Source organism: Micrasema longulum, unplaced genomic scaffold (genome assembly GCF_059751315.1).
Source record: "Micrasema longulum isolate JH-2025_06_02 unplaced genomic scaffold, ASM5975131v1 h1tg002225l, whole genome shotgun sequence".
Lineage (NCBI taxonomy): Eukaryota > Metazoa > Arthropoda > Insecta > Trichoptera > Brachycentridae > Micrasema > Micrasema longulum.
In genome coordinates this window covers 3563-75651 of record NW_028279385.1, presented here as the reverse complement: position 1 = coordinate 75651, position 72089 = coordinate 3563, and the positions used below count along the sequence as shown (strand labels likewise).

Here is a 72089-nt window from a genome sequence, read left to right as displayed (position 1 = left end):
TTTTGTACAATTTATAAAAACATCGCGATGTTTTTTGAAAAGTTATTTGAAACTGAAAAACTCAAAAAATGTTTTTTTAACTGTTTCATGTTTTTTAGAAACTGTATCATGGTTTTTTTTAGCTGTTTCATAATATTTTAACTGTTTTATGTTTTTTAAAATTGTTTTACATTTTAAAAACTGTTATTTGTTTTTTAAAAACTAAAAAAACTCAAATTATTTTATTTGAAACTAAAAAAAAAAACAATTCATGTTATTTAAAACTGTTTTATGTTTTTGAAAACTGTTTCATGCTTTTATAAACTGAAAATCTCTAATTATGTTATTTGAAATTAAAAAAACTGTATTCATGTTAAATGAAACTAAAAACTCAAATCACGTTTTTATTAACTGGAAAAAAATTAATTAATTTTATTTGAAACTGAAAAACTCGATTCATGTTATTTAAAACTGAAAGAATGAAAACACGTTTTTTTAAACAGTTTTAGGTTTTTTTAAAACTGATTAATTTTTTGAAATCATGTTTTTTTAACTGTTTCATGATTTTTGAAACTGTATTATATTTTTTTTAGCTGTTTCGTGTTTTTTAAACTGTTTCATGTTTTTTGAAACTAAAAAACTCAATTCATGTTGGAATTTATGCACGCTGAAGTTTGATGTGTCCAGTGTTGCGAGCAGTGGCGTACGTTTCATATAGGCACATAAGCAGTGTCTACCCTACTAAAATTCCATTAAAACAATAACAAAAAATTATTTAAATAAATTCATAACACAAATGAACGTCCTGCAGTACGAGAGCTGTACCTGATAGGAATTGCAGCAGTCCTGGAATTCTGGTCCACAGGGAGAGAAGGGCTGGCAGCAAGCGCGACAGACCTCCTCGGAAGGCTTCCCAGCATACTCGGCGGCGACTGGAAACCAATTTATTTATTTATTTAATGACGGTTCTAGCAAAATTATACTATTGCCATTACGCCATTTCCACGGCAGAGAGAATGGACAACCGCACACGTCTATCTGGCGTACATTTCTAGCTTCTTCCACATTCATACTCATAATAACATTATTCTCTACCTACCATACCTAATTACCCAAATACAATACCACTCTCACAAACGCATTTATTTATTAACGGACATTGTCCATGTATACAATTTATAAGGTTTAAATATTACAACAAAAGAATCGTTTAAAACATTTTTAAAAAAAGAAAGAAGCATTGACAAACATAAGGGACATCGAGACAAGATCTGGACTATTTATTTAGTGATCGTTTAAATCGTTGTAAACTTAAACCAAAAAAGTCCAGATCTTGTCTTGAGTTCACAATACGACAAAGATGGGTCATTGGAGAATTAAGACCATAGTTTGTTCTATGCTGATCGATGAACAGTACTTCATTGTTTCTCAACCTACGAGTCGAAATATTGAATTTTACTTGTCCCAGTAATGATGGAACATCGATTATACCATTTAGTATGCCGAATATGGAGTCAATATTAGTTCTACGTTTTTGTAGACTAGAAATATTTAACATTGACTCTATTTCAACATAAGAATAATTATCTCTCTCTAGTCTGAGCATCCACGCTATTTTTCGAAACAAGCGATGTTGAACTGATTCAATGTGATTTATGCGATTGACATAGAATGGAGACCAGCCTACTATTCTAGGAGGCATATTCTAGAAGAGGGCGAACAGTTGAGCAATAAAGAGTTTTGATTGTACGGACATGAGTAAAATCAGAGGATATTCTGTTAATGAAGCCGAGTAATTTCAGTGGTTTATTTACTGTATTATCTATATGCTCGTTGTATGTCAGTTTATAGTCCAAAACAACTCCTAAATCTCTGATGGACTTGACTACATCAATTTTGGAGTTTTCTAATAGGTACTCGAAGGAAATTGGTTGTTTTGTTCTATGAAATGATTTTGCATTTTTTAATATTTAGTTCTAATTTATTGACTTTACACCATCGGTTAAAAGAGTTAATGTCTGATTGAAGAAGAAAGCAGTCTTGTAAAGTTTGAATTATTTTGAGAATTTTGTTGTCGTCCGCGAAGAGCCAAAAACGAGAGTAAGAGAATGATTTAGCAACATCATTAATAAACCAATTGAAAAGCAGGGGTGCCAAATGAGCACCCTGAGGTACACCCGATGTAACATCAATACTGGTTTATAAATAGTTATTTATCCGAACATTTTGTATCCTACCAGTTAGATACGATTTAATAAATGAGAGTAATGGATCTCTTATTCCCAAGGCATGTAATTTATACATGAGAATTTTATGATCTACTTTGTCAAATGCCTTAGAAAAATCTGTAATCTGCATTTGTCTAATATTAATGTAAAAAAATAATCAGCTGGAATGTTGCGTATCTACCATAGAGCAGAACAATAGGCTATTATCACTAGGGAGGAATATCGGATTTAACCTACTCTACAAACTAAAGATTTTTTTAATATTCTCCTAGTGTTTATAGAAGCGCTTATATTTTCATTCGTTATTTTCGTTTCGAAAATAATGAGTGAAAATATTAATTATAAAGTTCCGTTCCACAGGCCCCATGCCTGTGGAAATCTTCTTGTTCATACTGATTGTCGTGGTTTCGGATGTGACAGGGTTGAAAGAACACCTGTATATGAATAAATAAAAAATTGAAAAATCGAAAACCGAAATAAAGGCAAAAGAAAAACATACATCCTATTAAATAAAAAATATTTTATGATTGTACGTCACCTGTAACTCAAAATATTAATAAAAACGTATTTTATGATTACGAGGAATTTTATTCCATCAATTCGCGCAATACTGTGCGTAGATTTTAAATATGAATTGATAAAACATTATTATGTCGAGTCAAATATAATGGTGAGCTGTGCATAATCGCTTATTTGGACGATTCGCCCCTCATCAACATATGTAGATTTTAAATGGGAATTATGTCGATGAAAATCTTGTACAGGTGCTTTGGTACAATCTAAACGATAGCATTGAAAAGTAATCCTTCTTGGGATTTGTAAATCGATAGAAGGTAAGTAAATGCTATTTTTATAGATAATCCATTTACCGTAATCTTTTATCGATAATTTGTAGCGTCCACACACTACACACAATTGTGACGATAGTCAACAGTGAGCCGACGTTATTTATTATATTTCATGCAAATTAACCCTCCCTCCCCGGTGATGTGCAGCCAGTACACATTGCGTCTATATCTTAATAACTATAATATCTTTATAAATTTAATAAATATTGGGTTAAGATTTTCAGTATTCCTCCATTACACATTTGCGTATCGACTGAAATAATTTGTTATTATTTAATATTTAATAAGTACTTATTAGGCATAAAAAAAGCATTTTATCGGAAATCGGGAATAAATTATACTCACACTACGAGGCGGATTGAAAATGAAGCAACCTAAGTGGGAAAAAAACTTTTTTTTTTTTTCAAAAACCATATATATCTCAACAAGCTCCTTTTACTTCGACACACTTAGTAAGACGATATTCCGACTTTTTTATACCATCTGAATAATACGATTTCGGAACCTCTCAAAATACGCGTTAGTTTCAGTAATCACTTTTTCGTTCGAGCTGAATCTTTTTCCTGCGAGTCATTTTTTTCAAGTTTGGAAACAGAAAAAAGTGATCAATGATCAACCGATTCGAAGTGTATTTCACGTAACTTTAGCATCGTATCTCATGATGTGTGAACCGGTGCGTAATCTTGAAGAAAGGGCACTTTTTCTTCTTTGAATGTGGTCGTTTTTCCTTGATTGCATCATTAAATTGATTCAATAATGCGCGATAATACTTTCCTGCAATTGTGGATCCTTTTTCAAGATAATCAATGAGCAAAATTCCGAGTGCATCCCAAAATACAGTGGCCATAACTTTGCCAGCCGATTTCACTGCCTTTGCCTTCTTCGGAGCACTTCCACCAGCTTCCACCCATTGTTTCGATTGATTTTTGGTTTCAGGTGTATAGTGGTGCACCCGCGTTTCATTGACAGATATTAATCGACGCCAAAAATCAACAGGATTACGCTTTATCATGTCCAAACACTGCCGTGAAGTGGTCTCTCGAACTCGTTTTTGTTCGACACTGAGCAAACGCGGCACCCATCTTGCCGATAGCTTTTTCACATGCAATTTTTTCAAAAAAGAAAACGATATTCCAATTTTTATACTTCTTCTTTTACCAGGTAGTTAATTCAACAATGTTTGGGTATGTTCAAACGCTTGCAGACTGCAGGATGAATCTCACCCGCATACTAAAAGTTTCAGCTCCTTTACTTCACAAAAGTCGACTGATGGAAGAGTTGAGGAATGTGGGTGTTCAAACATGGACAGAATGGTGAATGTTACAGTGTATAAAGTGGCGACTTAAACCAGCTAATGACAGGTCATAAGCCCTGTAAATGCTTAGACTTCCATATTCCCTTCTTAAAAATGTTTCCCTCTCTGTTACAATAAATTTACATGGACAATTTATTTAATATAATGCGAATCTTTATGACTGCCATTTGTAAATATAATTTTTAACTTTTTCTTTTTTCATATTTAATTTTTGACATCCAGTAGGCATCTCCGAACCGCGGCATTCATCAACCTTTCTGCCTCCCTACGACCAATGTAACAAAAGAGCGAGGTCAACACCTTCTGCAACTTGACTACACTCCCGTTTTTCCACGATTCTAGCGAAAAGTTATGGACCTCCTTGCCAACGCAATAGCGTTGTCTCGATGCCAGAACAGTGTTGACCCCTTCTAGTATCAGATCCGAACAATGTGATATTCACAAAAATGGAGCTATGTAAATTCAACTACGATAATAGTTAGTCGTTTGATAACCTATTTCAAATATCACATTGTGTTCACAGTTTTTTATGGTTACTTGTTTCAATTAAGAAATAGGCCCCCGGTTTCCGCCTTTATTATGCATTATTCCTTAATATAATTTAGTAAGTATGTATTTCATTATATTTTTATTATCTTGTTTTTAGACTTTGCCGTCAATTCGAGTATTGTTTACGATATTTATTTTACGAGTATTATTCTACATGTACCGTGACCCACGAAACAGTTGTTCAAATATACAAATTTATCCGTAAACATATAACGCAATACATCTTATTTTATTACCTTAGAAATGGCCTCTCTGTCAGGAAACAAACGCAAAGGAAAAAGTAGCACTAAAATATTTTAGTTTATGGATTAAAGTATCGAAAGTGAGTCTTATTTCTGCTTCCCTTAACATTTTTGAAAATTACAGGTGGCCTCTTCTGCCATCTGACTACCAATAATGTCGGTGTAAGTAATTTGAATTTGGAGTTATTTTATTTAAACCGATCAACAGGTTGGGTTGCCTCCAATGCCTCCACATTGCCGATGCCTGCGAATGTGGAGGCATTGGAGATCTTAATCTCATTTTTTTACATGTCCTCTAATGACTAGGAGGAAAAAAATATTTGATATTTTACTTATAACCTTTCCAATTCATTTATCTCAAATTTTTTCGTGTACAAATTGTTTATTGATCAATTCTGTTTATATTTTTTTAAGTTCAAACTGTTCCCTATTATGATTTGAAATAATTATGTTTAAATTAATTTTTTACAATAAATTTGTTTTACATTTTTAGGTTTATGTAAAATATTTGGTCATTATTACTTCCGACGTTTAATTTTTGATTTTAATTTTAACAGTTATAATTTATTATTAATATAAGATTAAGTTTGTTAATATTTTTATTATTCTGTTGTAATTTTTCTAGTTATTAAGTTTTATCTTCCTTCTAATTATTTTCTGTTAAATAGGCACTATCAGGTTTTGGTGGGATTATTTATTATTTGAAGTTTTTGATTAATGGCTTCACTAATTTCTAATCGTTCTAAATGATCTTGTGGCGCCTCCGTCATAAACAATCCTCGAGGACCTACCGAGGAGCGAAACCACGCAAGCGAACGCAGCTCGTTAAGTTACCAGCCTGCGGTTCGATACCCAGCCGGAAGTAGAGGGCGACAAGAACAAAGGCTATAAAAGGCGCGAAGTTCAAGGCCCGTCCTTCTCTCCTTGTCCGAAACTCAACTGCAGTGCTTCCTCACATAAAATTAGTCTTCTATAAAACACGTGTTAGATATAAATTCGAAGTAAGTTAGATTTTATTGAACGTGTAATAAAATATCTTTGTATTACACGCCAGTTTTCTTATAAAATAAATACTGTTATCCATGTAAGTAAGCCGTTCTTATTTCTTGTGCGATAATATAAATGTGAATCCTTTTCCCCGCCACCTTCTGAAAAGAACGTAGTAGGGTGTCGAGCGAGAGGCCATAAGGCACCGACGGGACCGATTGCAGGCTCCAGCAGGGACGCGAGGCCCCGAGCGCACGGATGCAGGTAAAAAGGAAGATTGCCTAATCCTACCTCACGCACACGCCTGTGCGTATAAAAGTTACACACAGCGTGTACAGAGAGACCCCGACAGGTAAGCCAAACGCCACAACCACTCACAATCTAAACGAAAACCATTTTTATTTACATGCAAAATGTCTACACCCGTTTCTTGATCAAATTCATGGTTTTCGGATATAAGATGATTTGCGAATTCTGAAAAAATATTACTACTCAGACATCTTATATGTTCTTTGATTCTAACTTTAAATTTACGTGAAGTTCTTCCAATATAGAAATTTTGGCAATTTAAACAATTTAATTTATAAATTCCCGAATGATTTAATTTATCATCCTTATATATCCTAGTATAAAAAGCTGGCCTAATATTGTTAGGTAAAATTTGCGCTTTATTATTAGAAAATGAATTAATGTACAAAATTCTACGCCAGTTCTCATTTTTATTGGAAATATTTTGGGAACTGTATAAGTATTTTTTCCTATAGTTTAATTTAAGTTTTTTATTCAAAATATTGTCAATTAGATTTAGTTCATAGCCATTATTGAAAGCAATATTCTTTATAGTATTTAATTCTATGTCAAAATTATTTTTATTTAGTGGTATTGAAGTAAGCCGAAGAATCATATAATGGAAAGCAGAGTGTTTATGTGCTAAAGGATGATTGGAAGATTTATGGATGACCGTATTTGTAAAAAAACTTCCAATAATAAATAATCAATTAAATTTAACTTCGAGTCCTCTTTTAAAACTATTCCCGTTATGATTTATTTAATCTTCTTTCTCTCTCTTTCTTTCAATTTTCCGTCTCTTTCATACAATATTTTATTATATAAATTGCAACGCGTGTAATTATAAGTTAGTTAAATTCCTGACGATGAGGTAGTAACCTCGAAACCGGTCGAAGTGTAATTAAAGTGGTTTATACAAATTCATCAACAAATAAGTGTAAATTAAATCTATTTATTTATAGGATTACTTTGTAAGGCGCCCTTAATGTATTATCTTGTGAAAACGGCGCTTTATAAGTTATCCATAATAAAAATAACATGATCAAAACAACATAATACAAGAAAAATACAACTGATGCTTTTTTTAGTGCAGGAGTTTAGTAAATGTAAATAAAGAAGGGGCGTCTCTAACATTAGTGGGTAGATTATTCCACAATCGAGCGGCTACTACTGCGAAAGAGGAGGCACAAAAATTAGAGCGATGACAGGGTATTAAAAGGGTTCTCTCGTTGCTAGAACGAAGAGATAGTCCGTGTTGTGAAAGAGGTTGGATGAGCTCTCTCAGATAAACAGGCGAAGTGGGATTATTTAAAATATTGTGAAGGAGTGATAGGATGTGAACGTTTCTTCCATGCCAGAATTCTGAGCCAGTGTAGTTGCGTGCGCTACTCGGTTATGTAGTCAAATTTGCGAAGATCAAAGATATAACGAATACAAATATTCTGCAATCGTTCTAACCTTATCGAGCAATGCAGAGTTAGCATCTGGATAACATACATCTGCATAGTCAAGGAGTGGAAGAAGTAAGCTCTGGACTAATGTTTGCTTAATATTAATTGGCAAGAAATTCTGTAATCTTTTAAGTGAGTGCAAACTGCTATAAAATTTACGACTAACTTCGTTAACCTGATCGTGCCACCCTAAATACTTATGAATGATAATACCTAAGTTTTGACTGAAGTCATGAATGGAATTTCTGTACCATCTATTTTGAAAAGAGGAAGTGTAGAATATAATATAATATAATATAGTATAATATTATAGATCACGCTAAAATGTACGATATTCTACTTACGTAAAGGCGACGATATGCTGAGCAGAGATGGCCATTTCCTGTCCCGTTCTCACCTACCGAGATGGGTATCGGAGAGAAGAGTGCGGCGAATCATAATTCAGCTTCTAGAAACATTTATTTTTATTTTTTTTATTAATGTAATTACCAAAGAATTAAGAATAGTCCAGAAACCGCATACGCACATCAAACAGAAGGCGACTCAACTACTCATAAATGAGTAGGTTTACGTTTTGACCCATTAGCTTCTTTGTAGACGTCGCTCAGTACGCAACTCCCGATTCGAATTTAACCATGCCGTGTTGTGTCCTTTTAAAGTGTAGAAATACTGCTGGGATCTTAAAGAAACGGGATGCAATCACATTTCATGTGTAATTAGCAAATGAATGTGTTTGTCACAAATGCATTACTTAAAAATTGAATTATTTTTCCATCTGTCAGATTGTCGAAGAAACAAAATGGAAATTTCGTTAGTGTTGCCAGGGTAGTAAAAATTTTTACCCTACTTTGCTCATATAATAAGAGAAACAATGCAAATTGAACCTCGGATTAAACAACGCCGGGGTGGACATTTGACCGACATTATCTTTAAAACATAAAATATTATTTAACATGATATAAAAATATCCGTTTTATGTAAAATAAAATTTGTTTTATATTTTAAGTTCAAAGTTCATTAATTAAATTACTCTTATTGGATGACCCTTTACTTATCTACTCTGTTGTGTCAATCAATGTTTCCGCGTGCACAATAAAATTTTAGAAAAATTAACAAATTGTTTTGTTTTAACCTTACATTTGTGTTATGATTATATTCTTCGAGATCTGGCAATGTTACTCGGTGACTTCGGTGAATTATTGGACACAGTCCGATGTATTCAAATATGATTCTACGCTCCTTCTGGACTATTCTTAATTCTATGGTAATTACATGATTGAAACATGTATTTTTACGTTTTTATGTTTTTTATTTTACAGAAACAAACAGTCAACAATGATTAAATTAAATAATAAAAATTAAGTTTAAAGACAGACCAGCGAAGTTTCTAAATAAAAATCTATATTTATGTTTAAATGAATCACCGTGTTGTGTCTCGCAAAAACTCGAAAATGGCTCGACAGATTTACGTGCGGTTTTTTGCAAAATTTTCTAATTCACATACTCAAGGTTTACAAATAATAACATCTTCTATATATTGAGTAGAAATAAAGTTAGATGCATATATGTGTTTTCATCGATTTTCCAGGGCTTCGTTCGACTGAAATGCATATTCAAAAAAATGTATTGTAACGTTTACAAACATTAATTATTTTCAATGGACACTGAATTGATTTATTTCAAAACAATTTCTTAATTTATACATGTTAACATATTTTTAATGGATTTTAGTAATTAACACATTACAACAGAGATGAAGAACATTTCAGAAAAGGTAATATAGAAGTCTAGACATCTACAGAGCTTATGACCTGTCATTGGCTGGTTTAAGTGGCCACTTATTTTATTTTTTTTTTTTTAATAAAAAAAAGAAATATTTGCGTTCTCATGATTTACCCAAATATTTAATTTTGAGGGCCATTTTCAACGAGTTGTAAATAACTCACTATTAGAAAATGGAATCAAGTTGGGGTATAGTGGGATTCGAACCACAGACCTTTGGTCCGTGAGTCCGAGACACTAGCCACAGGACCACAACCCGATCGGTCAAGTCTTAAGGTCATAAGCCCTGTAGATGCCTAGACTTCCATCTCTGCGTTCATCAAATTGATCTTAACCAATCTAAAATATTTTAGCTGACACCAACAAAACTAAGAATTGAGCTAAAAGTTGGTTATTTGTTTATTTATTGCATTTATTGCATGCATTATTTAGACATATATTATTTATTTATAAACGCATAAGTGAAGAGTAATAAAATGAATATCATGAATATTAACTGCAATGTATGCTCAAAAACCATAAGCCCAACTAAAACACTTAAATGTTCAAGATGTTACTTAAGTGTTCACTACACATGTGTAGGTACCTCATCAACTATATTTAAAAGAATGTCACAAATATCACGCTCTAACTGGAAATGTGAATCGTGTAAAGTGCAAGACCCGCGTTCTAGATCATCTAGTCCGCAAGTGATCAATAAGGAATTAAACCAACCCTTTACAACGCAAAATCAAACAGACAATAGAAATTTTCACTCTGATATTCTACATCTTATTGAAACTAAATTCGATGAACTAAAAAACGAACTTAAATCAGAAATGTCACTGATTAAGTGTTCCATGAACCAAATGAGTGATGAAATGACAGAATTAACAAAGAAAATCTCCCAGTTTGAAATAAAAATCACTAAAGTGGATACACTTGAGGAAGAAATCACATACCTAAGAAATAAAATTACTAAGATTGAAGTGGAAGCCAACAATAGAGACCAATTTTCTCGACAAAATAACATAATAATTAGTGGAATACCCGAAAATGTTAAAGAAAACCTTATCAACCTAACTACAAAAATAAGCGAAGTCATCGGTTGCAGTCTACTAAAATCAGACATAGACTTTGTCACTAGAATCAGCCCTAAAAAACTCGATTCAGATGGAGAAACTAGAAGAAATAAACCAAGAAATATTCTATTAAAACTAACAAAAAGATATTTAAAGGAAGATCTTCTATCAGGTGTTAAAGCCAAGAAAGGAATAACTACCTCGGATCTTAACATCTCTGGTGAACAACGTAAAATTTACTTTTCTGACCATCTGACCCCTATTAACCAACAATTATTGAAGGAAGCGAAAACGTTTTCAAGAGAAAAAAACATAAAATTTTGTTGGGTAAAAAATTCCAAAATATTTATTCGACTAAACGATACTTCTCCATTACATTTAATTACGAAATCTTCAGATATGGAGAAAATAAAACTATAAAAAGGAAATTCCCCTCTTTTTTCCAAAAATATAATGTTAAACATGGATCCTCATTCTTGATTAATTTCATTATCATATTATGTATATTATTATTGTCAAACGATAATGATAGTGTTCATCACACATATACTTTCACTTTATTAATTATTTTTTATATCCAATACTCATACTTCATGCACCTATGTGGAACATTTCGAATTATTCCTCATAACGAAGTGATTACAACCTTATTATTTTTATTGATTCTCATATTTTGTATAATATTACTATTCCTAACTGAAAAGGTCATCTTGATTTCTTTTCAATTTTTTGTTCTACACTATTATTTTGAATCTCAAAGGGCACGACTCTAAAATTATATTACCAAAATGTTCGTGGACTACGAACTAAAACTAATCTTCTTTTCAACTCAATTTTAAATAATGAATATGATGTGATAGTACTGACAGAAACATGGCTATGCAGTAGCATCAGCAACCGAGAAATATTTGATGATAGGTATACCGTTTTTAGGAGAGATAGAAATTATGCAGAAACAGGTCAAAAATTTGGTGGCGGCGTGATTATAGCTGTCCGAAAGATTCTTTTTCCAGACAGTCATTTAAATTGGTCAACTATAAATGAAGATTTATGGGTTTCAATTCCAACTTATTCCAAACATAATATATTCATATGTTCTACATACTTACCCCACTGTCGTTATCATCTTGAAGATATAAAACGCCACTTTGAGAATGTTTCTAGTATTATGTACAAATATCCTGATGATTTATTCATTCTACTAGGAGACTATAATGTACCTAATATAAATTGGAAATCTAATTCTGAGGTTAATTACCTTTCTCCGTGTGAATTTAACGATTCACTTAGCACTAATTTAATTGATAAAATAAACTTTTTGAATCTCAAGCAATTTAATTCCCAAAATAATAGTAATAATCGCATACTTGATCTTATTTTAAGTAACAGTGACCTGTGCAATGTAATAACCTGCGACGATCCTCTCGTTACAGAAGATGTTCATCACAAATCACTTTGTATTGATATCACTGCAAGAATAGAATCAAATGACGCAAAAAGTGGTTCTAGACTTAAATTTTCATATCATTCGGCAAATTATATAGCAATAAATGAACTACTCTCGGTAGTAAATTGGAACGATAAATTTGAGGGACTAGATATAGAAAAAGCGACATCAGTATTTTACTCCATACTTAATGATGCAGTGACTTTATTTGTACCAACTAAGACGGTGAAATCTTGTGAAAAATTTCCAAATTGGTATTCCGCATCACTAATAAAAATAATAAATGAAAAACTTAAATACCATAAAAAATGGAAAACTTATAAAAACCTTGCAGACTATAAAACATTTTCTCTTCTCCGTTCACGCCAGAAACAAGAAGCCAAAAATTGTTATGACCAATACATTGATCAAACTGAATTAGCTATTCAGAAAAATCCTAAACAATTTTGGTCATTCGTTAAATCGAAAAAATCGCTAAGTTATTATCCAACTGAAATGTTTCTTCATGATACAAAGAGTGATAACGTGCAAAGCAGTTGCGAGTTATTTTCTACCTTCTTTCAGTCTGTTTTTATTAATAACGACATTGATTTACCTATTGTGGACTCTAGAAATGTCATTGACATTCAAACTGTAACATTTAATTCTAAATTAGTTCTTAAATATTTAAATGATCTAGATCCTTCAAAAGGAGCAGGACCTGACGGATTTCCTACGTTTTTCATAAAAAGATGTGCAACGCAATTGGCATGTCCGTTGTCATATCTTTATAACCTATCATTAAAAGAAGGTAAATTTCCAATGTGCTGGAAGAAATCTCACGTTACTCCTGTCCATAAAACTGGTGATCTACACAATATTGAAAATTATAGACCCATATCTAAAATTTCAATTTTTAGCAAATTAATGGAAAAAATCATCACTGAACAAATTTCTCCAGCGGTGAAGCACTTCATTGATCCAAACCAACACGGTTTCTTTAAAATGCGAAATGTTTCTACTAATCTTGATGAATTTACAGATAGGGTTCTAAACGTAATGGGCAGCCGACATCAGGTCGACGCTCAGTATACAGATTTTAGCAAGGCTTTTGATAAAATCAGTCACAAAATCCTTCTTCACAAATTAAAATGTTATGGCTTTCACGGTAATCTACTACGCTGGATTGAATCTTATTTAAAGTATCGCCTCCAATCAGTTGCACTATTAAACTATCAGTCTTCATTTAAACAATGCTATTCCGGTGTACCCCAGGGATCCCACTTGGGTCCATTATTGTTTATTCTTTATATTAATGATATGGGTAACGTCTTTAAATTTTCCGAATACAAAATATTTGCCGATGACACAAAAATATACAAGAAAGTTACTTCCCTACAAGATTGTCTTGATATGCAAGAAGATCTTGAAAACTTCTCTACTTACTGTGTAAATAATCAGCTCATATTAAATCCGCTTAAATGCAAAACAATTACCTTTACGAGAATAAAAAATCCGATAGATTATTCGTATTCTCTATCGGGTACAGTCTTGCACCGTGTCCAAGAAATACGAGATCTAGGTGTAGTTCTGGACTCAAAAATGACATTTCAATCACATATTGATAAAATTATTGAAAAAGCATATAAAATGTTAGGTTTTATTATACGAGTATCTAAGCCTTTTAAAAATGATCTAACAATAAAAAATCTTTATTATAGTTATGTAAGAACCCATCTTGAATTTGCGTCTATCGTTTGGAATCCACAATACATTACTTATATTGACAGGCTGGAGAAAGTACAAAACAAATTTTTAAAACATTTGAATTTCCGATGCTCTCTTATATTTCCAAATCATGACTTATCTGGACGTTTTCACAAACTGATTAACCTCGAAAAAAGGAGAACATTAATGGACCTCACATTCCTCTATAAAATTATTAACAGTCTAGCTGATTCGTCCCAGCTCCTAAATAAAATTCAAATTAACTGTCCATCACGTGCCCTACGAAATCACCCAACCTTTAGAATACCTAGTATCAATACGAACTATTGCCAGAATTCGTTTTTACACAGATCGTGTTCCACTTTTAACAGCTTTTTTAACCATATAGATATATATCATACAGGATTACAATTATTTAAAAATAGTGTATTGAAAACTTTTGAATAAAACTCCGGTTGGTCCCTTTTTCTCTTATATCACTCAAATTACATACATTCATATTATTATTATAAATTAAATTTCTCTTTTGAAATTTTGTATTACTTCTAAAATCGCTTTAATGAAATTTTATCGACTTCTCTTGGTTTAAAATCTTCTCCTTATATTGCTTTTTCAAATTTTAAATGATTACTTGCCATACTTGTTATTCCTTCTTTATTTTTTCTTTTTTCTCTGCTGCCATTGGCATGTTTTTATACTTGTTATACTTTTAAACTACTTTTAATTACTTATATTATATATGTTAATAAAATCAATATATTGCGGCTCTTACTACGAGTATAATGTGTCATTAATTTTGAAGATGTTTTTTAAATTGACCTAAATTTAAATTTATTGTCTTATATTTCACTTAAAGATTCTTCTCATCGTTTCTTTGAATCCCTTAAAATAAATATGTGTTTATGTTTTTCCTTTTTTAAAAAAAAAATGTTATTACTATTTTATTTTATTTTTACATCTGAGTATGTTTTTCATTCTTTATTTCCATTCTTAATTCTTAATTACTCTTACAAGTTTTCTCCATTTTTAATATTATTTCCATTTGTAAATACTCACTACAAACTACAAACCTTAAAATATATTTTTTTTTTCACTTAAATTTAAATTTTTAAACAACTTTCATTTATGTTTTCTTTTTCCTTCTCTTTTTTATACTTTCATAATTAACATTAGATTTAATTGCTTTTTAATATGGAAACTTCACTGGTCCATTAGAATTAAGTCCAATTGTGTAAAATATTAAACTTTGTAACTGTACTGTATGTTTCCTGAATAAAAGAAAATAAAAAAAAAAAAAAAATAAATAAAAATAAAATTACTTTTTCTGAAATGTTCTTCATCTCTGTTGTAATATGTTACCAGCTCCCCAGGGAGTTGAATCCAGTCCTTGTCTACGAACATTTGGACAAACTCAAATATTGTAATGTATTAAATAATATTGTTGATAAATTCAGCTGGTCCATGAAGAAGTATAGAAATTGAAAAAATAATATTTTCAGGCGTTGCCTAGTCTAGTATGTAGGTGAAATAATTCCATTAGACGAATCTCACCCGCATAAATAAAGGTTTCAGCTCTTTAGCTTCACAAACATCGACAGATGAAAGACTTGAAAGAATATAGATGTTCAAATATGGGCAGAATGGTGAATGTTACACAGCGTGTAAAGTGGCCACTTAAACCAGCCAATGACATGTCATAAGCCCTGTCGATGCCTAGACTTCTATATTACCTTTTCTGAAATGCTCTTCATCTCTGTTGTAATATGTTAATGTTATCAGCTCCCCAGGGAGTTGAATCCAGTCCTTGTCTACGAAAATTTGGACAAACTTAAAATATTGTTGATTTTAGTAATGCTTTAAAAATTTTAACCGACATTTGAGACATTTTTGAAAAACGGATTCTTACACAGAATGCACCACTGCCGGTAAGTAAGTAGCGCAGAGTTTGATATTTGCAAAAAGAATTCTTTATTTAAAAAAATATTATTTAATGTTTTGGAATTAAACCGCAAACAAGTACCAAAGTACCTATGTAATTAAATCCAATATTTGAATATTAAAAATGTTTAGTTTTGGAATTCAATCATAAACAAGTACTTAGGTACCTACATTTTAATGAATAGCATTTTTCCTTTTATCAGGAAAGTTTTGGCACGTTTTCACAATAGAGTCATTTTTCTTTTGTTATTATTTATTTATTGACGGACTTATACAGTCCATTCCAACAATGTTAAACATATTTTTTTATACTGAATATTGGTACAAATGAAATAAAATACTACTACCACTACTACTACTACCATCACGCCATTTCCCCGTAGGGGTAGGCAGAGAGAATGGACCGCCACACACGTCTATCCTGGCATACAATCCTAGCCTCTTCCACATTCATACATCTTGTCATACATGCCCTTCGGTTCAAAGAGCACCCTGTATACTATAAATTAATATTTTTCTGTGGTTCTGTGTGATACAACAACTCTCATCCATGAAATCAACTCAAACGATGTAACTTCGTGATATATTATATTATATAGATATATTATCCATTACTTTAATATATAATTCATTAAAAAATAAATATACCACTATGAATTCAGTCAATATTAGGTATTCAATTGGAATGTCAACTGGCCGCATTGTTCTAGTACTTAATAGTGCTTAAAACGGCCGCGTGGAGCGCTATATGTCCCGCAATATGACGCATGAAAGTAATTATGGTCTTATGTCAAAAGTACCATCTCAAAAAAATAGTCCTTAAAAAAATGTTTAATCTGCAAGTTTAATCTAGGAGAAAAAACCCGCACTGGGGTTAATACATTCAAAATATAGTTTACTTATTTGTATGAAAAAATAAGCTAGAATAATCGGCTAGTTTCTTGGCTCGCCGCAGGCGCTGGGCGCGCTTCATTAAAATTTATATTTATATTAGGATAAAAATACAAACGGTGGAAATGGTTTAAAATAAATGGTAATTATTTATTTGTTTTTCTGTAAATAAAGTTACAATAAAACATTATCATGGTCAGTCAAATATAATGGTAAGCTGTGCATAATCGCTTCTATGCACGGTTTACCCCTGGCAGGCAGAGAGGATAGAAAGCCACGTCACTCTATCTTTGCATACATATCTCGCTTCCTCTTCATTATTTTATTATTCCGACTTTTGACGTGTCCGTCTTCGAGTATTTGCTGGATTCAGTCATGCCATGTCTTTCTCGGTCTTCCTCTATTTCTGTATCCATAAACGTTTGCATTGTAAATATTTTTAGCCGTTGTTTCGCTGTCCATTCGCTCCACATGTCCAAACCGACACAGAGCTCCTTTCTTGATTTTATCCATAATGCCTATCTCAGCCTTACATAATGTATGGATCTCGACATTTGTGCATCTATTGTACATAGTTTTATCACACATTCGCTTGAGAGATCGCATTTCGACAGAATTCAGCCTACTTTCATCTCTGTTTTTCCGAGTCCATACTTCGCTCCCATACATCAGGGTCGGGACCGGGACTCCATTGTGAACTGATAATTTTGCCTCTTGCGACAAACATTTATTTGCCAAGGTTGATTTTAGCAAGAATCACGGCATCATCAGCATACAAATTATTTAAAATCAGTAAACAAATAATATGTCTACCTCAGATAATATATTATTTATAAACATCATTAGCAATGATAAAATTTTAAAGGGATAAAAATTATCAGTTTATCACTAAAACAATTTCAAATCAATGTGATAACACATTTTTTAAAATTGCTCTCCTGAATAAAGTTCACCCCTGTCGATGATAAGAGCAGAGTTCGACATTTGCAAAAAGAATTCTATATTTGAAAACCAATTATTTACAGTTTTGAAATTCAATCATAAACAAGTACCTAGGTACCAATGAAAAGTTAAACAATCTTTTTTACTTTAAATTTGTTGCAACAGAGAGGGAAGACATTTTTAGGATGGGAATATGTCTGGGATGGGAAGTCTAGGCATTTACAGGGATTACGACCTGTCGTTGGCTGGTTTAAGTAACCACTTTACACAATGTATAACACTCACCATTCCGCCTATGTTTTAACATCCACATTTTAACACCATTTCCATAGAATTAATAATAGTCCAGAAACCGCATACGCACATCAAACAGAAGGCGACTCAACTACTCATAAATGAGTAGGTTTACGTTTTGACCCATTAGTTTCTTTGTAGACGTCGCTCAGTACGCAACTTCTGATTTGAATTCAACTATGCCGTGTTGTGTCTTAAAGAAACAGGATGGGATCACATTTCATGTATAATTGGCAAATTAATGTGTATGTAACAAATGCATTACTTAAAAATTGAATTATTTTTCCATCTGTCAGATAGTCGAAGAGACAAAATGAACGTTTCGTTAGTGTTGCCAGGGAAGTAAACTTTTTTACCCTACTGTGCTCATATAATGAGAGAACTAATAAAAATTGGACCTCGGATTAAACAACTCTGTGGTGGACATTTGACCGAATTTATCTTTAAAACATCAAATATGACTTAACATGATATAAAAATATCCGTTTTATGTCAAATAAAATTTATTTAATATTTTGAGTTAAAAGTTCATTAATTAAATTACTGTGATTAAATGACCCTTTAATTATCTACACTGTTGTGTCAATCAATATTTACGCGTGCACAATAAAGTTTTAGAGAAATTAACAGATTACTTTTTTTTACCTTACATTTGTGTTATAATTATATTTTTTCCCATCGTGCAACATTACGCGGCGGCAACAGGAATTATTGGACACAGTCCGATGTATTCAAATATGATTCTACGCTCCTTCTGGACTATTCTTAATTCTATGATCATTTATTTTTTTGCATGTACATTCTCATCAAATTTAACCCTGGTAGGTCGATGAAAAAAATATTTTTACACATTCGATTGAAAATTAAAATACATACGAACACGCCCAGTGCAAATATCTATATTTCGCCAAAAACCGCACGTAAATCGGTTATGCCGCTTAGGAGTTTAGTGACATCACACGAAACGAAGAATGTTATATGTAAATATTCTACATTACAGTATTGATTGACAACTATTTGGGCATACTATAATGTTAAGCAAGATTGAAAGTTTGGTGTAAGTTACATAAAACTATTACGAAATAAAAATAGAAGTTTGTCAGGTACCGGGTTTTGTGGATAAGACGAATCTCGAGCCTAGGGCCTATTGTGCAATAAATAATATATATTTTTGCCATACGTAATTATTTGGACCACATTCGTAAACTATTTTTAATGTTTGATGAACTAACTATGTGGAACATTATTATTAAATATATTGATATGGAAAAACTGCTTTTCCATATACCTCTTTATTTTTTTATAATTTAACGAGCTGAACCCGGCACTCTTGATTTGAGTACATACACGTATATAGATTAAATAAACACTTTCGAAATTTCGATATTAATTCTGTGTTGATTAGACACACAGAATTATCGTATTTTGACAAAATTTAATTTAAAAAAAAATCTGAGTTTCGAAATGAAACAGGTCTAAAAAGTCGCCTTTTGCATTACTCGGAATGCAAAAAATATTCAAAAAAATATTCGATACTACTTTTGGCCCTCAACCAGAGCTTAGAGTTTCCGAAAAAGTAGACTTTGGCGCTAAACCGGCTGTCATTTCAGAAGACCAAAATTAAATTTCACCAACTTTATTATTCCATGTCCGCTCCCTTGTTGGAGCCAATGGTGTCCACAAAACTCCTTCAAGCATCTCTGTCAGCTGCCAGCTCCTGTGCATCCTTCCAAATCAGGTTCGCGTCCCGTAGTTTTGACATGAACTGCAGACGTGCTTCAGCGGTGGACGTCGGGAACCCGATGCCTCGTGAAGTAGGCAAGCGTAGTTAAGCACATGGCCAAGCCAACCGTATCGCCTCCGCTTGATGACAGATGTCACCGGAGTTTGCTGCGTCCGTTCTCTTATTACTTCATTCCGCAAAAAGTCAAACCACCGCACACCCGAGATTTTTCTGAGACACCTTTTCTCAAAACTCAATATTTTGCCGTTTTGGGCCCTAGTGAGATGCCACGATTCGCATCCATAGAGGAGAATAGGTGTTTTGCGAGCGTATATAGGCGTCATTTTGTTTTCACTTAGTAAATTCGATCTCCAGACAGCTTTCATACCGTTGAATGTGGCGCCTGCTATTCCTAGCCGCACTCCCAGTTCTTTTTGAAAGCTGCCATTTTCCGTAACATAAACTCCCACGTATTTAAAATTTTTGACCCTTTTGATAAATTGGTTTGACAGAGGGATTTGGGCATCAAGGCACGAAGGGTCACATAGTCCATGGGTTTTGCAATTATGGTTTTTAAACCCATGCATGCGGAGAACCGATTTACGCTATCTACAGTGACCCGAAGACTCCCGACTGAATCTTCAGTTATAACCGCATCATCCACTTACTCTAGGTCGCACAGTTTCTGCGAAGAGGAGATGGATATGCCTCGATCTGGCGGAATTTACTTCCTTAAGATGAAGAGGATTATATTCCATGAGGATTATGAAAAGCAACGGTGCAAGGACGCAACCTTGAGGAACTCCGGCGGTGATCGAGAGTTTTTGCGAGACTAGTGACGGCGATTCATTTATATATATATAGACAAGCTGAACCCAGCAATGCTTTGCTATTGCTAGATTTGAGTTCTTGCTAAATAGTTTAAATGAACACAATCGAAAGTTTGATATCAATCATAAATTTTGAGGACAGAGAATTTTGATAAATAGGTGTTCGGACATTGTTTTCATGTCACTGTCTTGCAGATGCCTCTTCGATACGGTGCGAAAAAGATAACTGCATGTCAGACATTTTGTTAGAATGGACAAAATTGACGCTTCGCTGTACCGTTTTCCACACCTCAAAACTGAACCGATTTTATTATTTTAATAAATAATAATCTTACCTTACACAAAGCTTTATCCGAACAAATATGCATGTAAATATTTATAAACAAACAATTGTTTTAATACATCCAAACGTATTAAGACTGGCTGAATTTCCTCCCTTGAGAGTTAATTAGATCTAAATTTGTTGCAACAGAGAGGGAAAATATTTTTGAGAAGGGAATATGGAAGTCTAGGCGTTTACATAGCTTATGACCTGTCATTGGCCACTTAAAGTAGCCACTTTACACACCGTGTACCATTCACGATTTTTCCTATATTCGAACATCCATATTTACATATTTATTTTAAAGAAACAAACTGTCGACAATGATATAATAACATTAAAAAAATACGGTTTAAAGACAGACCAGCAAAGTTTCTAAATAAAAATCACACATATTAAATTGTGGTACAACAAAAGGGTGTGTTTATGTGTATTTGTATCAGAGTAAATGTAGAGGTGTGTTTACGTTTATTTGTGTGGGAGTAAGTGTGAACATCATTAAATAGCAAGTGAGATCGTATCGCAGCCAAAAAGAAGTCAATTCTGTTGATTTTAGTGAAGTCAGAGAGCTGAAACCTTTATTGTAATTTATTGCAAAGAGATAAATCTGATTGAATTATTTCTTATGTAAGGCAACGCCTGAAAACAATTATCAAATTTCTATACTTCTTGGAGCATTTGGTTTTGTTGCAATATTTTGAGTTTGAACAAATGTTTGTAGACAGAAGACTGAATTCCACCAAATAGGAAGTCATTAAGGTTGACAAATTACAACAGGGATGAAGAAAACGTTTTGCAGAAATATGTATGTTCAAACATGGCAAAATGGTGCATGTTACACAGTGTTTAGAGGCCACTTAAACCAGCCAATGACAGGTCAAACGCCTTACATATTCACCTTTCTGAAATGTCCTCCATTCCAGTTATAATTTGTTATTCGTTATGACTCGCTAGAGGATGGAATCCAGTCTTTTGTCTACAAACATTTCGACAAACTCAAAATATATTAAGAATGGAGAATGTTACACAGTGTGTTAATAGCCAGCCAGTCGACGCACATTACCCCAAGTCAGGTCCAGTTAAAGAGCATTTCAAAATTCTGGGATTTTTTCCACTATTTGCCCTTTTTTGTCTAATTTGACTGGAATTTTTTTGTCTAATTTATAGGAAATCCGGGTAAAAAATTTGACTACCCTGGCAACGCTTACAAAATGTCCACCTGGTTTTATTCAACAATCTGACAGACGGTAAAATAATCGAATTCCAGAATATTCCCATTTAGTTCTAGCAGTATTTTGACACTTAAAAACGACACAGCACGGCGTAATTGAATTTAAATCGGCAGTTGCGTACTAGACGACGTCTATAGAGTAACAAATAGCCGAAAAAGGTGCTGTTTTACTTCACGAACGTCAACAGATGGAAGAGTTACACTGTGTATAAAGTGGTAAGTAAACCAGGCAATGACGGATCATGGGGCCTGTGTATATGAAAGCCGGGTAAAAAATTCAACTACCCTGGCAATGCTTACAAAACGTCCACCTTGTTTTATTCAACGATCTGACAGAAAGTAAAATAATCGAATTCTTAAATAATATTAATCGTGAATTTGCTACTCACACATTTAGTCCTAATAGTATTTTGACACTTGAAAACGACACAAAACGGCATAACTAAATTTAAATCGGCAGTTGCGTACTAAGCGACATCTACAGTGTAACTAATAGCCGAACAAGGTGCTGTTTTACTTCATATGAAAGAGTTGAGGAATGTTGAATGTTTCACAGTGCGTAAAGTGGTCAGTAAACCAGGCAATGACGGCTTATGGGCCCTGTGTAAATGAAAGCTGGGTAAAAATTCTACTACCCGGGCAATACTAACAAAATGTCCACCTTGTTTTATTCAACAATCTGACAGACGGTAAAATAATCGAGTTCTTAAAAAAATATTAATCGTGAATTTACTACTCACACATTAAGTCCTAATAGTATTTTGACACTTAAAAACGACACAACACGGCGTAATTGAATTTAAATCGGCAGTTGCATCACAGTGACATCTACAGTGTAACTAATGGCCGAACAAGGTGCTGTTTTACTTCAGATGGAAGAGTTGAGGAATTTTGAATATTACACAGTGTATAAAGTGGTCAGTAAACCAGGCAATGACGGATCATGGGTCCTGTGTAAATGAAAGCCGGGTAAACAATTCGACTACCCCGACAATGCTAACAAAGTGTCCACCTTGTTATATTCAACAATCTGCAAACGGTAAAATAATCGAATTCTTTAATAATAGTTTTTGTGAATTTGCTACTCCCGCATGAAATGCAATTCCACCCCTTTTAATCCCAGCAGTATTTTGACATTTAAAAACGACACAGCACGGCGTAATTGAATTTAAATCAGCAGTTGCGTGCTGAGCGACGTCTACAGAGTAACTGATGGCCGAAAAGGTGCTGTTTTACTTCAGATGAAACCAGGTCCTGTAAACGCCTCGACTTCAGTATTCCCTTCTCTGAAATGTTTTCCCTCTCTGTTGCAACAAAATTCGATGTATGAACTATTTCACTGCACTTTTGCCTACTCGGTTTGTTTATAATGTTATCTCCGCACGCTCACCGCACTCCGCCACCGCATACCGCACGCTCGCGCGGAGCGTGTTGACAGATTAACGTCTCTGCCCGCACTGCCCTAGAAAATGCCGTAAAGGAATAATTATCGCAGCGCGTGAATTCGTCATGAAATAGATTAGCGTTAGGAAATGCTATTCATGTCGCGAATAAAATGCTATTTAATATATCTGCATATAAAAACTAGTTTCTAATAGTTTTTAGTCATTTATAGACTCAACTACCTGACCGATTTACATGCGATTTTTTGCAAAATAATCCAATTTACGCGAATTAGTTTGTAAATAAAAATATCTTCAATATATTCAACAAAAAAAAAGTTAGGAGCGAATATGTGTTTTTCATCGAACTTCCAGGGTTGTTATCGACTGAAATGCATATTTTTATAAAATCGGAGAGTGTTGGTTTTTTTATATAATAAAAATGTGGGTATTTTAACGTTAACAAACATCAATTATTACAATGGACACTGAATTGATTAATTTCCTAACGATTTCTTAATTTCTACACGTTAACATATTTTTAATGGATTTTTGGTAATGTTTAAAAAAAAATAACCGACATTCAAAAAAAATTTGAAAAACGGATTCTTACACAGAATGCACCACTGCCGGTAAGTAGCGTAGAGTTCGACGTTTGCAAAAATAATTATTTATTTTAAAAATATTATTTAATGTTTTGGAATTAAACCACAAACAAGTACCTATGTAATTAAATCCAATATTTGAATATTAAAATAGTTTTGGAATTAAATCATAAACAAGTGCTTAGCGGGGGCGAACCGTCCATATAATCGATTATTCGCAGCTTACCATTATATTTTACTACCAATAATAATGTTTTATAGTAGTTTTAATTATAGGAGAGTAAATAAAATAATCTTTATTTATTATAAATTAACATCACTGTTTATATCTTCCTCAAAAAATAAATATAAGCTGCTAAATGCGCACCCAGCGCATTGCCCGGTTCCGATTATTGCAGCTTATTTTTCAATACAAAATGTATACTGTATTTTAACATTCAAAAACCCAGTGCGTATATTTTCCTCGCTAAGTTCACTCGCAGATTACAGATATTATTTAAAGCTTCTCTATTTGGAGAGTAGCATTTCGAGCGTTATTTCCTAAAGACCATTTTCGTTTGATAGTATTCTGTTGACATATGACGCCAGTTTTTTAGTCCGCGCGTTTTAGCTAGTGGCGCCTCGCCCGGTGTCGTCAATTCCTCGCATTATTCATTCTCAGTTTAGAAGGAAACGAAGCTGACGGCAGCGCGGCGCGGCGGTCACTACGGTCTCGTGACATTTTTGTTGCAATATTATTGCGAATATTTCTAATGAATGTTATTGTTATGTTATGTTATGTAATGTATTTAAATCCAAATCTGGCGGCCTCCGTGGTGTAGTGGTCAAACGCTTGACTCGCGCACGGAAGGTTCCGGGTTCGATTCCCGGTGAGAACACAAAAAAATAAAATGTGATTTTTCTCAAGCCTGGTTGTTCTGTAATGTAATTCACCACTGTAATTGGGCCTCCTGGCCTGTTGTGGTGCAAAAAAAAAAGTGTAATATGTAAAGTTAAAATGATATATTTTGGCATAAATAAATTAATTTAAATCTAATCTTATTGTTTTTTTTTAAGTTTTTCAGAAAAAAATATATATTACGTAAAAGAAAAAAATATTTTTTGGGTACATAATGGGAGTGACGTTTTACCATAAAATGTTTACTTTATTTTTAATTAGTAAATATTTGCAGCATAAAATGTAAATTATACAAAAATATACGGTGTTTTCAATCTGTGCTAAACAAAAAGGAATTATGAATATACTTATTTTATTATTTTTATTTTTTAACATATTTTTTTTTTACTTTTGCATAAATGTACTGCATTAAAATGATGGAGAATATTCCTACATATTTCGCAAAATTATTAATTGTTGTTTGTTTGTTGGGTTATTGGTTATAATTATTTTAATTAAAAATAAGAAGGTATTGCGTCTTCTATTGCCAGCAGGTGAAACTGGAGCTGGGGAGATGAAGATATCTTACACAAAACCATTTTACCATCGACTTTACCCTCGTGTATCTGTTTTTTTTTTCAAAATGATTCCAAAGGCTTTATTTTGTAATACAGTTAGTTTATTTATGTTTTCTTTGTTTGATAAAAATAAAATGTGTCGTTCAATAATTGCTTTGTAAATAGTTTTGCGAGAGTCCTTATCAATAAATCTTCTGATCCTTCCCAAAATTGATATTGTTTTTGCAATCTTATTTATTACCATCTTAGCGTTTTGGTGAAATGTAAGTTTTGAATCCAACATTACACCTAAATATTTAATTTCAGTGACTTCATTAAGTTTTTCATTTTTTATTACAATTGATGGTGTAATTTCTATTCTTTTGTTTCCTATATTCATATATTTAGTTTTGTTAACATTTAATTTTAATTTATTAATTTTTAGCCACAGTGATACATTATTCAGATCATGATTTAGTCTGTCCATAATTGTTTTATAATTTTCTCCCGATATATATATTAAGGCATCGTCTGCAAAGAGTCTTATTTTTGAATATTTTAATGTTTCGACAATATCATTTATGTATATAATAAACAAAACCGGTCCGAGAACCGATCCTTGTGGTACTCCCGATGAAATTTTGAGGGGCTCGGAAATTATTATACCTTAATAATGTCGAACCATTGCTCAAGGGTTCTTGGTTTGATATAAAGTTCCAATTTAACGTCTTAAATCCTTTGTTATTTGTTATGTTACTTTGTGAATAAATAAATTTGAATTTGAATCATAAACAAAATCCGATCCCAACGCCTGGCGGTATTTATCCTTTACATTAGCCGACCGTTTGGATTTTATCTCTCAGATTTTTATTTCGAGAATGATGTTTTTAACAATTGAAGATTTTTTGTGAAATTTTTGACAATATATTGGATAGTCAAAAATTAGAGAAGCAGCTCGTTATAACAGTGAATAATTGTATGGAGAAAACCATGAACTAAAATGTCAACTAATGTTTCTTCGTTACATCCGAGATCTCGCTTTTTCTGTGATCGTTAAAACCAAGTTTGATTGTATATATAATACTTTTACATCAACGTGTGTTGTGTTTAGATGCTGTTATGTATTGTGACGAATTCGAAGTTTCCGGGTAGACGGCAAGTCGTGACATCACAAGTGGAGTAATTTAAAAATTGCATAACTTTAATAATCACAGCGAAGAAAATAAGATTCACAAAAAAGTATATTTTTAACATATTCCCATGGTCGGTATTGTCATTATGTCGACGTACGATAGAAGCGTGGATGCAATCCACTCCCGACAATAATCGTGAAGACGGGTCTTCCCTCGGCGAGCTCGCTCCGCGGACTGACGAGGATTCTCTTGGCCGGGAGCTGGGTGACCCGGTAGGCCTTTTCCGTCCGCGCCAGATGCACCGCCAGAACGGTCGCGAGCAGCTGGAGGGCCGCGACGGTCAGCCACGTTCCCAGGGCCGGTTCGCGGTACACCGCCACGTGGCTGAGCAGAGCGTCGAAGCAACCCTGAAACAGAAATGGACATCAGAAAGAATCGGAGAACTGTGGCATCATTATTTATAAACCCAACGCTTTGTATTTTGATCATCTGTTTTTATTTTTGGAGTACGGTATAATCGGTTGGGGTGGTGCGAGTGTCACAGTTTTAAATAGTGTATTTGGTGCGCAAAAATCCATAATCAAAAAAATACTCAGAGTCCCGATACAGACATCTACTGAAGAAATATTCCACAAATCACAACTTATGACACCGAAGCAATTATACGCTAAAACAATACTCAATTACAGATTCAAAAACTACTCTTACTCAAATGAAAGACATAACCCCTACAATACATCACACACAAACAATATAATCGCTAGATCCTCAATAAAAAGACAACTTAAACAAATACAAACTGATACCACTTTTGGGCAAAGGGATTTTGAGTATTATTCAATTAAAATCTATAACCTACTTCCACTATCTATTAAAACAATTAGTAACGAAAAAAGTTTAAAAAGGCTATAAAAAAATGGATAGTGGAGCTGGGTAGAAGTAAAATGGATTGTCTCATTCGCCCAAACCAATATTGAATCAATTGCTCCACCTTATGTTAGGTTTTTGTTATTTTCATTGTGCGTTTTGTAATATTAATAATATAGATGTATATAAATACCTAGTTTTCAAAACTGTGAATATTTTTTTAATTATCTCTGTTTATTAAGTCAGTCTTCTTTGTTTATTCTCAAATGTAAAAACATTTCAAAAAAGTATGTTGTTAAGTGTCCTCAGCACGGGTAACCCCAGTGAGGACACATTATTTTTATTATTAATTATAGTTTGTAAGTGAAACACATGAATAAATCAAATAAATAAAAGTTCAAACAACCTTCAAGAACTACTTGATAAGATTGACTCTGTTGGTGAATGTTTTTTTATTTTTTTTTTTTTATTTATTCACACTTATTATCAAAATACAATTCCATATTCACTTTGCCCAGCTAACAAGGGTACATACCCCGTTCCAAGCTAGGCAATTACATTTTAATATATTATAATACTTAACAAATTAATATAGAGCACAGACAAACAAAATATAAACTTATTCGGATACACATTTTGATTCATATACATACAGACATACACATATATACACACATGTATATATAAATATACACATATATACATATGTACATACACACACACGTACATACACGCATGCGCATACACATACATACATTCATAAAAACATAGACAATTTATTTATGCGAAACTTCATGGTTGTCATCTATAAATATATATTTTTTAAATTATTCTTTATTTTTTATATTTTATTTTTGACATCCAGTAAGGTTCTCCAATCCGTGGCATGCATCAACTTTTCTGACTCCCTACGACCAATGTCATGAAAGAGCGAGGTCAACACCTTCCGTAACTTGACAACACTCCCGTCTTTCCACGATTCTGGCAAAAGGTTATGGACCTTTTTGCCTACGTTATAGTGTTGTCTCGATGCCAGAACAGTGTTGACCCCTTCACTTAGTATCAGATCCCTATTAGAGTATCTTGTGTTATGGTTGTGGTTGACGCTTGGGTAAATGTCTCTCTTTATGTGTGTTTTAGTTTAAATATTAATGGAAACAAAACTGAACTTATGTTTTTAGCCCAGAGAGTTATCCAAATGTAAATCTCTATCTCAAGAGTGTCAATACAGATTGAAAAAACTATATATATAATCGATGTGCCATCATTACTGGGACAGGTAAAATTCATATTCCGACTCGTAAGTTGAAAAACAATGAAGTACTGTTCATCGATCAGCATAGAACAAGCTATGGCCTTAATTCTCTTGTCGTATTGTTAACTCACGACAAGATCACCTGGACTTTTTTGGTTTAAGTTTACAGCGGTTTAAACGAGCACTAAATAAATAGTCCAGATCTTGTGTTGATGTCCCTTTTGTTTGTCAATGCTTCTTTTCTTTTTTTTATAAATGTTTTTAATAATTATTTTATTGTAATATTTAAACCCTTTAAATTGAATAAATGGACAATGTCCGTTAATAAATAAATAAAATGGCGATTTAAAAGTCTAAACTGCCATTTTCCTTCTCAAAGCGTGTCCCTCCCTGTTGCAACTAAATAACTCCCATCCAGCCTGTCTACAAACATCTGGACGTACTCAAAGCATTGTCCGCAGTGTTACCATTTTATAGGAGTTGCAAGAGTCACTTCTGGTGGTCAAGTCCGGCGGTCGGCAGCAAGATGAGGGAAACTGGGTTCCCGTGGTGTTCTGGAAGCTGGATCCGTCGAAATCACTGAAAAAAACAAACAGTCTTATTGGGCCAATGACAGCAATTTACATGATCAAAATCTTTTCTAACACTCGGGTTATGAGGACGTTGTATATTTCCTTGGCAAGAAGTCGTTCGGAGTTTAGTCCATTATTTGGTCGCCACATGAGGCTCGATACTCTTTGACGGTGGAGAGAGTGTAGAAGAAATTGGATAAAAGAGTGTGGATATTATCCTCGGCTCTTACCAATTGACTTTTTACTGGGGATGCCAGGCTGTCAGTCATTGTGGAGGAGGAGGGACGTTCATTTGGGTGTTCTGTCGGATGCTTTTGTCGCTGAGCTTGGCTTTGTTTGTAAATAACTTGTATTTTTATGTTATTCTAAATAAACATCCACTATGGTGAATTGCAGGATGTTTGGTTGCAGCAATACGAGCGTCAAAGCTGTCAAAGGAGTCAGTTTTCACGGGTAATTCATTTCGAATATTTTCCCATGATTTACATTAAATTTTTGGCATTTATTGTCCCGACACGTGTATTTTGTTGCTTAAAAACTTTTCTTATATCAACATATTTACTTCAGATATTATTTTTTCTCAATTTAAGGGATAAATTTGTGAATTAAAGTATGTTTACTGTTGATAACGACAGTTGATTACGGGCAATATGTCGGGGCCGCACTAGGCATCCATATAAAGTTTGAGTCTTTATCGAGTAGAGGTCGATTTAAATTTTACTCGAAAATAGCAATGTTAACCTTGAAATCGCATCTAAAATGACGTGTCCAAATTTCAGGTCGCCACGACTCGGCGTTTCGGAGATGTGACGGACAAACAAACAAATTCAACACGGGACTTTGGTTCCACGGAGCTCAATAAATGAAACATAAGTATATTGTGAATAAATAAATAAAAAATAGACACACACAAGTATTTTCAGTTTTATAAAATAAATATTATTGAATTATAGAAAAATAAATTGGAATAACTTTAAAAGTATTTACAATGCAAATGAATATCCATTTGGCAATTCTCGACCTGAGTAAGGCCTGTTGTTTTGCTGTGAACTGTGGCTAACTTAATACCCAATAGTCATAGAATGGTTTCCATACGTTTGAGCTCCTCTAGAGATAATTACATTAATTAAAAAGGGTTCATTGATACAAATAAAGATTTTTACCGGTAGCCATTGACTCCACAGCACTTGAATGTTGTAAAAATTAGATTCCATTGCACTCGTTCAGAATTGGGAGTAACAGATGTCGCGTACACATTTACGACTTTCTCCCGAAGCCAAAGACGCCCTTTTAGTTCAATCTGAAATTAAGCCATTACTTAGTCTAGTCGGGCGAAAAATTGCAAATGGGAATATAACAGATTTTTTTTTACATTTTTAAATTATTCAAAGTCTGTACTTAAATTTGTTGCAACAGAGAGGGAAAAGATTTTTGAGAAGGGAATATGAGAGTCTCGGCATTTACAAGGCTTATGACCTGTCATTGGCTGGTTTAAGTGGCCACGTTACACACTGTGTAACATTCACCATTCTGCCGATGTTCAACATCCACATTTCCTCAACTCTTCCATCTGCTGACATTTGTGAAGTAAAAGAGCTGAAACCTTTATCATGCAGGTGAAATTCATCCGGCTGAACCAGTTCACCTACTAGGCAACGCCCGAAAACATTTTTTTTTTTATACTTCTTCTTTTACAAGGTAGTTAATTCAACAACGTTTTGAGTATGTCTAAATGCTTGCAGATTGGCTGGATTTTCTCCCTTGGGAGTTGTTCATATTTGAATTTGTTGCAACAGAGAGGGAAAACATTTTGAGAAGGGAATATGGGAGTCTAGGCATTTGCAGGACTTATGTCCTGTCATTGGCTGGTTTAAGTGGCCACGTTACACACTGTGTAACATTCACCATTCTGCCGATGTTCAACATCCACATTTCCTCAACTCTTCCATCTGCTGACATTTGTGAAGTAAAAGAGCTGAAACCTTTATCATGTCTCTCAAAAATGTTTTCCCTCTCTGTTGCAACAAATTTAAACATGAACAATTCCCTAGGGAGGAAATCCACCCAGTCTGCAAGCATTTGGACATACTCAAAACATTGTTGTTTTAATAGTCTATTCAAGTAGCAAACGCCGAATCCAGACTGGCTTGAGGTCACAGGTTATAATCCTTATAGACTTCATCCTAAGGAAGCCGATTCCACTTGATCGAGGAATATCCATCTCCCCCTTCCAAAAACTCTGCAACCTAGAGTATGCTGATGATGCGGTTATAATGACGATTCAGTCAGGGGTCTTCAGGTCACCGTGGATAAGCTGAATAGGTACTCCGCATGCGTGGGTCAAAAATCAAAATTGCAAAACCCATGTACTGCGCAATACTTTGTGCCCTGATGTCCAAAATCCCCTGACTCTGTCAAACTGAGTAATCGAGAGTTTAAAAAACCTGGGTGTGTATGTCACGGAAAATGGCAGCTTTTAAAAGAGCTGAGAGTGCGGTGAGGAGTAGCGGGATATTTACTGACCGGGACACAACGCATGGTTATTATTATATACAATCACGTGTTTACACGGCTCCGGGATAAAAAAAACTCAAAATAGGAGTGAGAACCTGTATATGTGCAAACATTGCAATGCGGCTCTCGATAAAGGCCAATGTTGGCAAAACTATCATACAAAAATGACTCACTAAATTATTTTTAATAAATATGAGAAATTCAAATTAATTTGTTTAATTTAAATTGTTTTAAATTTTCAAGATCCTCATGAGTTTTTAATTTGTTTTAACTTTGTATTTTTATTTTTTTATTGGATCTTTTACTTTATTTTTTAATATGTTATTTTTCTCTTTCTGCTCGGTATTTTTCTATGTTTTTTTTTAAATACGCTTTTTGCTATACACATTCATTATTTTTTTTACTATGACTTTAAATATGTTTCTTACAATGTATTCTGTTTTTATTTTGCATTTAGCTGAGTTTCAAAATATTTTGATAGACATATTTATATATTTAATGGTTTTTACTATGTTTTCACTGCATTTATTACTTCGTTTTTATTATGTTTTTGCTGCGTTTTTTTACTACATTTTTGCTATGTTTTTACTACATTTTTATTATGTTTTTACTACATTTTTACTATGTTTTTAATACAATTTTACTATGTTTGTACTACAATTTTACTATGTTTATACTACATTTTTACTATGTTTTTACTACAATTTTACTATGTTTTTACTACAATTTTACTATGTTTTTACTACATTTTTACTATGTTTTTACTACAATTTTACTATGTTTTTACTACATTTTTTACCATGTTTTTACTCCATTTTTACTATGTTTTTACTACAATTTTACTGTGTTTTTACTACGTTTTTTACTTTGTTTTTCACTTTGTCCTGTATCTTTATAACTGTTTCTATATATTAATAACTGTTTTCTATATTTTTTTACTGTCTCAGAACGGGGTAAATAACCCTAGTTAGGCAGTCAAAGCAACTTTGCATAAATTATAATTTTGTGTATGTAATATAATGATAATAAATAAATAAATAAATTAAACTAGATATTTTCATAATTATGACAATTTTAGGAAACCCTTCACAAGCACGAAATTTCTCAAAAATGGGCCGGGCACAGAGTAAATTCCATGTGTATTCGGCCGGTGCTCAAAGTCTTAAGTATATCAATACATGGAAAAAAGGAATTAGATTTTGCACAAAAGTTATAGAGGAAAGAGTTGTGTAAATTTGTGCTACAGACGTCCAGTCCCATGTAAGAGTCCATGTCCAAGGAAAGTCTATGTGAAATATTTAAGTTTCATACAGTAGACACTCTTTATAAAATATATTCTATAATACAAATTGGTCAAAAAGAAAAAATAAAAGAATTTGATTACAATATTTGAATAGGTGCGAAGGTTTTCACGGTCACTGTTATCAATATTATGTATCTTTTTTGGGTGATACCGTGTATAGAAATGTGCCTATTGCCGACCGCGACACAGTACAAATTACTAGTACATAAACATAATTATTCTTTCCTACAAAACTAGAAATGTGCCTACTGCTGACTGTGACACGGTACAAATTACTAGTACATAAACACATACATTTCTCTATAAAACACACAGTTTTCCCTGAAGATGGCTCCTGCAATGGCAGCCGAAACGTCGGATCAAATCCAACATACACCGGTATCACCCAAAAAAGATACATAATATTTACAATATTTGAGCTTGTCCAAATGTTCATAGACAAAAGACTGGATTTCACCCCCTCGGGGGTCATTAAGATTAACAAATTACATCAGGGATGGAGAATACCTTAAATAAGGGAATTTGGAAGTCTAGGCATTTACAGGGCTTATGACCTGTCATTGGCTGGTTTAAGTGGCCACTCTACACACTGTGTAACAGTTACCATTTTGCCTATGTTTGAACATCAATATTTCTTCAATTCTTCCATCTGTTGATTTTAGTGAAGTTAAAGAGCTGAAACCTTTATTGTTGTGAAGAGATTCATCTGACTGAATTATTTCACATACTAGGCGACGCCTGAAAACAATTTTGAAATTTTTAAACTTCTTCTTGGACCAGTTGGTTTCATTACAATATTTGAGTTTGTCCAAATGTTCATAGACTTTTGTTTATTGACTGGTCTTTTGACTGGATTTCACCAAAAATTGTTTTCAGGCGTTGCCTAGTATGTGAAATAATTCAGTCAGATGAATCTCTTCACAACAATAAAGGTTTCAGCTCTTTAACTTCACTAAAATCAACAGATGGAAGAATTGAAGAAATATTGATGTTCAAACATAGGCAAAATGGTGAATGTTACATAGTGTGTAAAGTGGCCACTTAAACCAGCCAATGACAGGTCATAAGCCCTGTAATTGCCTTGACTTCCATATTCCCTTATTTAAGGTATTCTCCATCCCTGTTGTAATTTGTTAAAAGAATTTGAAATGAATAAGTCACTCAGATATCAACATAATATTAAAACTCCTAAATTCCTCAAAAGTCATGGTCAAAATAGCTTTGTATTCAGAGGTGTAAAAAATTGGAAGAAAGCAAACATCGCACCCATATTTAAATCTGGATCAAAAAATGGCGCAAACAACTATAGGCCAATTTCAATACTATCGACATTCGCTAAATTATTTGAAAAAATTATTTATGAAAAATTATTCCTTGCAGTAAAATCCTATATCTGTCCTCAACAACATGGCTTTTTCTCCGGACGCTCGACCGTTACAAACCTTACTTTATTTACAAATGATATTTTAAACACAATGGAAAGTGGTTTCCAAACTGATGCTATATATACTGACTACAGCAAAGCCTTTGACAAAGTTGACCATTCAGTCTTAACACGCAAACTTTTGGCTATAGGTATACATGGTGATCTTCTGCGCTGGCTGATATCATATATTAGTAATCGATGTCAATCGGTAGTAATTGGTGGGTATAAATCTGACTGGGCAGAAATCTCCTCTGGTGTTCCCCAGGGAAGTCTACTCGGTCCCCTATTATTTCTTATATATATAAATGACATTGATGTTTGCTTTCGTTATTCAAAATTTCTTCTTTATGCCGATGATATGAAAATATACGCTAAAGTTAAATCTCAAGAAGATTGCCTAATGATTCAAGACGATCTTAATCGTCTAACTGACTATTGTATTGAAAATAAACTGTTTTTGAATATAAATAAATGTGTCTGTATTACATTCACAAGGAAAAGAAAAATTCTTAATTTTGATTACAAACTGAACAATAATGTACTAATGAGAAAGCACGAAATTAAAGATCTTGGGATTGTTTTAGACTCAAAACTACTTTTTGAATCGCATATCAATAAAATTACCTCCAAAGCATTGAGCATGTTAGGTTTCATAATTCGAATGAGTAAACACTTTAATAATCCAAAGGCCCTTATTTCATTATATTATACATTTGTCAGAAGCCATTTGGAATACGCCTCTCAGATATGGAATCCCCAGTATGCCATATATATAAGTAGAATAGAAAATATTCAAAACAAATTTATAAAGTACCTTAAATACAAAACCGGTATTTCTTATGTATCTACTCTCACTGCCTCCACCTTCCATGGAATCATTTCTCTACAATACCGCAGAGTGTGTGCGGACCAACTACTGCTTTACAAAATTGTGACAGGAATGGTTGACTGTACAGAGCTGCTTGGTTTAATAACAATACATGTGCCAGCCAGGATTTGTAGACGGTACCACCTGTTTCATGTACCAACAAGTAAAACATCGTATGTTAAAAATGCTTTTTTTCGTAGGACTTTTTCAATGTACAATACAAAATTTAAAAATATAGATTATACAAACATCACTCTGTCAGATTTAAAATTTAAACTAAAAATGTATTATGTAACTTAGTAGACATTATAATAATAAATATGTACATCTCCCCCCCCCTCCTTATCCTATCTTCAAGCATTTTTGTCCTTATCCCGCCCAATTTACAGTAACTTAATGTTCTTAAAATTAATATTTAAAAAATCTTTGATTATTGAGTACTTGAAAATAACATTTTTATATGTATAAATTGTATGTATTTATTTCATATGTAATATATATATTCTTTACTAACTTTGTATACTATGTGGAAATCTGTTATTGGTTCTGAGTTTATACACTATATCTGTTTGTTTACTAAAAATATGTATGTAGAACTGTTGATTTCCCTAATAAAATAAAAATAAAATAAAATAAAATAAAAACAACATTAAATTTAATTCGTATGAATGTATTATTGTTTTTTGTTTATTCTTTATATATCCTATGTTTTTATTTTTCTTTTCGTCTACTCGTATTTAAAATGATATAAACTCTTATAAATAAACAACCACAACAGTGTAAGTCGCTCTCCGAGCACAAGAGTTAGTCTCTTGTTTTGGGGAGTTACAGTGATAACATTTACTAGATGTGTAAAAGTAGATATGTTTAGAATTTTACAAAAACATGTACTTTTTATGAAATTTATAAATATAAAAAAATATAAAAAAGGTTTTTGAACTGAAGAGTCAAGAAATCAAACGATTAAGACATAATTTAATATACATACCTCTGTTCTGTACATTGTAAAGGCGATTCCACAAGAGAGCTGCAATAGAACACTGGCTGATAAAATGCCAGCGTACTAAAAATAAATAAATACATAATTAATTTTATTTGATATTTACATACTTGCTGACAACAAAGGGGAACTGCAATTCTCGGTTAACTCTTGCGTGGCTGTGATGTCACACGAATCGACATAGGACACAAGACTTGATATATCTCTCTTATTTTTTAAAAATCGTTAATTAGTATTTATTGTCATGTTCAAATGGACATTTTCACACCCGATTTGGAAAGTAAAATTTGTATAACTATGCTTATGTGAATACAAAAAACATTTATCCTTGCTACGCGAAGAATGAAGGTCCGCTAATTCAGCAACATATCTATACTGATACCTTATACAAGACAGAGCACGAAGGTACAAGTTATGACGTGTTGTGACACTGAAGACAGATACGCTGTTCCGCGGTTTGTGTCGTCTTAAACAGATTTAGTCTTCAGTCGGTTGATGACAATGATGGGGAACACACGCGCGTAACATGAGCGGCGTATTTGTGATTTTCAATTTATTTTGCTATAACAGGGCTAAATTATATGTCTATACCTATAAATTATGGAAAAAGAATTACTAAGCAGTATTCTCCATGTTTTTCTTTGTTTTTTAATGTCTGAGCTTTAGAATATTCCGTCTTTTACTAGTGGTAACACGATGTTACATCACCGCGCGCAAAGGGATTATTTACCACAGTCTTTTAAGAATTAACAAAGGTCTACGCTGTATGCGAGGGAAGCCATTTGCTGATGAAATTCCATTTAGGGTGGCACGATCAGGTTAACGAAGTTAGTCGTAAACTTCATAACAGTTTGCGCTCACTTAAAAGATTACAAAAAATACAATTTTCAGAAGTTGCCTAGTCTAGTATGTGGGTGAAATAATTTAATTAGACGAATCTCACACGCGTAAATAAAGGTTTCAGCTCTTTAACTTCGCAAACATCAACGGATGAAAGAATTGAAGGAATTCAGATGTTCAAATGTGAGCAGAGTTGTGAATGTTACACAGTGTGTAGAGCGGCCACTTAAACCAGCCAATGACAGGTCATAAATAAGCCCTGTGGATGCCTAGACTTCTGTTACCATCTCTAAAATGTTCTTCATCTCTGTTGTGATTTGTAAATCATATTGACGTGTTTTTATCTTTTTAAATATGGATTTCTTTAAGGTAAAAGGCACTGCGAGCTGTGTATATTTATCTGTCTTATTTATTCATATTTTTTCTCTTACAAGCTATAATTAATATTAAAGTAATGTGACCTACCCGTGTCGAGGACACTTAACAATATACTATTTATTTAAAGATTTTTACATTTGAAAATAAACAAAGAAGACTAACTTAATAAACAGAGATAATTAACAAAATATTCAGACAGTTTTAAACACTACCTATTTATGTTAATAATTCATATATGTACATCTATATTATTCATATTACAAAATGCACAATGAAATAATAAAAACCTAACATAAGCTATACACTTGTGGAGCGGTTGATTCAATATTGGTTTGGGCGAATGAGACAATCCATTTTACTTCTACCCAGCTCTGCTATCCTTTTTTACAGCCTTTTTGAACATTTTCTCGTTTCTAGTTGTTTTAATAGACAGTGGAAGTAGGTTATAGATTTTAATTGAATAATACTCAAAATCCCTTTGCCCGAATGTGGTATCAGTTTGTATTTGTTTAAGTTGTCTTTTTATTGAGGATCTAGCGATTATATTGTTTGTGTGTGATGTATTGTAGGGGTTATGTCTTTCATTTGAGTAAGAGTAGTTTTTGAATCTGTAAGTGAGTATTGTTTTAGCGTATAATTGCTTCGGTGTCATAAGTTGTGATTTGTGGAATATTGAAGGTATTTTGTTAAGGTATAAGTTAGTTAATTTATGTGTAGTTGAATATCGCGCCGAGAGATGGCGCGTTCGTTTTCGCTCGGTCGGCAACGTCGCATGATTCGCAGCCGACCAGACGAAGTTGTGATTTGTGGAATGTGTCTTCAGTTTATTTATTTACATACATAAGGTTATTGAACATTTGAGACAATATGTCTCAACTCCATGGGACTAAAAATACTTTGTTGAGACAGACACATGAGTATATTTACCTCTTCCTTCTAATTCTCAAGACACTCCTAATACCCATCCACAATTCCTCTTTCTTCTCTAAATCATAGAGTGTCCACGCGGCTCGACTGTGGAATCATCTCCCATCCACCATCAAAGATGATACAACATTATCTCTGTTTAAATCACGTCTCAAGAAACATCTCCATTCTCTTCCTTAATCTCTCCTCCTTTCCTCTTTCCTCTTTTTTCCTCTTTCCCATTGAGTAATAGTTTTGATTTAAGGTAATTTACGTTTATTTCTATTTTTATATATCTTTAGCTTTTTAATATTTTTTTCTATTGAATATGTTCTGTAACTTGAATTATAAAAATAAAACTTTTATTTTATCGGTTGGTTGGAAGAAATTGCCATTTGGCAATAAGCCCGCCAACGTTCAAATAACATTATGTACAAAAAGTTAAATAAAAAAATAAAAAAATGTCACTATAAATAAAGGAAAAGAAACATAAAATATAATTATAAAATTAAAAAAAAAAAACAGATATATGGCACATGAATATGATAAACAGTAAACTCAAGCATTTGGAAAATCATCAAGGAGTTTCCCACTCAAATCCCTCCCACTAAGGAAAATCCAGTCCTTAACTCCTTTCTTGAAAATAATTTTTGTCCTTGAGAGCTTAATATGTTCTTCTAAAATATTGAGCCCTCTCGGTGCCATAAATGAGAGATGTCTCCGAGCAAAAGTCGTACAGGTTTTGGGTATGACATAATTTGTGCTCTGAGTAGATGTTCGTATCGGGTTTTTTATATTTTAATTATGGATTTTTGTGCAACAAATACCCTATTTAAAACTGTGTCACTCGCACCACCCCATCCCATTATATTGGTATGTGCTTATGTTTAAAATGAAAGACTTACGAGGTACAAGACGCCAGGCTTTTTGATCGTTGCCCCGAAGCAACCGAGTATTCCGTGTAGAAATAAAAAACACCCTGCGGTCAGCACTGCGGCATCGATTGCTCCTTTCGATAGCTGCAAAAAAATTGAGCTACTGGGGATATTCTGGATCTTAATTTTGCTTCGTACCATACTGATGAAGAAACGTCAAACATTACCCAAAACCATAGAATAAAGAATAGTCCAGAAGGAGCGTAGAATCATATTTGAATACATCGGACTGTGTCCGAAAATTCCCCACTTTCGCCGCGTAATATTGCCAGACGGGAAAAAATATAATCATAACGCAAACGTAAGGTAAAAAAAATCAATTCGTTAATTTCTCTACAATTTTATTGTGCACGCGGAAAAATTAATTGACACAACAGAGTAGATAAGTAAAATATAATAAGTATAAATAAGAGTAATTTAATTAATGAACTTTGAACTTAAAATATAAAACAAATTTTATTTTACATGAAACGAATATTTTCATATGTTAAATAATATTTGAGGTTTTAAAGATAATGTCGGTCAAATGTCCACCACGGCGTTGTTTAATCCGAGGTCCAATTTTCATTAGTTCTCTCATAAGATGAGCAAAGTAGGGTCCAAAAATTTACTGCCCTGGCAGCACTAACGAAATGTCCATTTTGTTTCTTCAACAATCTGACAGATGGAAAAATAATTCAATTTTTAAGTAATGTATTTGCTACTTACACATGCGTTTGCTAATTGCACATGAAATGTGATCCCATCCTGTTTCTTTAAGACCCCAGCAGTATATCTACACTTTAAAACGACCCAGCATGGCGTAGTTGAATTCAAATCGGGAGTTGCGTACTGAGCGACGTCTACAGAGAAACTAATGGGTCAAAACGTAAAACTACTATTTTAAGAGTAGTTTAGTCGCCTTCTGTTTGATGCGCGTGTGCGGTTTCTGGACTATTCTTAATTCTATGGCTATAAACTTCAGTTTATCCTCGTCATAAATGTGACGCGAAGGAAACAATCAGACAAACACGCTTTTGCATTTATATTTTAGCATATATGAATGTAAAACAGATTTATTCATTTACAGTTCAAAGAACCTTTTACAAAATTGCATTATAGAAATAATCACAGCACTGAACAAATGTTATGATAAAGAATCACGAAAAAGAATGATCTCTTCGTTCTACAGTTCTTAAAATATAGCTTGATTAGACAGATTTCACAGCTGTCAGCAAAAGTGACGAAACAACTTTGTAGTAACGTCTAAGAAGTTGTCTATACAGGGTGTTCTTTAAACCCTGTCACATCCGAAACCACGACGATCAGTATGAGAAAGAAGACATATTGGCACATTAAAATATTTTTTTAGAACGACTAAAATCTTAAAAAATAAAATATAGAAAAAAACAAATGGTTGCTACTTCTGCAGGGGAGAAGCAAGGGGCGCGGCCGTGCAGTTCAGACTCCACCCCCAAGCAACTTGTTTTTTTTCTACATATTTTTTAAAAGGTTTTAGTCGTTCTAAAAAAATATTTAAATGTGCCAATATGTCTTCTTGCTCATACTGATCATCGTGTTTTCAGATGTGACGGGTTTAAAGAACACCCTGTATATTTACACTAAAATCATTCGTAAAATCAAAATCTTTTTTTTTTTATACAATGCTTGACATATAAATTAACATTATGATATAAAATCGGCTTTAAAACTAAACTAAACCTAACTATTTACGACGTTCTTACAAAGGTTACATTATTTTGCAAAAATGTCAGAGATGGACAAATTGATCAATGTAAATCGATCGAATAAAAAATAATTCATTTGATGTTGTTCATGAAAAAAATTATAAATGTCTTGTTTTTTTGTGAATAATTGTCTTATACACACTATAATGGGCTTGTTTTTGCGTTTTTATATCGATTTTCGGAAACAGAGTTTCATGTTTGCATGAAAAAACTGATAAAATCGATTTGATCGGTAGATGGTCAGTGCTCAGTATTTCCCCACCACTAGTCACATTAGTTTGGCAGCTGTCATTTAATCAAGTTTTATTTTAAGGACTATAGTAACCAGGGCATACTTTCAATATAATTCATTACCATTAAAAAAAAAAAACTCAATTTTTATTTTTTTTAATTTCAATTTTCTTTACTTAGTTTTAGTATTTTGAATCCAGATTGTTAAGTGACAATTAAAAAAAAAATATTCATTAATTTTATTTTATTTATAAGTTTGTAAAAATAATTTTACGATATTTTCAAATCTTAGTTTTTAATTTTTAAACTTTTTCACGAATGTTTTAAGCATTGTATTTTTGTAATTTCTTAATTTTTATTACAATTTAGTCATATTATTGTTTTTATAATATATTATTTTAGTGTATTTTTATTTTTTTTTTTATTTTTATTTTTTATTTTCTTTTATTCAGGAAACATACAGTACAGTTACAAAGTTTAATATTTTACACAATTGGACTTAATTCTAATGGACCAGTGAAGTTTCCATATTAAAAAGCAATTAAATCTAATGTTAATTATGAAAGTATAAAAAAGAGAAGGAAAAAGAAAACATAAATGAAAGTTGTTTAAAAATTTGAATTTAAGTGAAAAAAAAAAAAATATTTTAAGGTTTGTAGTTTGTAGTGAGTATTTACAAATGGAAATAATATTAAAAATGAAGAAAACTTGTAAGAGTAATTAAGAATTAAGAATGGAAATAAAGAATGAAAAACATACTCAGATGTAAAAATAAAATAAAATAGTAATAACATTTTTTTTTAAAAAAAGGAAAAACATAAACACATATTTATTTTAAGGGATTCAAAGAAACGATGAGAAGAATCTTTAAGTGAAATATAAGACAGTAAATTTAAATTTAGGTCAATTTAAAAAACATCTTCAAAATTAATGACATATTATAGTAAGAGCAGCAATATATTGATTTTATTAACATATATAATATAAGTAATTAAAAGTTGTTTAAAAGTATAACAAGTATAAAAACATGCCAATGGCAGCAGAGAAAAAAGAAAAAATAAAGAAGGAATAACAAGTATGGCAAGTAATTTATTTTATTTTTATTTTATTTTATTTTATTTTGGAAAGCCAACAGATTACAATATTTATTAATTACAGTGTAGGTTAAATTATATATTAAGATCCAATTACAGGCCTTCTCGTAAGCTAAAAGATAAATATTACTAATAAGAAGTTAAGAATAGATATTAAATTTAGATATGTATGTACATTTTACAGTGCGGATAACATAATAATAAGTATACATACATATGCAGCGAGTATAACACTTGCGATAATTATTGAGCCTTATAAGAAGAACAACTTAATTGAAGAAAATAATAATTATAAAAATAAAATAAAAAACTCAAAAACTAAAATAAAATAAAGTGTTTATAATAATTAACCAAATATCAAACTCACATACACATGTAGATGTACATATCCATACACAATCTAACTGCACAGGTAGGTATTTCGGTTAAATAAGATATTATATAAGAAAATATTAAAAAACATATTTTTTTTTAACTAAAAAATAAAAAAAATTTAGTGAAACATAAATTGATTTTCAATTACTTTTCTAAAATTGTTGCATGTTATATTATTAATATCAATATGGTTAAATTTATTGTTATACAGATTGCAAGTTCTACATATATAAGAATTTTGGCAAGCATTAGTTTTATATTTAAAAATATGAAATTGGTTTTTGTTTCTGGTCATTTAAAATTTGAAAAAGCAATATAAGGAGAAGATTTTAAACCAAGAGAAGTCGATAAAATTTCATTAAAGCGATTTTAGAAGTAATACAAAATTTCAAAAGAGAAATTTAATTTATAATAATAATATGAATGTATGTAATTTGAGTGATATAAGAGAAAAAGGGACCAACCGGAGTTTTATTCAAAAGTTTTCAATACACTATTTTTAAATAATTGTAATCCTGTATGATATATATCTATATGGTTAAAAAAGCTGTTAAAAGCTGAATTTTGGCAAGCATTAGTTTTATATTTAAAAATATGAAATTGGTTTTTGTTTCTGGTCATTTAAAATTTGAAAAAGCAATATAAGGAGAAGATTTTAAACCAAGAGAAGTCGATAAAATTTCATTAAAGCGATTTTAGAAGTAATACAAAATTTCAAAAGAGAAATTTAATTTATAATAATAATATGAATGTATGTAATTTGAGTGATATAAGAGAAAAAGGGACCAACCGGAGTTTTATTCAAAAGTTTTCAATACACTATTTTTAAATAATTGTAATCCTGTATGATATATATCTATATGGTTAAAAAAGCTGTTAAAAGCTGAATTTTGGCAAGCATTAGTTTTATATTTAAAAATATGAAATTGGTTTTTGTTTCTGGTCATTTAAAATTTGAAAAAGCAATATAAGGAGAAGATTTTAAACCAAGAGAAGTCGATAAAATTTCATTAAAGCGATTTTAGAAGTAATACAAAATTTCAAAAGAGAAATTTAATTTATAATAATAATATGAATGTATGTAATTTGAGTGATATAAGAGAAAAAGGGACCAACCGGAGTTTTATTCAAAAGTTTTCAATACACTATTTTTAAATAATTGTAATCCTGTATGATATATATCTATATGGTTAAAAAAGCTGTTAAAAGCTGAATTTTGGCAAGCATTAGTTTTATATTTAAAAATATGAAATTGGTTTTTGTTTCTGGTCATTTAAAATTTGAAAAAGCAATATAAGGAGAAGATTTTAAACCAAGAGAAGTCGATAAAATTTCATTAAAGCGATTTTAGAAGTAATACAAAATTTCAAAAGAGAAATTTAATTTATAATAATAATATGAATGTATGTAATTTGAGTGATATAAGAGAAAAAGGGACCAACCGGAGTTTTATTCAAAAGTTTTCAATACACTATTTTTAAATAATTGTAATCCTGTATGATATATATCTATATGGTTAAAAAAGCTGTTAAAAGCTGAATTTTGGCAAGCATTAGTTTTATATTTAAAAATATGAAATTGGTTTTTGTTTCTGGTCATTTAAAATTTGAAAAAGCAATATAAGGAGAAGATTTTAAACCAAGAGAAGTCGATAAAATTTCATTAAAGCGATTTTAGAAGTAATACAAAATTTCAAAAGAGAAATTTAATTTATAATAATAATATGAATGTATGTAATTTGAGTGATATAAGAGAAAAAGGGACCAACCGGAGTTTTATTCAAAAGTTTTCAATACACTATTTTTAAATAATTGTAATCCTGTATGATATATATCTATATGGTTAAAAAAGCTGTTAAAAGCTGAATTTTGGCAAGCATTAGTTTTATATTTAAAAATATGAAATTGGTTTTTGTTTCTGGTCATTTAAAATTTGAAAAAGCAATATAAGGAGAAGATTTTAAACCAAGAGAAGTCGATAAAATTTCATTAAAGCGATTTTAGAAGTAATACAAAATTTCAAAAGAGAAATTTAATTTATAATAATAATATGAATGTATGTAATTTGAGTGATATAAGAGAAAAAGGGACCAACCGGAGTTTTATTCAAAAGTTTTCAATACACTATTTTTAAATAATTGTAATCCTGTATGATATATATCTATATGGTTAAAAAAGCTGTTAAAAGCTGAATTTTGGCAAGCATTAGTTTTATATTTAAAAATATGAAATTGGTTTTTGTTTCTGGTCATTTAAAATTTGAAAAAGCAATATAAGGAGAAGATTTTAAACCAAGAGAAGTCGATAAAATTTCATTAAAGCGATTTTAGAAGTAATACAAAATTTCAAAAGAGAAATTTAATTTATAATAATAATATGAATGTATGTAATTTGAGTGATATAAGAGAAAAAGGGACCAACCGGAGTTTTATTCAAAAGTTTTCAATACACTATTTTTAAATAATTGTAATCCTGTATGATATATATCTATATGGTTAAAAAAGCTGTTAAAAGCTGAATTTTGGCAAGCATTAGTTTTATATTTAAAAATATGAAATTGGTTTTTGTTTCTGGTCATTTAAAATTTGAAAAAGCAATATAAGGAGAAGATTTTAAACCAAGAGAAGTCGATAAAATTTCATTAAAGCGATTTTAGAAGTAATACAAAATTTCAAAAGAGAAATTTAATTTATAATAATAATATGAATGTATGTAATTTGAGTGATATAAGAGAAAAAGGGACCAACCGGAGTTTTATTCAAAAGTTTTCAATACACTATTTTTAAATAATTGTAATCCTGTATGATATATATCTATATGGTTAAAAAAGCTGTTAAAAGTGGAACACGATCTGTGTAAAAACGAATTCTGGCAATAGTTCGTATTGACACTAGGTATTCTAAAGGTTGGGTGATTTCGTAGGGCACGTGATGGACAGTTAATTTGAATTTTATTTAGGAGCTGGGACGAATCAGCTAGACTGTTAATAATTTTATAGAGGAATGTGAGGTCCATTAATGTTCTCCTTTTTTCGAGGTTAATCAGTTTGTGAAAACGTCCAGATAAGTCATGATTTGGAAATTTAAGAGAGCATCGGAAATTCAAATGTTTTAAAAATTTGTTTTGTACTTTCTCCAGCCTGTCAATATAAGTAATGTATTGTGGATTCCAAACGATAGACGCAAATTCAAGATGGGTTCTTACATAACTATAATAAAGATTTTTTATTGTTAGATCATTTTTAAAAGGCTTAGATACTCGTATAATAAAACCTAACATTTTATATGCTTTTTCAATAATTTTATCAATATGTGATTGAAATGTCATTTTTGAGTCCAGAACTACACCTAGATCTCGTATTTCTTGGACACGGTGCAAGACTGTACCCGATAGAGAATACGAATAATCTATCGGATTTTTTATTCTCGTAAAGGTAATTGTTTTGCATTTAAGCGGATTTAATATGAGCTGATTATTTACACAGTAAGTAGAGAAGTTTTCAAGATCTTCTTGCATATCAAGACAATCTTGTAGGGAAGTAACTTTCTTGTATATTTTTGTGTCATCGGCAAATATTTTGTATTCGGAAAATTTAAAGACGTTACCCATATCATTAATATAAAGAATAAACAATAATGGACCCAAGTGGGATCCCTGGGGTACACCGGAATAGCATTGTTTAAATGAAGACTGATAGTTTAATAGTGCAACTGATTGGAGGCGATACTTTAAATAAGATTCAATCCAACGTAGTAGATTACCGTGAAAGCCATAACATTTTAATTTGTGAAGAAGGATTTTGTGACTGATTTTATCAAAAGCCTTGCTAAAATCTGTATACTGAGCGTCGACCTGATGTCGGCTGCCCATTACGTTTAGAACCCTATCTGTAAATTCATCAAGATTAGTAGAAACATTTCGCATTTTAAAGAAACCGTGTTGGTTTGGATCAATGAAGTGCTTCACCGCTGGAGAAATTTGTTCAGTGATGATTTTTTCCATTAATTTGCTAAAAATTGAAATTTTAGATATGGGTCTATAATTTTCAATATTGTGTAGATCACCAGTTTTATGGACAGGAGTAACGTGAGATTTCTTCCAGCACATTGGAAATTTACCTTCTTTTAATGATAGGTTATAAAGATATGATAACGGACATGCCAATTGCGTGTATAATATAGACCATATATAATATTATGTAGCTTTAGAACAAGTATTTTATATTTAAAAGAACCAAAAAGAAAATTATGCTGGCAATAAAAATATTTTAAAAATACTCATTCACCGCTCTAATTTTTTTTCCTCCTCTTTCACAGTAGTAGCTGCTCGATTGTGGAATAATCTGCGAACTAATGTAAGATACGCCCCTTTTTTGTTTACATTCAAATCACGTATAAAATGTCATTTCTTGAATATTTAAGATTTTCCTTTCTTTTCCCCCTTTCCTCCCCCCTTTACCATCCCTGTCTTCATAGTATAGTGGAGATATTTTAGCCAATTTTTATTTCAACAATATTTTGAGTTTGTCCAAATTTTTGTAGACAAGGACTGGATTCAACTCCTTGGGGAGCTGTTTATATTAACATATTGCAACAGAGAAGAAGAACATTTAAAATATGGTAATATAGAAGCCTAGGCATCTACAGGGCTTACGACCTGTCAATGGCTGGTTTAAGTGGCTGTAGTGGATTTTTCTTTAAATTTCTTGTAATTTCTTCACATTTATTTATTTACTGGATTTTTGGTAATACTAAAATAGTATCAACTGACATTCAATACATTTTTGAAAATCGCATTCATAAATAAACTGCACCTCTGTTGTTGAGAAAAGCCGAGTTTGACATTTGCAAAAAGAATTCAAGATTTAAAACGGAATTATTTTATGTTTTGGAATTCAACCATAAACAAGTACCTAAATACCTACTTGAAATCAATATTTGAAAATTAATAATTCTTAGTTTTGGAATAGAAGGTGAATCTTTTCACAACAATAAAGGCTTCAGCTTTTTACTTCACAAAAGTCAACAGATGGAAGAATATACGTTTAAACATGGGCAGAATGGTGAATGTTACGCAGTGTATAAAGTGGCCACTTAAACCAGCCAATTACAGGTCATAAGCCCTGTAAATTCCTATATTATTACATATTCCCTTTTCAATAATGTCTCTGTCACCATGTCAATGTCACCATTCTGCCCATGTTTAAACATTTCATACGCATTTCCTCAACTCTTCGAACTGTTGACTCTTGTGAAGTAAAGGAGCTGAAACCTTTATCACGGGGGTGAGATTCATCCGGCTATTTTTATACTTCTTTTACTGGTTAGTTAGTTAATCCAGCCAGTTTACAAACATTTAGACATACTCAAAACATTGTAGAATGAACTAACATTGGTCAAGGCATTTACAGAGCTAATGACCTGTCTTTGGATGGTTTAAGTGGCCACTTTACACACTGTGTTACATTCACTTTTGTGAAGTGAAAGAGCTGAAACCTTTATCACGGGGTGAGATTCACCCGGCTGAACCAAATCACCTACTAGGCAACGCCTGAAAACAATTTTCCAATTTTTATACTTCTTCTTTTACAGGTAGTTAATTCAACAATGTTTGAGCATGTCCAAATGCTTGCAGACTGTCTGGATTCAACTCTCTGGGGAGCTGTTTATATTAACATATTACAACAGAGATGAAGAACATTTAAAATATGGTAATATAGAAGTCTAGGCATCTACAGGGCTTATGACCTGTCAATGGCTGGTTTAAGTGGCCTAAGGTTAAAGACGCCCCTTCTTTATTTACATTTAAGTCAAGATTGAAACGTCACTATCTAAATATTTAAATTGTTCCTTTATCCTTTTTCTTTCCTTCCCATCCCCTCTCCTCTTTTCATAGTATAGTGTTAATTTTTTTTTTATGTATATATTTTTTTTGTTAATCTTTGCTTTTAATTTTTGTATAAAAATGTAAGATTCAATATGTCCCTGTATTTATAATTTTCTCAAACTGAACGGTTTGGGTAGGTAGGAAGAAATTGCCTTAAGGCAATATGCCCGCCCTTACATGTATATATATTGTATATGTATATAAAGTGTTCAATAAATAAATGTTGGCGACTTTAGGCCGAGTGAAGTCTAAAATATAACATCGCTTTATACCACGTACTCAGCTGGCCAATCACCCCAATTTACGTCTCGCCCCTCATTTAAATTTCATAAAATGGGAAAATCGTCGGCCGTTCGTGCCAAGACGCCTCGCGTTGTGACCATAATTTCAACAGTATTTTAAATTCGATCAAAAGTTTGCAAACGAAGACAGCATTTCACTCCTCCGATAGTTGTTAGGATAATGGCATTAGGAGCAGACTTAGAAATCTCCACGAAGAACGGAAAATGAGTTATTTACGCCAAAATAAAGTATACATAAAAACCTGCCTACCTGATAATCACGTCGGGGTCACCATTTTGTAGAGGTATATATATATATATATGCAAATGTTGGAAAACATACGGATTATAATAAATTGAAGCATCAATATAAATTATAAAAAATGCCATTAGTAATTAAGAAATAAAACGTAAGTATAAATTAGATAACATAACGATTATAATAAACAATATTTTGAGTTTGTCCAAATTTTTGAAGAAAAGGACTGGATTCAACTCCCTGGGGAGCTGTTTATATTAACATATTACAACAGACATGAAGAACATTAAATAGAAGGTAATAAAGAAGTCTAGGCATCTACAGGGCTTATGACCTGTCAATGGCTGGTTTAAGTGCCCACGTCTACAAAAATTTGGTCAAACTCAAAATATTGTTGATAAATTACCTGGTCCATGAAGAAGTATAGAAATTGAAAAAATAATATTTTCAGGCGTTGCCTAGTCTAGTATGTAGGTGAAATAATTCAATTGGATGAATCTCACCCGCATAAATAAAGGTTTCAGCTCTTTAACTTCACAAACATCAACAGATGAAAGAATCGAAGGAATATAGATGTTCAAATATAGGCAGAATGGTGAATGTTACACAGTGTGTAAAGTGCCCACTTAAACCAGCCATTGACAGGTCATAAGCCCTGTAGATGCCTAGACTTCTATATTACCTTCTCTTAAATGCTCTTCATCTATGTTGTAATATGTTGATTATAATAAATTTTGAGGGCTAAATATGAATTATAAAATATGCCATCTATAATTAAAAAATGAAACATAAGTGTAAACACTAATAATAATAAGAAAATTAAAACAAATGTAAATGACTAAACATAAAAAGTTAAAAAGACATATAAATAAAAAAACAATAAGGAGATATTTGACAGTAAAAAGTGAAATTTAAATTTTAAAAAAAACAAACAAAACATCACGCCGTTTCCCGTAGGGATAGGCAGAGAGAATAGAACGCCATATCACTCTGTCTTTGCACACAGACCTCGCTTCCTCTATATTCATACATCTTCTCACGCACGCGTGCTGATTATTCCTGCTCTCGACACGTCCATCTTCGCGTATTCGATGAACTCGATCGCGCCATGTTTTTTTCGGTCTTCCTCGTTTTATATATGTGCCAATATGTCTTCTCGCCCATACTGATCATCGTGGTTTCGGATGTGACAGGGTTTCAAGAACATCCTGTATATCATAATTCGAGACGAGGAACTAGAATCCCAACCGTTCATGCGCTCTGTAGCTGCAAGACGTGCTGGGATGTTTATTTATTGTACGGCGACCCTACAGACGTTGTCCTGCCCGAACGTTGGCTTGCCTTGAAAAAATACTTTTTATCGATAAGTAGGTTTGTGGTGGAATTCCAAAACTAAAAATTGTTAATATTCAAATATTGAATTCCAAAACATAAAATAAATATTTTTTCAAATTTGGAATTCTTTTAGCAAACGTCAAACTCCGGTCTTCTCACCAACAGAGGGTACTTACGTATGTGGGAATACGATTTTTAAAAATGTATTAAATTTAATATTATTTTAGTGTTATCAAAAATCAAATAAAAATAAATAAATGAATAGAAATTATAAGGAATTTAAGTAAATAATCTGATTGAGACCCACAAAAAACAAATTTTGTTTGTAAACATTAAAAAACGAACTTTATTTATCCACAAAAAACAAAATCTTTCCATTTTTTTGTCAATGCATTCTCCTCGAATGCAACCCTGATAGATCGACGAATAAAAAATTTATGCTCTTTACTTCTTTCTTACACATTAGATTGAAGATTTTAATATCTACAAACACGCGCAGTGCAAAGATCTACATTTCTCTGAAAACCGCACGTAAATCGGTTAAGTTGTTTAGGAGTTCGGTGACATCACACGTACAGAGGAATTATATATATATATAAAGACACGTTTAAATAATTATTGTAAAAAACTACCTCAAGGGCGTTGTACAATAAATAAATATCCCAGCACGTCTTGCTGCTACAGAGCGCAAAGACGGTTGGGGTTCTAGTTCCTCGTCTCGAATTATGATATACAGGATGTTCTTTAAACCCTGTCACATCCGAAACCACGATGATCAGTATGGGCAAGAAGACATATTGGCACATATATAAAACGAGGAAGACTAATGGCATATTTTATTATATATATTTATTCTTCAATTTTTATTATTATCGGTATGTTATCAAATTTATATTTATGTTAAATTTCTTAGTTACTAATGGCATATTTTATAATATATATTTATGCTTTAATTTTTATTATTATTATCAGTATGTTTTAAAATTTATAATTATGTTTAATTTTTTAATTGCTAATGGCATATTTTATTATATATATATTTATGCTTCAATTTTTATTATTATCGGTAAGTTTTCCAATTTATATTTTTGTTTAATTTCTTGATTAATCTTGGTATATTTTATAATTTATATTTATGCTTAATTTTTTTTTATTATTATCAGTATGTTTTAAAATTTATATTTATGTTTAATTTCTTAATTACTAATGGCAAATTTTATAATTTATATTTATGCTTCAATTTTTATTATAATCGGAATGTTTTCAAATTTACATTCATGTTTCATTTTCTAATTAATAATGGTATATTTTTAAATTTATATTTATTTAGAGTTTTTTATATTATTATTATTTTTTTATTTTTTTAAGCATCCTTAAATGAAATAAAACATAAAACATGCAAAAATAAGGTCCTTTCTATACACATGAATTTTCTAGCTAGTCCGACCCAAAACGAAGAAACTCTGTACATTTTAAAACTGTGAAATGCGTGAATAATTAAAATGCAGTTCCACCAAGAAATGTCGGTAGAAAAACTCAAATTTAATTTCAAGTAAAAAAACCAGAGGATGGTTTTACAGGCTTGTTTAAAAAGTGGTCACACGAATCCGGGAGCATTGCATGCAAGTTCCTTTGTGTTTCTAGTCGTCCTAGGGGAATATTTTATTCCCGTTCTGGCTCACTTCCGTCTTCCGACTTCCAATCTACCTACTTTACGTCAGATATTCAAAGCCCGCGGTAAATAAGGCAGGCGCTAGCGAGCTACCCTGGGGAGCCCCTGTTCAAATAATTATCATTTCTCGTCAGCAACTGTAACGATAATGAAATTTCACCGTCGATATTTATTTATTAGTTTATACCAGGGGCGAACCGTGTAAAGAAGCGATTATGCGCAGCTTACCACTATATTTGACTAGCAAAAATAATGTTTTATTGTAACTTGATTTATAGAAAAACAAACAAATAATTGACATTTATTTTAAATCATTTCCACCGTTTGTATTTTTATCCTAATATAAATATTGATTTAAATAAAGCGCGCCCAGCGCCTGCGGTGAGCCAAGAAACTAGCCGATTATTCCAGCTTATTTTTTCATACTAACAAGTATATTATATTTTGAATGTATTAACCCCAGTGCGGGTTTCTTCTCCCAGAATAAACTTGCAGATTACACAAATTATTTGAAGATTCTCGATTTGGAAAACAGTATTTCAAACATTGTTTCTTAAGGACTATTTTTGTTTGAGATGGTTATTTTGACGTAAGACAATAATTACTTTCATGCATCATATTGCGGGACATATAGCGCTCGACGCGGCCGTTTTTAGCACTATTAATTTCTAGAACAATTCGGCTGGTTATATTATATTTATGTACCTCCGATGTAGGTACAAATATATGATTTTTTTATGGCTTTCCTGTAAATAAAATCACCATTCGCCATTGGCGCCTGGTCATATAAGCTTTGTTTTTTTAAACGATTTAATTTATCAATGTTTGATTATGTCCAAATGCTTGCAGACTGGCTGGATTTCCTCCCTAGAGAATTGTTCATATTTAAATTAATTTCAACATAGGAAAACATTTTCGAGAAGGGAATTTGGAAGTCTATGCATTTCCAGGGCTTATGACCTGTCATCGGCTGGTTTAAGTGTGTAACATTCACCATTCTGCCCATGTTTGAACATCCACGTTTCCTCAACTCTTCCATCTGTCGACTTTTGTGAAGTAAAGGGGCTGAAACCTTTATCACGCGGGTGAGATTCACCCGGCTGAACCAAATCACCTACTGGGCAACGCCTGAAAACAATTTTCCAATTTTTATACTTCTTCTTTTACCAGGTAGTATTTAACAATGTTTGATTATGTCAAAATGCTTTTTTAATTATTATTTAAATTGATTTATTTATATAAATGTTATTTATTTAATATTATTTATTTGTATGAATAATACACAATGTGTAAAGTGCGACCTCCGTGGTGTAGTGGTCAAGGCGCTTGATTCACGCACGGAAGGTTCCGGGTTCGATTCCCGGTGAGAACACAAAAATTTTAAAAAATGTGATTTTTCTCAAGCCTGGGTGCTCTGTGATGTAATTCACCACTGTAATTAGGCCTCCTGGCCTGTTGTGGTGCAAAAAAAATGTAAATGTAAAAAAATGTCAAAAGTGGCCACTTAGACCAGCCAATGACAGGTCATAAGCCCTGTAAATGCCTTGACTTCCATATTCCTTTCTCAAAAATGTTTTCCCTCTCTGTTGAAACTGAAAAGAAAAAAGAACTGTTGAAATAAATTTAGATTAAATGTATTTTTCAAACTGTTTCTGTAATGTTCTGTAAAATGTTCTGTAAAATGTTCAGCTATAAATCTATAAACTTGCATGTGAAAACAGTACGAATAGAAGCGCTCACACTTGAAAATGATAGAAGGACAGTATAGCAATACTCACGTTGGCAACGGCCGGATGGATTCCTTTCAGAGCTATCATGCCGGTTCGATGTGTCGCACTCCACGCGGCAAAAGCTAACATGGCGAGCCCAGCGATCTAAAATATAAACACAAATCGCATTATATGGCACAAAAATGTTTTTTTTTATTTTTATAGTCTTTATTCAATAAAATATACATATTATTACAATATTAATACATGATAAAGAAAACAAAGTATTAAGATATATTTTGTCCCTATAAACTATTCAATAATAGTTTGTCATCGGGTGCTCAGACATTAGTTTTAATTAATAATCAAATAAGAAGAGTACAGACATAATACTGTATACGTATAAAATAATAAACATAAAAATAGTTTAAAAATATTTTTTTTTTTTTAAGTAAGAAAATAGAGTAAAATAATACAATTAAAATTAAAGAATAGTAATTTACTTAAATATATTTTAAATATAAGAAAAAAAAAATAATAGACACATATATAAATAGTGTGTGCTCATAAATGTAATCAAAACAAAATAAAAAAAAATAATTTAACAAAGTAAAGTAAATCGAGAATTTCAATTCATATCTACAGAAAAAAAAAATAGTAAGAAAATTAAAAGTACATATTAAAATTAAGATCTAAAAAATGTAAATGAAATAAGAAAGTAATAAAAGAAAAGAAAAGGTTAACCCAAGAAAATAACAATAATGTATTCAATGAGGGATAATTTTTTTTTTTTTAATGTAAAAAAATAATAATAAATAAAAAATATATAAAAAATAAAAAAATGTATTACATAAATAATAAATCAATATATATATATATATATATATCATGAAGATGAATCACACCCGCATAAATAAAGGTTTCAACTCTTCAACTTCACAAACATCAACAGATGAAAGAATTGAAGGAATATAGATGTTCAAATATAGGCAGAATGGTGAATGTTACACAGTGTGTAAAATGGCCACTTAAACCAGCCAATGACAGGTCATAAGCCTTGTTAATACCTAGACTTTCATATTCCCGTATTTAAGGTATTCTCCATCCCTGTTATAATTTGTTAAGTTTATTTTAGTGTATTTTTAGTTTTAAAGCTGATTTTATATAATTATGTTGATTTATATGTCAAGCATTGTATTAAAAAAAATAATACGAATGATTTTTCGTGTGTCAATATAAATCACTCTTTAGACGTTACTTTTGCTGACAACTGTCATTCTAATCAAGCCGAGCTTTATTTTAAGGACTATAGGGAACATGTTATACATATCTGCCTCTGCTACCTAGTCGCTTACCTTATTTGGTTCAACCGGATTCTTTGGTCAAGCATATAACTTGACTAACCCAGATCATAGTAAATGATCCCGGGTACCGTCCGGCTACCGGGGCCCAGAAATCAACCCCGTGCCTTGAAACAATAACGCCGCTGAAAGCAATCGAGATGCCCAATTGACTATGGCCGAGTGGGTGGTAAAATGTCACATCTTTCCAGATTGGCTCCAAGTTTTGTATCTATGTAGCTTAGTGTGACATCACAGCCACGCAAGAGTTGACTAACTGTTCGCTTACGCTTTCCAATAAAATAAAAAATAAATATTAATTTTAAAAAAAGTCAATTTATTACCAGAAATGAAGAGATGACCGCTTGAAACAATTTTTCGCTGGCCCTCGTAACTGTAGACATTTTATCTGGAAATTAAATATGAGCTTTAAACAAACACGGGCTTTTACAGAGCTCGTGACATTCTACAGACGTTTGGACATACTCAAAATACTGTTGATCCAACTGACTGGTATGAAAATAAGTATATAAGACATTTCCCCGTACGGGTAGGCAGAGAGAATGGACCACCACACACGTCTAGCGTGGCATATATTCCTAGCTTGTTACACATTCATACATCTTGCCATACATGCCCTTCGGTTCTGTCCGCTTTTGACATGACCAGACGTAAGATTTTGGTTTATCTGATCATGCCACGTCTTCCTCGGTCGTCCTCGTCTCACGTCGCCGTTCATTTTCGCCAAGTATACTTGTTTTACTATTTTTTCGTCGTCCATTCGTTCTACGTGACCAAACCACCTCAGAGCCCCTTTCTTAATCTTATCAATTATACTTGACCCAGATTTACACTCCCGCCTGATTTCATCATTCGTAACCCTGTCATACATTGATTTCCCACACATTCGTCGAAGAGATCGCATTTCAACCGCGTTCACTCGGCTTTCATCCTGCCTCTGCCAGTTCCATGTTTCACTTCCAAACATAAGTGTCGTGACTAAAACACCGTTGTGCACTGCCAGTTTAGCTTCGATTGACATATTTTTATCAGCAATTACTGTGCTTAGTGCGCCGTTCATTTTGTTGCCCGCATTCACTCTCCTTTCAACATCTTTTTCTACTCTTCCATCTCTTGAAAACACACTTCCCAGATGCACAAATTCTTCTACTTGTTCGAAACATTCGTTGTTTACATTTATAAAAGTATAAAAGATAAAATTTATTATATTTTTAACATAAATTTTATTTTATCTTGAGCATTATTTTGAGCGTGTTCAAATGTTTGAAGACCCGCTGGATTTCCTCGCTCGGGAGATAATTAGATCTATTTCTTTTGCAACAGAGAGGGCCCAGGCAATTCAATGATTTATGACCTGTTTTTGGCTGGTTTGAGTCGCAATTTCACACACTGTGTAACATTCACCATTCTGCCCGTGTTTTAACATCCACATTTCCTCAACTCTTCCATCTGTCGACTTTCGTGAGGTAAAGAAGTTGAAACCTTTATCATGTGGGTGAGATTCACCCGGCTGAACCAATTCTCCTACTAAAGTACATTCGCGGAGACTAGACCCCTGTGCACGTGCAAACCACGAGCCCAATGCGTGATAAAATACAATAAGGTGGATCAATATTTATTGTTTTACAATTATTTATTTGTTTAATGCCCGGCAAACGCAATAACCAGTACACTATGAGACCGTTTTTGTTTTGTTTTGATAAATTTATTATTGAAATCTCATTTGCTGAGTTTAACTATATTGAATTTGTTATCCTCTTGGTGTAATGGTCAGTGTGATAGCTTGCCATGCAAGAGGTCTCGGGATCGATACCCGACATGATTGATATGAAATATTTATTTAAAAGGGTGTTTTAACACTAGAATATTTCATAATCCCTGGACTGGAACCTGAAGCGTAAGACTGATCATCTTACCTTCATGTAAACAAAATGATCAAGATACGCCGCGAATGGTGTACCAATGCAGTGCCCTATGCACCATTAGGTGCGGAGAGGGAATGATGATGATGATGAATTTATTGCAACAGAGAGGGAAAACATTTTTGAGAAGGGAATAGGAGAGTCTAGGCATTTACACGGCTTATGACCTATCATTGCCTGGTTTAAGTGGCCACTTTACAAACCGTGTTACATTCACAATTCTGCCTTTGTTTGAACATCCATATTTCCTCAACTCTTCAGACAGCCAATGACAGGTCACAAGTCCTGTAAAAGCCTAGACTCCCATATTCCCTTCTCAAAAATGTTTTCCCTCTCTTTTGCAACAAATTTAAATATAAACAACTCTCTAGGGAGGAATTCCAACCAGTCTGCAAGCATTTGGACATACTCAAAACATTGTTGAATTAATGGTGAATTTTACACAGTGTGTAAAGTGGCCACTTAAACCAGCCAATAACAGGTCATAAGCCCTGTTAATGCCTAGACTCCCATATTCCCTTCTCAAAAATGTTGCAATCGATTAAAATATGAACAACTCCCTAGGGAGGAAATCCAGCCGGTCTGCAAGCATTTGGACATACTCGAAACATTGTTGAATTAACTATATTACTTTAATCGGGTTGCGGACTCGCCAATATAGGAAGACCGAGAAAGACATGGCATGACCAAATCCAACAAATACTCAAAGATGGAGATGTCATAAGCCGGAATAATCGGCGCGCGTGCATGAGAAGATGTATGAATGTAGAGGAAGCAAGATCTGTTTTCTAAGATAGACTGATGTGGCGTTCTATCCTCTCTGCCTACCCTTACGGAGAAACAGCGTGATGGTTTGTTGTTGTTTTCACCCGCATAAATAAAGGTTTCAGCTCTTTAACTTTACAAACATCAACAGACGAAAGGATTGAAGTGATATGGATGTTAAAATATTCGCAGAATGGTGAACTTCACACTTAAACCAGTCAATGACAGGTCATAACCTCTGTAAATGGCTTCCCTCCACAATTTTTTTTTGCTGTAATCATTTTAGATAGAAATAACTCCCTAGGGAAGAAGCCTAGCCTGTCTGCAAACATTTAGACATACTAAAAAAATGTTAATTAAACTTTCTGGTTTAAGAAGAAGTAATTAAATTGGAAAGTTGTTTTCAGGAGTCGCCCGGTAGGTGAATTGGTCCAGCCGGACGAATCTCACCCGCGTGATAAAGGTTTCGGCTCTTTTGCTTCACAAAAGTCGACAGATGGAAGAGTTGAAGACATGTGGATTAGAGTGGCCGATGATGTATGAGTTTTTTTTTTTGATATAAAAGTGAAAGGGGTCTAAAAAGTTATCTTTTGGATCGCATTGAACGTAAAAATTATTAAAAAAATATTCAATACTACTTTTGGCCCTCCACAGAAGTTTGAAGTTTATTACTGTCTGAACATTTTTTAATTATCTAAATTGACAAAATATTTTTTTGTTCATAAAGATATAACTTAATCACATTACAAATTCGAACACGTTTTAAAACTACCGAAATGCAAAAAATTTACACTCCGCGGAACTGATTCCGTTGAGCGCCTGACTAAAATTGACGAAAACAATGCCACCCATTTATTACAAAACAAAGTGCAACTCGCGCCCTTGGATGCTTATATAATAAGATTTAACGCAGATTATACAATTTGATTAGACTGATTTTCTTACTTAAATACGAAATGGGCAAAAAATGGACTTTTTCGAAAACTTCAAGCTCTGGTTTAGGGCCAAAAGTAGTATCAAATATTTTTTGCATCCCGAGTAATCCAAAAGGCAACTTTTTAGACCCCTTTCATGTCAAAATTCGGAAAAAAAATTATCGGCTCACCCTAATGTTTAAACGTGGGTAGAATGCGTGCGCTTCCATATTTCCTTTTCAAAACATTTTTTTCGCGCTACTTTGGCAACAAATTACAATTAACTGTCGAAATTAATTTAATTAATTCAATTTGACGAATCACACCAACTCGTAACTGTTGCGACACCAATTTTAATTCTCGAACCACTGAATTTGAAGGGATAAATAATTGTTTTTTCCGGCCCAACTTTCGCGGACTGAAATTCAAGACGCACTGAAAACCTTTGAAACTGACTCGGGACGCTGAAAGTCATTCGTTAATATAGCCGAAGCAACGGTGGCGATGGCCGAATGAAAATACCGATTTAATAATCGATTGTAACTGTTATCGTGTCGGGGAAACGGATGATCGGTTGACATTCGTTTTCAATCTGCTATTCGTCACGTTGACCTGTGTCAGGCAGGTAAATAACTCTCGTGTGGCTTTCTATTTATTTTTATGTGGGTTGCGTTATTTTTTCAGCCTTTTGAGCGCTGTTGGAAAGATTTATGGCAGAATGCTGATTGAGAGAGTAAGAAAAGTGACTAAAGATAGAGTTTGGGATATACAAAGTGAATTTATCAATGGAAGAGGATGTAGGGATCAAATATTTGCTCTGCGAAATATGACAGAAAAGGTTCTGGCTAAACGCCAGAAACTTTTCTGCGCATTTGTCGATCTGCAAAAGGCATTTGATAGAGTTGACAGAGAGAAGTTGTGGAAGGTTTTATCGGAGCATGGAGTAAATGGTAACCTGACAAGGGCTATTGCGTCGCTGTATAAGGACAACACAGCATGTGTGAAGGTGCATGGGTCATTCACATCGTGGTTTAATATTCCGAAAAGAGTAAAACAGGGATGAGGTGTAATGTCACCATGGTTGTTCAACATTTACATCGATAACTGTATGAAAGAACTGAGAGATTTAAGGATGGGAGCAAAAATGAGTGGTACAACTGTTAACTGTCTTCTGTATGCGGATGATGCCGCGCTTCTTGCTAGCAGCAAAGAAGACCTCCAATTCTTGGTAACAAAAGTCTACGATGTATGCCAGAAAAGCGATTTGCTTATGAATGTTGATAAATCGAAAGTGATGGTTTTTGAAAGGGATGAGAATACAACTAAATGTGAGATCAGCGTGAACGGAGATATTCTGAATCAGGCAGAAGAATTTGTGTACCTGGGAAGTATGTTTACTAGGGACGGAAAGGCCGATAAAGATATTGAAAGGAGGGTGAGTGCCGGGAACAGGGTGAACGGTGCATTAAAATCTACTTAGGCAAACAAATGTTTATCGCAGGAGGCTAAACTAGCAGTTCACAACGGAGTTCTAGTTCCAACTCTAATGTATGGGAGCGAAGTATGGAATTGGAAAAATGACGATGAAAGTAGGTTGAATGCTGTCGAAATGCGATCCCTCAGGCGAATATGTGGTAAAACGATGTATGATAGGTGCACAGATGTCGAGATCCGTGAAGTGTGTAAGGCTGAGACACGCATTATTAACAGAATCAAGAAAGGGGTGCTGCGTTGGTTTGGATATGTAGAGCGAATGGACAGCAAAAGAACGGCTTAAAGGATCTACGATGCAAATGTTGATGGATGCAAAAAACGAGGAAGACCGAGAAAGACATGGCACGATCAAGTCCATCAAATACTTGAAGATGTCCTCTCTGCCTACCCTCACGGGGAAACGGCGTGATGGTTTGTTTGTTGCATTATTTTTTTTACCTTGCTTTTTGAGGAAAAAAATATTTTTATTTATTGGGGATATCAACAGTAATACATGTAACAAAAATATAACAAAATATACAGAAAATAAAACCAATGACAGATATCCACAGAAATACATTAAATACACGTACAATACACACTAGTGTGTTTGTGTGAGTGTAAGTGAGTGTAAGTGAGTGAGAGGGTGGGTGAGTGGGTGTTATATTGGAATGAGGGTGGACATGTGTGTAAATATTGCACAAGTGTCAAGTGTTTAAAACATAAATATATTTAAAATATTAAGAATTAGAGATAAAATAAAATAAGACTTTATTATTGAAACTAAGTATAAGACAAAAAAGTATGTTTCAAGACGCGCATTTTAAATGTTATTTGGGGAATGGGGAAAGTTCAAATTATATTCACGAGCAAACCGTTTAAGTGGAGAGTTCTGGGCATAGTTCGTACGAACTGCTGGCACGTGAAATAGAGAGATCGACGCGTGACGGGCGCGGTAGTCGGGGACATTTAATGATAACTCCGACAAAAGAGCCGGACTATCGAGGCGTCCACTGAGTGTGTCATGAAGCACCCCCGTGTCCAACAGTGGACGGCGATCTTCTAAAGTAAGCAAATGGTGCTATTTGCAGGAAGACGTATAATTGAGATCGGTAAGATTTTATTTACAACTTTATTTACAATATTTGAGTTTGTCCAAATGTTTGTAGACAAAAGAGTGGATTTCACACCTTCGGGTGTCATTAAGATTAACAAATTACAACAGGGATGGAGAATACCTTAAATAAGGGAACTAAGGGACTTCCATAAGTCTAGGCATTTACACGGCTTTATTGTAATAAAACCAACTGGTCCAAAAAGAAGTTTAAAAATTTTAAAAAAATTCTCAGGCGTTGCCTTGTATGTAAAATAATTAGTCAGATGAATCTCTTTGCAACAGTAAAGGTTTCAGCTCTTTATCTTCACTAAAATCAACAAATTGAAGAATTGAAGAAATATGGATGTTCAAACATAGGCAAAATGGTGAATGTTACACAGTGTGTAAAGTGGCCACTTAAACCAGCCAATGACAGGTCATAAGCCCTGTAAATACCTAGACTTCCATATTTCCTTATTTAAGGTATTCTTCATTCCTGTTGTTATTTGTTAATCTTGCTTTATTTGTTACTTTTTAAAAAAGCAGTACCGAATATTCTATTTGATTTACTGGGGCGGTTGTGCGGCATCCATTTTAAAGCCTCTTGCAAATTATTATTGAAATGAATATTCCGGCGCCGTTTGGAGGGCCATACCCGACAGAACATTTGTTCCAATACACGACGGGGCTGGATATGAGACAACTGTACCCAAAAGAAGCACTTACACACTTCTGGTCGAACAATGAGGAGGGGTCTCAGCAAAATGTCCCTACGAGGTTTTCCCGGGGCATGAATTATGTCACACCCAAAACACATGTGACTTTTGCTCGAAGGCAACTCTCGTTTATCGCACCGAGAGTGTTCAATATTTTGAAAGAGCGTATTATGCTCTAAGGACAAAAACTATTTTCAAGAAAGGAGTTAAGGACTGCATTTTCCTTAGTAGGGGGGATCTGAGTAGGAAACTCCTTGATGATTTACCGAATGTTTGAGTTTACTGTTTACCACATTGATGTTCCATATCTTTATATGTTTTTTTTCTTATTATTTTTTATGTTTCTTTTCCTATATTTGTGGTGATATACTTATTTATTTATTTATTTGACACTTTATATACATATACAATAAGGGCGGGCATATTGCCTTAAGGAAATTTCTTCCTACCTACCCAAACCGTTCAGTTTGAGAAAATTATAAATACATGGACATATTGAATCTGACAATTTTATACAAAAATTAAAAGCAAAGATTAAAAAAATAAATATAGATATTAAAAAAAATAACACTATACTATGAAGAGGGGAGATGGGATGGGAGGGAAAGAAGAAGGATAAAGGAACAATTTAAATATTTAGATAGTGACATTTCAATCTTGACTTAAATGTAAATAAAGAAGGGGCGTCTCTAACATTAGTGGGTAGATTATTCCACAATTGAGCGGCTACTACTGTGAAAGAGGAGGCAAAAAAATTAGAGCGATGACAGGGTATTAAAAGGGTTCTCTCGTTACTAGAACACTTATGTGTCTGTTTCAACTAATTGCTCGTCCCATCTCAACACAGGACTTCTAGTCCCCTGGAGTTTGTCTCAAATAATGCAAAATATACAATATGGAAATAAATAAATAACTTAAATGAAAAACTTGTCCAGTTCATATAATATGTAAGGATTGCGTGGGATGTTTTGGCTGTGGCCTGTTTTAGGAGCTTCTCCGCATTTGCTCTAGTGACGAGGAAACCACGGGAAACTCGTCAGGAGAAGGCAGTCTGTTGTCATTCGTCAACAGACCTTCCGATACACTCGAAGAGTGTTCGGCATTTGGTTTCCCGCTATCATTGATACCTTTTACTGCCTTTACTATATCTATCATGTATAATGTTACCTCTCTTGGCAAGCCTTATGACTAATTACTACATAAACATCGCGTAAATCCTCCAGTTGCATTATCTGGAGACTAAAAAAGGGGCAATGCATCAACAGATGGGAGACATCTTGGAGAGTAACATCATAACAATCCAGTCCTTGACTACAAAAATTTGGACAAACTCAAAATATTGTTAAAATAAATAATCGGTTTTATATTTTCGTTTAGAATCACCTTGACAGTACAATCGGTTATTATGATCGGTTACACATTATACAATCTTCGGTTATCGATCGCGCGTCACTAACTCGGTGTGCTTCAACTTCTGTGTCAATGTTTCAAAATATTATCATTTCGATTTATTATGGCTTTACCGTTCTGCGGTAAATTACTCGGAAACAAAACATAAAATACAATATGTTCAAATGTTGAAAGGGAGCAACACGCACACATATACAGATTAACGACAATCATTCAATGGCCAATGTTTTGCGTGCAAAATAAATATTCGCGATTCCTTGAAAATGTGCATTGGAGTGTGCCAATGAAGTGTGGCGTTATTTTATTTTTTTACACATCAAAGTAAGAGAAGTCTCAAAAGATGCATTTTGGGTCACATCAGTGCTAAAAAAAGCCGCGTGGAGCGCTATATGTCCTGCAATATGACACATGAAAGTAAATATGGTCTTATGTCAAAAGTACCATCTCAGAGAAAAAGAGTCCTTAAGAAACAATGTTTGAAATACTGTTTTCCAAATTAAGAATCTTCAAATAATTTTTGTAATCTGCGAGTTTAATCTAGGAGAAAAAACCCGCACTGGGGTTAAGACATTTAAAATATAGGATACTTATTTGTATGAAAAAAATAAGCTGGAATAATCGGCTAGTTTCTTGGCTCACCGCAGGCGCTGGGCTCGCTTCATTAATATTAATATTTATATTAGGATAAAAATACAAACGGTGGAAATGATTTAAAATAAATGGTAATTATTTATTTGTTTTTCTGTAAATAAAGTTACGATAAAACATTATTATGATTTGTCAATATAATGGTAAGCTGCGCATAATCGCTTCTATACGCGGTTCGCCCCTGCGAGACGGTACACTTAACTTCTGTACTGTCTATATTTTCCTCGGTTCATTTGACCTAATTGTCATATCGACGTCATATGATCGAAACAAACCAATGAATGGCCGCAAAAATTAGCCATCACAAAACCAAACAAACCATCTCAGAGACCCTTTCTAAATCTTATCAATTATACTTGTCTCAGATTTACACTCTCGCCTGATTTCATCATTCGTAACCCTGTCATACATTGATTTCCCACACATTCGTCTAAGAGATCATTGGATGATTAATAAGTGAGAGACTCTTACCCCCGTCGTTTACCCGCCCCGTGCTCGCGGACATTTATTATTTTGGCCCAGACCGTACCGTCATGAGCATAGTGGTTTTTCGACTTTTCACGATGAAAACACAATAGTGTCAAAAAAAAAACATTTGCAAAAAAAAAGGAGAACGCCCGCACCTCGCCGAACGCTGGTCTTCAGCTGGTCCGACGGTGCGAGCGTCCACCTTCATTTATGTTCAATGCAAATGGACACTTGGCAAATTTACCATGTGTTTTACTAACGGATATATAAATTCATCATTTGAAAATTATGTATGAAAATAATTAGAGTCCAGACCGTACCGTCAGAAGCATTTTGGTTTTTTGACTTTTCACGATAAAAACACAAAAGTGTTGAAAAAAATAATTTGCAAACAAAATGGCGAACGCCCGCACCTCGCCGAACGCTGATCTTCAGCGTCCGATGGTGCGAGCGTTCGCCTTCGTTTATGTTCAATTCAATTTGGACACTTGGCAAATTTACCATGTGTTTTACTAACAGATATTGAAATACATCATTTGAAAATTATGTATGAAAATAATAAGAGTCCAGACCGTACCGTCACGAGCATTTTGGTTTTTCGACTTTTCACGATGAAAACACAAAAGTGTTGAAAAAAAAATTTGCAAAAAAAAGGCGAACGCCAGCACCAGCCGAACGTGCACACGGAAGCGCAACATGCATCCGATTGGATGTCATGCGCGCGTCGCGTCTACAGCGTCCGGCGGTGCGAGCGCCCGCCTTGGAATTGGGGAGCTTTCGCTTCGCTTCGCCTTCGTCTTCTGCTCGTCGGCTCTTAGCTCTTGATTTTTGCTTTTTATTTTTTGCTTTTTGTTTTTCGCTTTTGCCTTTGAGCTTTTAGCTTGGAGCTTTTTCCTTTTGGCCGTTGGCTTGCTTAGCTTTATAAGCTAGCTTTAAAGCTAGCTTTTAAGCTAGCCTAACTATAGGCTACCTTTTCGCTTGCGGGCCGACTTTCCGCGGAAACGATCGGACGAATCTCTTGGCGTGGGGCAGAGTCTCAACGGATCGCAGCATGACGCTGTTCTACTGGGTACAACAACCCGCCAGGTACGAAGGTCGTCTGCGGACGATTCCGAGTTCCGACGCCGAATATAAGCTTGGTCAGAGGCGGGACCAAATAAACCGAATTTTTTTTTTTAATATATTCTGATTAATAAGTGAGAGACTCTTACCCCCGCCGATGACCCGCCCGTGCTCGCAGACATTTATTATTTTGGCCCAGACCGTACCGTCATGAGCATTCTAGTTTGTCGACTTTTCACGATGAAAACACAAAAGTGTTGAAAAAAAAAATTTGCAAAAAAAAAGGCGAACGCCCGCACCAGCCGAACGTGCACACGGAAGCGCAACATGCATCCGATTGGATGTCATGCGCGCGTCGCGTCTACAGCGTCCGGCGGTGCGAGCGCCCGCCTTGGAATTGGGGAGCTTTCGCTTCGCTTCGCCTTCGTATTCTGCTCGTCGGCTCTTAGCTCTTGGCTTTTTGCTTTTTGTTTTTTGCTTTTGCCTTTGAGCTTTTAGCTTTGAGCTTTTTCTTTTTGGCTTTTGGCTTGCTTAGCTTTATAAGCTTGCTTTAAAGCTAGCTTTAAAGCTAGCCTTACTATAGGCTAGCTTTTTGCTTGCAGGCCGACGTTCCGCGGAAACGATCGGACGAATCTCTTGGCGTGGGGCAGAGTCTCAACGGATCCCAGCATGACGCTGCTCTACTGGGTACAACACCCCGCCAGGTGCGAAGGTCGTCTGCGGACGATTCCGAGTTCCGACGCCGGACTTAAGCTTGGTCAGAGGCGGGACGCCATCGCGCCGGAACATCTAACCACGCAGCGCATTATTAAATAAACCGAAAATTATTTTTTAATATATTCTGATTTATAAGTGAGAGACTCTTACCCCCGCCGATTACCCGCCCCGTGCTCGCTGACATTTATTATTTTGGCCCAGACCGTACCGTCATGAGCATTTTGGTTTTTCGACTTTTCACGATGAAAACACAAATGTGTTGAAAAAAAAAAAAAACAAAAAAAAAGCGAACGCCCGCACCTCGCCGAACGCTGGTCTTCAGCTGGTCCGACGGTGCGAGCGTCCACCTTCGTTTATGGTCAATGCAATTTCGACACTTGGCAAATTTACTTTGTTTTTTACTAACGGATATTGAAATACATCATTTGAAAATTATGAATGAAAATAATTAGAGTCCAAACCGTACAGTCATGAGCATATTGGTTTTTCGACTTTTCACGATGAAAACACAAAAGTGTCGAAAAAAAAATTTGCAAAAAAAAGGCGAACGCCCGCACCTCGCCGAACGCTGGTCTTCAGCTGGTCCGACGGTGCGAGCGTCCACCTTCGTTTACGTTCAATGCAATTTCGCCACTTGGCAAATTTACAATGTGTTTTACTAACGGATATTGAAATACATCATTTGAAAATTATGTATGAAAATAATTAGAGTCCAGACCGTACCGTCATGAGCATATTGGTTTTTCGACTTTTCACGATGAAAACACAAAAGTGTTGAAAAAAAAATTTGCGAAAAAAAAGGCGAACGCCCGCACCTCGCCGAACGCTGGTCTTCAGCTGGTCCGACGGTGCGAGCGTCCACCTTCGTTTATGTTCAATGCAATTTGGACATTTGGCAAATTTATTATGTTTTTTACTAACGGATATTGAAATACATCATTTGAAAATGATGTATGAAAATAATTAGAGTCCAGACCGTACCGTCATGAGCATGTTGGTTTGTCGACTTTTCACGATGAAAACACAAAAGTGTTGAAAAAAAATTTGCAAAAAAAAGGCGAACGCCCGCACCTCGCCGAACGCTGGTCTTCAGCTGGTCCGACGGTGCGAGCGTCAACCTTCGTTTACGTTCAATGCAATTTGGCCACTTGGCAAATTTACCATGTGTTTTACTAACGGATATTGAAATACATCATTTGAAAATTATGTATGAAAATATTTAGAGTCCAGACCGTACCGTCACGAGCATTTTGGTTTCTCGACTTTTCACGATGAAAACACAAAAGGTGGAAAAAAAAAAAAAAAAAAAAAAGGCGAACGCCCGCATCTCGCCGAACGCTGGTCTTCAGCTGGTCCGACGGTGCGAGCGTCCACCTTCGTTTATGTTCAATGCAATTTCGACACTTGGCAAATTTACCATGTGCTTTACTAACGGATATTGAAATACATCATTTGAAAATGATGTATGAAAATAATTAGAGTCCAGACCGTACCGTCATGAGCATATTGGTTTTTCGACTTTTCACGATGAAAACACAAAAGTGTTGAAAAAAAATTTGCAAAAAAAGGCGAACGCCCGCACCTCGCCGAACGCTGGTCTTCAGCTGGTCCGACGGTGCGAGCGTCCACCTTCGTTTACGTTCAATGCAATTTGGCCACTTGGCAAATTTACCATGTGTTTTACTAACGGATATTGAAATACATCATTTGAAAATTATGTATGAAAATATTAAGAGTCCAGACCGTACCGTCATGAGCATTTTGGTTTTTCGACTTTTCACGATGAAAACACAAAAGTGTTGAAAAAAAAAAAATCAAAAAAAAGGCGAACGCCCGCACCTCGCCGAACGCTGGTCTTCAGCTGGTCCGACGGTGCGAGCGTCCACCTTCGTTTACGTTCAATGCAATTTGGACACTTGGCAAATTTACCATGTGTTTTACTAACGGATATTGAAATACATCATTTGAAAATTATGTATGAAAATAATTAGAGTCCAGACCGTACCGTCAAGAGCATTTTGGACTTGGACTTTTCACGGTGAAAATAAAAAAGTGTTAGTAGAAAACAATACACTTTGAAAAAAAAACTTGCGAAAAAAAAGGCGAACGCCCGCACCAGCCGAACGTGCACACGGAAGCGCGACATGCATCCGATTGGATATCATGCGCGCGTCGCGTCTATAGCGTCCGGCGGTGCGAGCGCCCGCCTTGGAATTGGGGAGCTTTCGCTTCGCTTCGCCTTCGTCTTCTGCTCGTCAGCTCTTAGCTCTTGGCTTTTTGCTTTTTGCTTTTTGTTTTTTGCTTTTGCCTTTGAGCTTTTAGCTTTGAGCTTTTTCCTTTTGGCTTTTGGCTTGCTTAGCTTTATAAGCTTGCTTTAAAGCTAGCTTTAAAGCTAGCCTAACTATAGGCTAGCTTTTTGCTTGCAGACCGACGTTCTGCGGAAACGATCGGACGAATCTCTTGGCGTGGGGCAGAGTCTCAACGGATCCCAGCATGACGCTGCTCTACTGGGTACAACACCCCGCCAGGTGCGAAGGTCGTCTGCGGACGATTCCGAGTTCCGACGCCGGACTTAAGCTTGGTCAGAGGCGGGACGCCATCGCGCCGGGACATCTAACCACGCAGCGCATTATTAAATAAACCGAAAATATTTTTTTAATATATTCTGATTTATAAGTGAGAGACTCTTACCCCCGCCGATTACCCGCCCCGTGCTCGCTGACATTTATTATTTTGGCCCAGACCGTACCGTCATGAGCATTTCAGTTATTCGACTTTTCAAGATGAAAACACACAGGTGCTTTACTAACGGATATTGAAATACATCATTTGAAAATGATTTATGAAAATAATTAGAGTCCAGACCGTACCGTCATGAGCATATTGGTTTTTCGACTTTTCACGATGAAAACACAAAAGTGTTGAAAAAAAAATTTGCGAAAAAAAAGGCGAACGCCCGCACCTCGCCGAACGCTGGTCTTCAGCTGGTCCGACGGTGCGAGCGTCCACCTTCGTTTATGTTCAATGCAATTTGGACATTTGGCAAATTTATTATGTTTTTTACTAACGGATATTGAAATACATCATTTGAAAATTATGTATGAAAATAATTAGAGTCCAGACCGTACCGTCATCAGCATTTTGGTTTTTCATCTTTTCACGATGAAAACACAAATGTGTTGAAAAAAAAAATTTCCAAAAAAAAAGGTGAACGCCCGCACCTCGCCGAACGCTGGTCTTCAGCGTCCGATGGTGCAAGCGTTCGCCTTCGTTTATGTTTAATGCAATTTGGACACTTGGCAAATTTACTATGTTTTTTACTAACGGATATTGAAATACATCATAGAAAATTATGTATGAAAATAATGAGAGTCCAGACCGTACCATCACGAGCATTTTGGTTTTTCGACTTGTCACGATGAAAACACAAAAGTGTTGAAAATAAAAATTTGCAAAAAAAAAGGCGAACGCCCGCACCTCGCCGAACGCTGGTCTTCAGCTGGTCCGACGGTGCGAGCGTCCACCTTCGTTTATGTTCAATGCAATTTGGACACTTGGCAAATTTACCATGTGTTTTACATACGGATATTGAAATACATCATTTGAAAATTTTGTATGAAAATAGTAAGAGTCCAAACCGTCCCGTCATGAGCATTTTGGTTTTTCGACTTTTCACGATGAAAACACAAAAAGTTGAAAAAAAAAATTTGCCAAAAAAAAGGCGAACGCCCGCACCTCGCCGAACGCTGGTCTTCAGCTGGTCCGACGGTGCGAGCGTCCACCTTCGTTTACGTTCAATGCAATTTGGCCACTTGGCAAATTTACCATGTGTTTTACTAACGGATATTGAAATACATAATTTGAAAATTATGTATGAAAATATTTAGAGTCCAGACCGTACCGTCACGAGCATTTTGGTTTTTTGACTTTTCACAATGAAAACACAATAGTGTTAAAAAGAAAAACATTTGCAAAAAAAAGGCGAACGCCCTCACCTCGCCGAAAGCTGGTCTTCAGCTGGTCCGACGGTGTTAGCGTCCACCTTCGTTTATGTTCAGTGCAATTTGGACACATGGCAAATTTACCATGTGCTTTACTAACGGATATTGAAATACATCATTTGAAGATTATGTATGAAAATAATTATAGTCCAGACCGTACCGTCAGAAGCATTTTGGTTTATTGACTTTTCACGATGAAAACACAAAAGTGTTGAAAAAAATAACTTGCAAACAAAATGGCGAACGCTGGTCTTCAGCTGGTCCGACGGTGCGAGCGTCCGCCTTTGTTTATGTTCAGTGCAATTTGGACACTTGGCAAATTTACCATGTGTTTTACTAACGGATATTGAAATACATCATTTGAAAATAATGTATGAAAATAATAAGAGTCCAGAGCGTACCGTCACGAGCGTTTTGGTTTTTCAAATTTTCACGATGAAAACACAAAAGTGTTGAAAAAAAATTTGCAAAAAAAAAGGCGAACGCCCGCACCTCGCCGAACGCTGGTCTTCAGCTGGTCCGATGGTGCGAGCGTTCCCCTTCGTTTATGTTCAATGCAATTTGGACACTTGGCAAATTTACCATGTGTTTTACTAACGGATATTGAAATACATTATTTGAAAATTATGTTTGAAAATAATGAGAGTCCAGACCGTACCGTCACGAGCGTTTTGGTTTTTCAAATTTTCACGATGAAAACAAAAAAGTGTTGAAAAAAAAAATTTGCAAAAAAAGGCGAACGCCCGCACCTCGCCGAACGCTGGTATTCAGCTGAAAGACCAGCTGAAGACCAGCGTTCGGCGAGGTGCGGGCGTTCGCCTTTTTTTTGCAAATTTTTTTTTTAACACTTTTGTGTTTTCATCGTGAAAAGTCTAAAAACCAAAATGCTCGTGACGGTACGGTCTGGACTCTTATTATTTTCATACATAATTTTCAAATGATGTATTTCAATATCCGTTAGTAAAACACATGGTAAATTTGCCAAGTGTCCATTTGCATTGAACATTGATGAAGGTGGACGCTCGCACCGTCGGACCAGCTGAAGACCAGCGTTCGGCGAGGTGCGGGCGTTCGCCTTTTATTTTGCAAATTTTTTTTCCAACACTTTTGTGTTTTCATCGTGAAAAGTCGAAAAACCAGAATGCTTATGACGGTACGGTCTGGGCCATAATAATAAATGTCTGCGAGCACGGGGCGGGTCATCGGCGGGGGTAAGAGTCTCTCACTTATTAATCAGAATATATTAAAAAATAATTTTCGGTTTATTTGGTCCCGCCTCTGACCAAGCTTAAGTTCGGCGTCGGAACTCGGAATCGTCCGCAGACGACCTTCGTACCTGGCGGGTTGTTGTACCCAGTAGAACAGCGTCATGCTGCGATCCGTTTAGACTCTGCCCCACGCCAAGATATTCGTCCGATCGTTTCCGCGGAACGTCGGCCCGCAAGCGAAAAGCTAGCCTATAGTTAGGCTAGCTTTAAAGCTAGCTTGAAAGCTA

The 72089-nt window shown here is 33.9% G+C and overlaps 1 protein-coding gene and 1 long non-coding RNA gene across 4 annotated transcripts in view; both read right to left on the bottom strand.

The window, feature by feature from the left end:
* LOC148272695 (uncharacterized) overlaps positions 1 to 9011 on the bottom strand; it is a gene marked incomplete at its 3' end in the record, with an annotated part of 9173 nt that extends 162 nt beyond the window's left edge. The window contains exons 1-3 of the long non-coding RNA XR_015824795.1: positions 8414 to 9011; positions 8232 to 8335; positions 805 to 911 (exon numbers count right to left, since the gene is read on the bottom strand). This is a non-coding gene — a long non-coding RNA (uncharacterized LOC148272695). The remainder of the gene's footprint in view (positions 1 to 804; positions 912 to 8231; positions 8336 to 8413) is intronic.
* A 17648-nt stretch (positions 9012 to 26659) lies between these two features.
* LOC148272694 (tetraspanin-1-like) lies at positions 26660 to 59464 on the bottom strand. 3 transcript variants are annotated; one of them, XM_088239697.1, is made up of 8 exons: positions 59195 to 59456; positions 55726 to 55790; positions 54111 to 54206; positions 39444 to 39557; positions 36403 to 36477; positions 30467 to 30603; positions 29199 to 29310; positions 26660 to 27016 (listed from the first exon to the last, which is right to left on the bottom strand). In XM_088239697.1, the coding sequence occupies exons 2-8, from the start codon at positions 55783 to 55785 to the stop codon at positions 26753 to 26755; spliced, it is 858 nt and encodes a 285-aa protein (XP_088095823.1). In that variant the 5' UTR covers positions 55786 to 55790; positions 59195 to 59456; the 3' UTR covers positions 26660 to 26752. The 3 variants fall into 3 exon arrangements, with proteins under 3 accessions (XP_088095823.1, XP_088095824.1, XP_088095825.1); XM_088239698.1 differs by lacking the exon at positions 39444 to 39557 and having other exon boundaries at positions 59195 to 59464; XM_088239699.1 differs by lacking the exons at positions 36403 to 36477; positions 39444 to 39557 and having other exon boundaries at positions 59195 to 59320.
* Positions 59465 to 72089: the final 12625 nt, after the last annotated feature.

What these genes read in the sequence shown, in the direction of transcription:
- LOC148272694 (XM_088239697.1), bottom strand. Translation starts at nt 55,785, where the DNA reads ATGTCTACAGTTACGAGGGCCAGCGAAAAATTGTTTCAAGCGGTCATC. An exon ending in AGCCTGGCGTCTTGTACCTC is followed by an intron (nt 36,478 to 39,443) that starts GTAAGTCTTTCA and finishes ATTTATTTTTAG; the next exon opens with TACGCTGGCATTTTATCAGC. An exon ending in CTTGCAACTCCTATAAAATG is followed by an intron (nt 27,017 to 29,198) that starts GTAACACTGCGG and finishes TTTCTGTTTCAG; the next exon opens with GGTTGCTTCGACGCTCTGCT.